This window comes from Staurois parvus, unplaced genomic scaffold, assembly GCF_062004578.1.
Source record: "Staurois parvus isolate SC_StPar_1 unplaced genomic scaffold, SC_StPar_1.0 ptg000222l, whole genome shotgun sequence".
Taxonomy (NCBI): domain Eukaryota; kingdom Metazoa; phylum Chordata; class Amphibia; order Anura; family Ranidae; genus Staurois; species Staurois parvus.
In genome coordinates this window covers 1,607,956-1,667,568 of record NW_028318018.1, presented here as the reverse complement: position 1 = coordinate 1,667,568, position 59,613 = coordinate 1,607,956, and the positions used below count along the sequence as shown (strand labels likewise).

The 59,613-nt window shown below is 44.6% G+C and overlaps 2 protein-coding genes and 1 long non-coding RNA gene across 3 annotated transcripts; all 3 read right to left on the bottom strand.

The window, feature by feature from the left end:
• Nucleotides 1–4,751: 4,751 nt before the first annotated feature.
• On the bottom strand, nucleotides 4,752–34,098 carry LOC149460692 (uncharacterized). The gene is made up of 2 exons (XM_089679354.1): nucleotides 32,791–34,098; nucleotides 4,752–11,476 (listed from the first exon to the last, which is right to left on the bottom strand). The coding sequence occupies exons 1-2, from the start codon at nucleotides 34,086–34,088 to the stop codon at nucleotides 9,730–9,732; spliced, it is 3,045 nt and encodes a 1,014-aa protein (XP_089535480.1). The 5' UTR covers nucleotides 34,089–34,098; the 3' UTR covers nucleotides 4,752–9,729.
• A 7,974-nt stretch (nucleotides 34,099–42,072) lies between these two features.
• Nucleotides 42,073–42,563, bottom strand: LOC149460691 (uncharacterized). Its single transcript, XM_089679372.1, has 2 exons — nucleotides 42,336–42,563; nucleotides 42,073–42,225 (listed from the first exon to the last, which is right to left on the bottom strand). Exons 1-2 carry the CDS (start codon nucleotides 42,561–42,563, stop codon nucleotides 42,073–42,075), a joined length of 381 nt encoding a protein of 126 aa, XP_089535498.1.
• Nucleotides 42,564–42,620: 57 nt separating this feature from the next.
• Nucleotides 42,621–49,301, bottom strand: LOC149460690 (uncharacterized). The gene is made up of 3 exons (XR_016313033.1): nucleotides 48,973–49,301; nucleotides 42,836–42,925; nucleotides 42,621–42,719 (listed from the first exon to the last, which is right to left on the bottom strand). It is a non-coding gene; the product is annotated as an uncharacterized LOC149460690 (long non-coding RNA).
• Between the last annotated feature and the right edge of the window lie 10,312 nt (nucleotides 49,302–59,613).

Genomic DNA, 59,613 nt, shown 5'->3' with positions numbered 1-59,613 from the left:
TCACGTGTGAAAGAGCCCTTAAATCTCTCTCCTTATACATCTTGACCCCACCCCCTCTGTCATCACCTGTCCCCCTTCCCCCTGTCATCACCTGTCCCCCACCCCCCTGTCATCACCTGTTCCCTCCCCCACCCCTGTCATCATCTGTCCCCCTCCCCCACCCCTGTCATCACCTGTTCCCCTCCCCCCCGTCATCACCTGTTCCATCTGCCAATCTATGTATCCCCGCCCCACTCTTTTTATGTAACTATTTATTGATCTTGTTAATGTGTCTCATTTCCTATCACCTCCAGCTCAGATCTCACATCATTATAGGATTCCTGATTGTATCTCACCTCTAGTCTGATTGAATTCACAATTCCTGGTCAGTCCCGTTCCCTGACCTCTAATAACCTTTAGGGCCAGTTCACACTACATGTGTTTCAGTTGCTTTTTTTGCATCCAAAACGCACAGAAAGAAGGTTATATGGTTGTCAATGTCATAGTTCACATCAGCGCTTGCAGTTCCAGTGCGTTGCAGGTGCTGCCAAAAAAGTCAACCAGGCTGCATTGTTTATGCATAGAACTGTACTGGAACACGGTAAAACGCCCTGGAACGCACTAAAACGCACATGTCCCTAATTAAATTTTAGAAAAAGAGAGGGGGAAAAATTAACTGGAATGCATAAAAAAATGCACTGGAACACGTCAAAAATGCATCCAAACTGCACTGGAACACACCAAAAACACATCCAAAATGCATTGGAACACACAAAAAACGCATCCAAAATGCAGTGGAACACACCAAAAACACATCCAAAATGCTCTATGGGGACACAGCAGCTGTATGAACACAGGTTGTCATCTGACAGGTGTGAAGGCGTGGGGAAGTGGCCCTGAATGCTCACTGTCTGTGTTCAGGGCTGTACACCTGCACCCATATGCTTATCAAATTATGACCTGCAGCATTTCCATAGTGTAACATAGGTTGCTTGCAAACGGCGACAGACACAAAAACAAACCACTGATTCCCACGCTACAGGCCACAGCACCCATGTGAATGAGCCCCAAGACTTCCATTTCACACACAGCTTTATTTATGAACTCAGTACAGTTTTATCATTTAGATTTCACAGGAATATGGTTGGGATTATGTCCATTAATAATGTTTTTAGTGTATTTTTACCATAAATATAATTTGGATATTTTCTCTGGCGGTGGGGGGCTGTCAGGGATGCTGTACGGGGCCCTGTGATATCTAACAGTGGCCCTGGGTGTATGCTGGTGTCTGTGCCACCTGTATAGTTAGGAAGAACCTTGAACCTCTGCTATGTACCTCAATGTGTCTAGGAATTGGAAATCTTTTCAACTGAAAATACAACAATTATTAGTAATGTTTCCCCAGCAAATGAGGATCAGCTCCTTGGTGGAGAACAGCGATCTCGCCATGTCCAGATGTGGTCTGGAATTCCACAAAAGAACAATTCACAAAACTAAAACATAGACTTGTAAATGACCACTAAACTCTCCTAACTACACTCCCATCCACTAACACTCCCCACTTCCACTTCCGGGTGTTTGCAAACGTCCTTCACCAAATGTCATGACGTATTTCCGGTATGACAGCTGCTCCTCCAACAGCCTTCTTGGCATTGATTTATGCACCATAGCAATTTTACATGCGGCTCCATTGTGTATATGACATTTGCAAATATATGTTTGCAGTTCTATTGTGGATTTGGCATTGGTGAATGTATGCTTGCAGCTATACTGTGTATATGACATTGGTGAATGTGTGCTTGCAGCTCTACTGTGTATATGACATTGGTGAATGTGTGCTTGCAGCTATACTGTGTGTATATGACATTGGTGAATGTATGCTTGCAGCTATACTGTGTATATGACATTGGTGAAGGTATGCTTGCAGCTCTACTGTGTATATGACATTGGTGAATGTATGCTTGCAGCTATACTGTGTATATGACATTGGTGAATGTGTGCTTGCAGCTATACTGTGTGTATATGACATTGGTGAATGTATGCTTGCAGCTATACTGTGTATATGACATTGGTGAATGTGTGCTTGCAGCTATACTGTGTATATGACATTGGTGAATGTATGCTTGCAGCTATACTGTGTGTATATGACATTGGTGAATGTATGCTTGCAGCTATACTGTGTATATGACATTGGTGAATGTATGCTTGCAGCTATACTGTGTATATGACATTGGTGAATGTATGCTTGCAGCTCTACTGTGTATATGACATTGGTGAATGTGTGCTTGCAGCTATACTGTGTATATGACATTGGTGAATGTGTGCTTGCAGCTATACTGTGTATATGACATTGGTGAATGTATGCTTGCAGCTATACTGTGTATATGACATTGGTGAATGTGTGCTTGCACTATACTGTGTATATGACATTGGTGAATGTATGCTTGCAGCTCTACTGTGTATATGACATTGGTGACTGTATGCTTGCAGCTATACTGTGTATATGACATTGGCGAATATATATTTGCCAGTAAAGGCCCAAAGTCAACATAAATTGGAGGCCCAATTTATTACTGTTAAGAGGATTGTAGAAAAAGAATAGCTAGCTGCACATTGAACACGACCTATTCATTGGTACAGAACATGATCTTGTGGTGCAATAGAGGGCTTTTGGTTTGTTTGGACATACTTGCACATGTGCGCTCTAACAAGGAAGATTTGGGCATATTATATAGCTAACAACAATAAGTGTTAGGGGTGCTAGTACATTTATTTATGGTACTTATATAGCGCTGTCAATTTACACAGTGCTTTACATATATATGTTGTAAATTCACATCAGTCCTTAACCCTCAAGGGGTGTACTATCTAAGGTCCCTAACTTACATTCATATATATACTAGGGCCAATTTTGACAGGATCCAATTAACCTACCAGCATGTCTTTAGAGTGTGGAAGGAAACAGGAGTACCCAGAGGAAACCCACACAGACACAGGGAAAACATGCAAACTCCAGGCAGGAGGTGCCATGGTTGGGATTTGAACCAACAACCCTAGTACTACCAGGCAGAAGTGCTAACAATTTAGCCACTGTGCTACATTCAACTAGAACATGAAATAATCCCCCCCCAAAAAAATACATAGTCCAAATGTTTATTGATCAAATACACATTCCACATTTATTTGGACAGCAACAACAAGTAGGTACATTTAATTTCTTGGTAAAAAAAAAAAAAAAAAAAAAAAGCAGGATTGATGTTGCTAAAATAGAACGGTCCTGCTCATAAGAGCTTACAATCTAAAAGATTATACTTCTAATGAACTGTGCTTTCACAGGTTACAGCAGGAAACAAACAGTTAATATAAATCACGTACTAGGCTTATCTATCCACAAAACAAGCTGCAGATCAAAATATCAATATAAAAATACATACGTGCCAAAATAACACCTCCCACCTCCCCAAATCCCCGACACATACATTTCTTATCAGGTTTGTCTGAAAACTGAATTTCAGTCTAAATAAAGCAAACTTGGAAGAGCAGAGCAATGGACATGTGTTAGGATTACAATGCAAAGATAATAAACACAATCATTGTACAATAACACACAAACACACCTTAGAAGAAAGAACATGCAAAACATTTACAGCCCACATCAAAACACAGCGTGAGTGTGACCTGGGGCAATTCACCACAATATCTCTTCCTCCCCCAAACACAGCGTGAGTGTGGCCTGGGGCAATTCACCACAATATCTCTTCCTCCCCAAACCACCACAGACAAGGACTTGCAGAAATAATGTAGCCTGTGCAAGGAAAAAATCAGCCCCAACTGCATCTCTTTATATAAGGTAGGCCACACCCACCACTGTCATTCATTTGGTCAGAGAAAGTGTTTGCACCTGATGAATCCTCTTCCCACCTGCGGTAACCCTTGGTATACAGGCCCCACAAATTAGAGTCAGAAAGAAAGCCACAGTGACGTGTACCTGTGCAGCATACAACAGAACATTGAACAGGGATGTGAAAGGGAACCCTATTGGCAATATTTCTTGGCCCTATGGGCACACTTCACTCCAGATTATCGCATGAGTTAAGGCAGTCACATGACCACATCTCGCATGCAATACTGAAAATGTCAATTCACTTTTGCTAGTATGCGGCATTTCCCATAAATCGGAAAAACACTCAGGAAATCAAACATAAAAAGGCCTTACACTGCGGTCACATCAAAGCCGATTTGGCATTGTAACCCGTGTGTGTCACCTTGTGTGTCTGTACCCAGGCCAAACATTCCAGGGGGTGGAGACTTCTGATCCGGGCCATATGGGGGATTTCTGTTATCATTATGATTTAAAAAGGAGCCAAACAACTTTGTGATTATAAATGGCTTCATATGATCACTATCCCAATAAAAGACAGTTTTTTGGCAGATCAGTCATATTTTCAATATGAATACCAAAATGTCACAATTTCTGCCAGGGTGTGCAAACTTTTGAACACAACTGTGTATATATATATATATGTCTATATGTATGTGTGTGTATATATATGTGTGTGTGTGTTTATGTATATGTGTATATAGTGTGTATATATAATATATAATGCTCAGTACATAGTTGTCATAAAATAATGATGTTGATCACTGAAATTAATAACAAAAGTATGAATACAAATACACCGTGTTTCAAATTATTATGCAAATGATATTTTTGTCATTTCCCTCAATAATTGATGTAAATAACAGTCGGCATAATTCTCAGGTTACAACTATTAAGAGTACAATTCACATTTTATTGAACAAACCTCCTAATGATAACAGGATTTTTGTTCCAAATTATTCCGCACAGGAAGTTTCAAAACACTTTATAGGTTGTAAAGAACTGAAAATTGTCATTTGTTGTGTTTGCAGCATATTTACTGAAATCAAAAGCTATTTCAATCAAACTTTTAACAACATTTTAACTTTGTAAACATTTGAAGCGGTCACGTTACATTGTAACATAGGAGCCCTTATCTGATAGCAGATCACAAGTCTTGCATCCATTGAACTTGGGAGTTTTTGGACAGTTTCTGCTTGAATTTGTTTGCAAGATGTCAGAATAGCCTCCCAGAGCTGCTGTTTGGATGTAAACTGCCTCCCACCCTCATAGATCTTTTGCTTGAGGATGCTCCAAAGGTTCTCAATAGGATTGAGCCAGGGGAGGATGGAGGCCACACCATGACTCTCTCTCCATTTATCCCCATAGCAGCCATTGATGCAGAGGTATTCATTGCAGCATGAGATGGTGCATTGTCATGCATGAAGATGATTTTATTATGGAAAGCAGAGTTCTTCCTTCTGTACCAGGGAAGAAAGTGGTCAGTCATAAACTCCACATACTTTGCAGAGGTCATCTTTACACCTTCGGGGACCCTAAAGGGGCCGACCAGCTCTGTTCCCATGATTTCGGCCCAAAACATGACTCCACCACCACCTTGCTGACATCACAGCCTTGTTGGAACAGGGTGGCAGTCCACCAACCATCCACTACTCCATCCATCTGGACCATCCAGGGTTGCACGGCACTCATCAGTGAACAGGACTGTTTGAAAATGAGTCTTCATGTATTTTTCTGCCCAATGCAGCCATTCCTGCTTGTGAGCATTGGTTAGGGGTGGCCGAATAGAAGGTTTATGCACAGTTGCAGGACTCTGGAGGACTCTACACCTTGATTTCCGTGGGACTCCAGAGGCACCATCAGCTTCAAATATCTGTTTGCTGCTATGTAATGGGATTTTAGCAGCTGCTCTCTTGATCCGATGCATGGATCTGGCAGAAATCTTCCTCAATGTGCCTTTATCTGCACCAACCCGTCTGTGCTCTGAATCAGCCACAAATCTCTTCATAGTGCGATGATCACGCTTAGATTTTCATGAAATATTGAATGTTTTCATACCTCGTCCAAGGCATTGAACTATTTCACTCTTTTCGGCAGCAGAGATCCTTTTTCTTCCCCATATTGCTTGAAAATGTGCTCTGCTTAATAATGTGGAACGCCGTCCTTTAGTAGTTTTTCCTTCAATTGGGCTCACCAGCCAATCTAATTATCACAGGTGTCCCAGATTGTTTTCAGTGATCAAAAGAGCCCTGACACACAATGCCATCCATGAGTTACACTGAAAAACAAAATATTTCATCTTTGTGACACTTAAATGGAATTTGCAGAATAATTTGGAACACGGTGTAGTAATAAATCCATGATTCAGCTTTACCTGTACATTGTGATTAGAGCATATCGATCTTTTGCTGAGTGATTTGCATTAAATCCATGTTATTAGAGCTCTTAAAATGCTTCAGCAACTCTTTAGAACTCTTTCCAAGTGATCAGACGGGTTTAGAGGAATATTATGAGGAAGTATTGTGTTCGATGTGTCAGAATTGTAACAATGGCAGTGGAGAGAGGAACTTCAAACAATCAACAGCAGAGGCTGCTCAGATGGCGGTGGAATGCACGCCGGCATGTAACCACAGTGGGTGCCTGCTCAATGCGTTCCAGCCGCCATCTTTACTTGTCACTGGAGGGCATATCACAGGAGGTGCAACCGAGAAGCCGCTATGTAAATCCGCCCATATGTAAATCCGAACAGATGGAGGGCGGCTGCACACAGCCACAGTCTACTGCTCACTGCGTTGTCACTTGCGGGACGGAGAGCCCAGGAACCAACGTCTCCATCTCACAACACAAGGAGGGATGGAGGGGCACAGCGTCCACCTTGCACTAGATGGAAGAGTTTATGGATTATGATCCAAAGGAGGAAGGAAAAAAAGGGGGAAATTATGCAAATAACTCAAAAAATAAAATAAATGATTAACTAACAATTGATGGACCACAACACTGGTAAATTGAATTGATGATGCGACGTACGGTGAAGATGCCGATTTCCTTGCGATTTGAAAAACTTCTGACAGATCTCTATGCAAATCGTCACAAAAGTAGTACATGTACTACTATAGAAATCAGTGTCGGAAACGCACCCATGTGACCGCTCTAATAGCAGACAAGAGGGTGCAACTTGACATACGATTTGCAAGCCTCATGTCATGCAAATCACATGCCAAGTCGCACTCAATGTTACTGCTATTAGAGCGTTCATATTGGTGTGGTTCAAACTTGGTTGGAGCTGCAACAATTTTTACTTTTCATGTGATTTGCAGAGAGATCTGTGACAGATGTGTTGCAGATCGCACTTTAAATCAGCATGTCCCCCGACTTTGAAATCATGTGACTTCACTGTAAGTCCCATGATGTGACCGTAGTGTAAGTCGCACCACTTCAAAATCCGCTTTGATGTGACTGTGGAGTTAGCCCCCAGTCACATTGGGTGCAATTTGGCATACAATTTGCAAGTCGCAGGGCATGCAAATCGAATGCCAAGTCACATCCAGGGTGCACAATTTCAAGTGCGATTTGAGAATTGAAATTGTACCGGATATCGGATCTAATGAATGTGGATGTGAGTGTCTTAACGTAAGCGATTTGCTGCAGCACAATTTCAAAAGTAGTTCTTGTCTAACTTTTTCAGCATTTTGTAGCGATTTCACATATAGACTACTATAGAAATCGCAATAACTCATTGGTAAATCTACAGAAAATACGGTGAAAAAAAAGCAAAATTTAAATCACATCTAGTGTGAGCCAAGCAGGCAATCCAACAAAGGAAATAAATCTTTGAAGGCATGCGGTATCTGCATGCTCAGATAAGGGTCTGTTGTGGATTTGCGAGGGGAGGGGGGGGGACTCCATGCCATTATTTTATTTTTAAATCCTTTTCTCTCACTCTTCTCATGGTTTGAAAAACCTTCCCAAAAAGTGGGTGGAGTGTAAACCAGCATTATCCAATCAATCATTAGTCCAGGCCCTTATCTCATCCCATCGTTTGACATTCACATAAGGTGCTACTTTAAAGGTGTTTGAACAGACAAGGCCTCATTCTAATTCACATTCTCGGGATCATTGAGACAGGAAGCAAAGATGCTGCCACCAGCACATGTATGTTAGGGTAGTCACACGGAGATCATCCAAATTCATTGCTGTGGTTGGGATTCAAACCAAAAAGCTTAGCGTTGTAAGATATGTTGGGGGGTGTGATCGCCGGTATTTGTATGACACCACCCCTCACATAGCACACTAATAATATGTTGGGGGTGTGATCTCCGGTATTTGTATGACACCGCCCCTCACATAGCACACTAATAATATGTTGGGGGGGTGTGATCTCCGGTATTTGTATGACACCGCCCCTCACATAGTACACTAATAATATGTTGGGGGTGTGATCTCCAGTATTTGTATGACTCCAACCCTCACATAGCACACTAATAATATGTTGGGGGGGTGTGATCTCCGGTATTTGTATGACACCGCCCCTCACATAGTACACTAATAATATGTTGGGGTGTGATCTCCGGTATTTGTATGACACCGCCCCTCACATAGTACACTAATAATATGTTGGGGTGTGATCTCCGGTATTTGTATGACACCGCCCCTCACGTAGTACACTAATAATATGTTGGGGGGTGTGATCTCCGGTATTTGTATGACACCGCCCCTCATATAGTACACTAATAATATGTTGGGGGGGTGTGATCTCCGGTATTTGTATGACACCGCCCCTCACGTAGTACACTAATAACATGTTGGGGGGTGTGATCTCCGGTATTTGTATGACACCGCCCCTCACATAGTACACTAATAATATGTTGGGGGGGTGATCTCCGGTAATTGTATGACACCACCCCTCACTCTAGTGGCCATAATGAGGTATTACTTCCAAAATGCCTCAAATCATGAAAAACAGTTCCATACCACATTATGGCCACTAGATGGAGACAATGATCATAGGAAATCCCTGTATGAAAAGACCAACATGTAACATGGCTGAATGAATGCTGGTCATATTAGTCCATCTATTCTCTAAGTGGGGTGGTATCTATTGGGCCAATCTCTTTTACAAACCACACATAATATTGCCCTTCAAAGTGAAAACAGAAATGATTTGCAGAAAATCAAAAAGTAGAAATATTTTCCGGTGGATCCCCTCTACCCAGACCCCATATGTAGACATAGAACAACAAGCGGTGTTCCCTCTCGTGCCGCACTCCTCCAACCACCCAAACCCACACAGAAGCCAAGGGAAATAATGAGAGGAAAGTTCCCCCCTAGTTTGGGGCGGAGTTCTCATTCCCTCCTGTTGGGGGATGGGAGAAGGATGGACTGAAGACAGAGAGACGCTTCGGGGTCACCACTGTTCTGTAGAGCCTTGAAATGAAGGACATCAACTTCAGAAGTTCTTGTTGTCTGTGTAAAGTTCCCCGATAACGAGATCTGGGCTCTCCCGGCTTCTAGCTCTGTAACCCGCTATATCATTATCAGGAAACGCAACTCCGACACCCAAGAAGGGCTGAAGTTGTGTCCTTCATTTCCAGGATCTACTGACCACTCTGCACCCCGACATTTACTGCACTTCATCCATGTCTTTGGGGGCCTCTCATCTCCTTATCAACTGTTTCTTCCATGATGAAGATCAGCCATGGAGTATATCTGAGGTGTATATCAGGGTGTGCTTCTTCCCCACATGAGAGCTGGGATGTCCAGCAACATTCATCTAGAAGACATTTCCCACACTCAAGGTACTAATACACCTCCAGAGTTGTGTGGGACCCCTGATGTACAGGAAGACAGGACTTCAGCGAGGAACATTTCCCTCACTCAGGACAGGAAAGTGGCTTCTGCCCCGTGTGAGATCTCTGATGTTTGGAAAGATTGAAGTTACTTGAAAAACATTTCCCACACTCAGGACAGGAATACGGCTTTTCCCCCGTGTGACATCTCTGATGTTTGTAAAGACGGGACTTCTCTGGAAAACCTTTCCCACACTCAGGACAGGAATATGGCTTCTCCCCTGTGTGAGATCTCTGATGTTTGAAAAGATTGGACTGCTGTGAAAAACATTTCCCACACTCAGGACAGGAATATGGCTTCTCCCCCGTATGAGATCTCTGATGTGTGTTAAGATGGAACTTCACTGAAAAACATTTCCCACACTCAGTACAGGAATATGGCTTCTCCCCCGTGTGAGATCTCTGATGTCTGTAAAGACTGGACGTCTCTGAAAAACATTTCCCACACTCAGGACAGGAATACGGCTTCTCCCCTGTGTGAGATCTCTGATGTATGGAAAGAACGGACTTGTCTGAAAAACATTTCCCACACTCAGGACAGGAATATGGCTTCTTCCCCGTGTGAGATCTCTGATGTCTGTAAAGACCGGACTTCTCTGAAAAACATTTCCCGCACTCAGGACAGGAATATGGCTTCTCCCCTGTGTGAGTTATTTTATGCCTATTAAGACCAGATTTATAATGGAAACCCTTCCCACACTCAGTACAGGAGAAGCTCTTCCCTGTTGGAAGGCCGGCCCGGTCCCGCACAGTCTGAGGTTCCTCAGGATACAAGGAATCCGATGGTCCATCTACACTGGGTGGTGCCGGATGGACATCCTCAGAGGTTTTCCTCATCTCCCGGCCATGGACTAAAAGACAAAGAGGATTCTCCCCCGTGTGAGATCTCTGATGTCTGTAAAGACTGGACTTACTTGTAAAACATTTCCCGCACTCAGAACAGGAATATGGCTTATCCCCCGTATGAGATCGCTGATGTGTGTAAAGATTGGACTTCAGTGAAAAACATTTCCCACACTCAGGACAGGAATACGGCTTCTCCCCTGTGTGAGATCTCTGATGTATGGAAAGAACGGACTTGTCTGAAAAACATTTCCCACACTCAGGACAGGAATATGGCTTCTTCCCCGTGTGAGATCTCTGATGTCTGTAAAGACCGGACTTCTCTGAAAAACATTTCCCGCACTCAGGACAGGAATATGGCTTCTCCCCTGTGTGAGTTATTTTATGCCTATTAAGACCAGATTTATAATGGAAACCCTTCCCACACTCAGTACAGGAGAAGCTCTTCCCTGTTGGAAGGCCGGCCCGGTCCCGCACAGTCTGAGGTTCCTCAGGATACAAGGAATCCGATGGTCCATCTACACTGGGTGGTGCCGGATGGACATCCTCAGAGGTTTTCCTCATCTCCCGGCCATGGACTAAAAGACAAAGAGGATTCTCCCCCGTGTGAGTTCTCTGGTGTGTGTAAAGTTTGGACTTACTTGTAAAACATTTCCCGCACTCAGGACAAGAATATGCCTTATCCCCCATGTGAGATCTCTGATGTGTGTAAAGACTGGACTTCTCTGAAAAACATTTCCCGCACTCAGGACAGGAATACGGCTTATCCCCCGTGTGAGATTTCTGATCTGTGCACAGATTGGTCTTCATTGAAAAACATTTCCCGCACTCAGGACAGGAATACGGCTTCTCCCCCGTGTGAGATCTTTTGTGCACATTAAGAATGGATTTATAACTGAAACATTTCCCGCACTCAGTACAGGAGAACCTCTTCCCTGTTGGAAGGCCGGTCCAGTCCCACACAGTCTGAGGTTCCTCAGGATACAAGGAATCTGATGGTCCTTCTACACTGGGTGGTGCCGGATGGACATTGGAGGGAGCCGGGTTTTCTCCTGGACTATACTGTGTGATGTCCTCATCTTCTACTTTCCAGTCTTGAGACAAAGTGAGACAATCCTCGGAGGTTTTCCTCATCTCCCGGCCATGGACTAAAATACAAAGACAAAGAGGATTACTAGACAGGAGCTGATTGGTTCCCCCAAACCAGGACTCCGCCCACATCAGGCAGCTTGGTCTCTGAGGAGTTTACAATTCCACCCTCAAGGGAACTAGGAAATGGCTCCTCTGATCTCCTACCAGGTCATTTCTTTATTCATGGACCTTAGTCAGAGAGTGAGGAAACAACCAGAACTGTCTTTTATAGGAGGGACAGTGATGAGGGGATTATAGGACGAGGGTCCCCACCCCTTCTATCACTCATCGCCATCTTCCCAACACAAGAAGTACTGCACTTCCTTATTTAGTCCATGATTTAGTCATGAAGAACAGCGGGGCTGAGCCCCACCAGAGGTCAGAGAGTGAGGATGGGGGGAGAACAATCAAGATGAAGACTGGACTGATCCTGAAGACCACCATCATTGGGGTATTGACTCCTCCCTCATTATCACTTTCTGTTTAAGGGTCCAAAGTTGGAGGATGTTATCACATTATTATCACCATGTAAAAGTCTGTGCTCCAATCACATCATCCGATATAAAATGTCCAGCTGGGAGGAAATGGGGGAACAAAAGAGAATCCATATTATGTGTATATATAGCAGTGGGGGGAGGGGGCAGAAGTCAGGAGTATGTAATGTACAACATAGAGTATATAGTGCAGGGGTCAGGAGTATGTAATGTACAACATAGAGTATATAGAGCAGGGGTCAGGAGTATGTAATGTACAACATAGAGTATATAGTGCAGGGGTCAGGAGTATGTAATGTACAACATGGAGTATATAGTGCAGGGGTCAGGAGTATGTAATGTACGACATAGAGTATATAGTGCAGGGGTCAGGAGTATGTAATGTACGACATAGAGTAAATAGTGCAGGGGTCAGGAGTATGTAATGTACAACATAGAGTATAAAGTGCAGGGGTCAGGAGAATGTAATGTACAACATAGAGTATATAGAGCAAGGGTCAGGAGAATGTAATGTACAACATAGAGTATGTAGTGCAGGGGTCAGGAGTATGTAATGTACAACATAGAGTATATAGTGCAGGGGTCAGGAGTATGTAATGTACAACATAGAGTATATAGTGCAGGGGTCAGAAGTATGTAATGTAAAACATAGAGTATATAGTGCAGGGGTCAGGAGTATGTAATGTACAACATAGAGTATATAGTGCAGGGGTCAGGAGTATGTAATGTACAACATAGAGTATATAGTGCAGGGGTCAGGAGTATGTAATGTACAACATAGAGTATATAGTGCAGGGGTCAGGAGTATGTAATGTACAACATAGAGTATATAGTGCAGGGGTCAGGAGTATGTAATGTACAACATAGAGTATATAGTGCAGGGGTCAGGAGTATGTAATGTACAACATAGAGTATATAGTGCAGGGGTCAGGAGTATGTAATGTACAACATAGAGTATATAGTGCAGGGGTCAGGAGTATGTAATGTACAACATAGAGTATATAGTGCAGGGGTCAGGAGTATGTAATGTACAACATAGAGTATAAAGTGCAGGGGTCAAGAGTATATAATGTACAACATAGAGTATATAGTGCAGGGGTCAGGAGGATGTAATGTACAACATAGAGTATATAGAGCAGGGGTCAGGAGTATGTAATGTACAACATAGAGTATATAGTGTAGGGGTCAGGAGTATGTAATGTACAACATAGAGTATATAGTGCAGGGGTCAGGAGAATGTAATGTACAACATAGAGTATATAGAGCAGGGGTCAGGAGAATGTAATGTACAACATAGAGTATATAGTGCAGGGGTCAGGAGTATGTAATGTACAACATAGAGTATATAGTGCAGGGGTCAGGAGTATGTAATGTACAACATAGAGTATATAGTGCAGGGGTCAGGAGTATGTAATGTACAAGTTATATAGTATAAGGGTCAGGACTCACAGTATTAGTATTCTGTAATCAGTGGAAGCTTAAATGTTTACTGTAGAAAACATCTAGAGGTGAGATGGGATTAAACCATCATGAAACAGGTTAGATTGGAGGTGAGCAAATCCTTGGACAGAGGGGTGGAGGTGGACGTGGTATACTTGGAGAGAGGGGTGGACGTGGTATACTTGAACAGAGGGGTTGGCGGTGGACGTGGTATACTTGGACAGGGGGGTGGCTGTGGACGTGGTATACTTGGACAGAGGGGTGGCGGTGGACGTGGTATACTTGGACAGAGGGGTGGCGGGGACGTGGTATACATTGACTTAGGGGTGGCGGTGGACGTGGTATACTTGGACAGAGGGGTTGGCGGTGGACGTGGTATACTGGGACAGAGGGGTGGCTTTGGACGTGGTATGCTTGGACAGGGGGGTGGCGGTGAACGTGGTATACTTGGACAGAGGGGTGGCTGTGGACGTGGTATACTTGGACAGAGGGGTGGCGGTGGACGTGGTATACTCAGACAGAGGGGTGGCGGTGGACGTGGTATACTCGGACAGAGGGGTGGCGGTGGACGTGGTATACTCGGACAGAGGGGTGGCGGTGGACGTGGTATACTCGGACAGAGGGGTGGCGGTGGACGTGGTATACTCGGACAGAGGGGTGGCAGTGGACGTGGCATACTCGGACAGAGGGGTGGCGGTGGTATACTCGGACAGAGGGGTGGCGGTGGACGTGGTACACTTGGACAGAGGGGTGGCGGTGGACGTGGTACACTTGGACAGAGGGGTGGCGGTGGACGTGGTACACTTGGACAGAGGGGTGGCGGTGGACGTGGTACACTTGGACAGAGGGGTGGCGGTGGACGTGGTATACTTGGACAGAGGGGTGGTGGTGGACGTGGTATACTTGGACAGAGGGGTGGCGGTGGACGTGGTATACTTGGACACAGTTCCCCACACACGGCTAATGTGTAAGGTAAATCTACAGGCTGGAAAAATCTGAATGCAATTGGATTGAATACTGGCTAAAATATAGTATTCAGAGAGTAGTGGTTAATGATTCATACTCTGAATGGTCAGGGGGTGTCAGTTGGGTACCCCAAGGTTCAGTATTAGTGGGGTACCCCAAGTTTCAGTGCCATCAGTGGGGTACCCCAAGGTTCATTGTTAGTGGGGTACCCCAAGATTCAGTGTCTTCCGTGGTGTACCCTAAGGTTCAGTGTTATTAGTGGGGTACCCCAAGGTTCATTGTTAGTGGGGTACCCCAAGATTCAGTGTCTTCCGTGGGGTACCTTAAGGTTCAGTGTGATTAGTGGAGTACCACAAGGTTGTGTGATTATTAGGGTACCCCAAGGTTCAGTGACATCAGTGGTGTACCCCAAAGGTTCAGTATTAGTAGGGTACCCCAAGGTTCAGTGTTACTAGTGGCTGAAAAGAGAGGAAAGGGGGGAGGATGAGGGAAAATATATTTCAGGATGGTTAGTCCCTTCGCCAACATGGAGGTTGAAACCAAAATGGTTGAACCGCATCCATCTCTGATGCGCACTTTTGCAACAATCCCCACTTCAGTCGATCCTGATTACGGCAGCCAGACTCATCCACCTTACCAACCGCTTAGTTTCTACCACCCCCCTCTGCCAATCCCTCCACTGGCTTCCGATTGCCCAACGGATCAAATTCAAACTGCTAACACTGACGTACAAAGCCGTCCACCATACTGCCCCGAACTACATCACCGACCTAATATCCAAGTACCACCCAACACACACACTCCGCTCCTCACAAGACCTCCTTCTCTCTAGTTCCCAGATCTCCTCCTCCCATGCCTGCCTCCAGGACGTCACCCATCCTCTGTAACTCCCTACCCCAATCCATCAGACTATCACCCACTCTCCTCTCCTTTAGGCGCACCCTGAAAACCCATCTCTTCAGGGAGCCTATACCACCCTCTGCTAACTGCCGATCTCCTCCACTCTTCCTACCACTCCATCCCCCACAGCTTTTCCTCCCGTACCACTATCCCCTCCCTCCTAGATTGTAAGCTCCAAGGAGCAGGGCCCTCGAACCCCTCGTGTATTGTATTGTATTGGTATTGTTCTGTCACATGTTCTGTCCCCCTTTGTAATGTACAGCGCTGAGCGAACTATTGGCGCTTTATAAATACTGTATAATAATAAATGGGGGATATGATCTCCATGTATAATACATAAGGGGGATATGATCTCCATGTATAATACATAAGGGGGGATATGATCTCCATGTATAATACATAAGGGGGATATGATCTCCATGTATAATACATAAGGGGGGATATGATCTCCATGTATAATACATAAGGGGGGATATGATCTCCATGTATAATACATAAGGGGGGATATGATCTCCATGTATAATACATAAGGGGGGATATGATCTCCATGTATAATACATAAGGGGGATATGATCTCCATGTATAATACATAAGGGGGGATATGATCTCCATGTATAATACATAAGGGGGGGATATGATCTCTATTTATAATACATAAGGGGGGATATGATCACCATGTATAATACATAAGGGGGGATATGATCTCCATGTATAATACATAAGGGGGGATATGATCTCCATGTATAATACATAAGGGGGGATATGATCACCATGTATAATACATAAGGGGGGATATGATCACCATGTATAATACATAAGGGGGGGGTATGATCTCCATGTATAATACATAAGGGGGGGATATGATCTCCATGTATACTACATAAGGGGGATATGATCTCCATGTATAATACATAAGGGGGGATATGATCTCCAAGTATAATACATAAGGGGGGGATATGATCTCCATGTATAATACATAAGGGGGATATGATCTCCATGTATAATACATAAGGGGGGATATGATCTCCATGTATAATACATAAGGGGGGATATGATCTCCATGTATAATACATAAGGGGGGATATGATCTCCATGTATAATACATAAGGGGGGATATGATCACCATGTATAATACATAAGGGGGGATATGATCTCCATGTATAAATACATAAGGGGGATATGATCTCCATGTATAATACATAAGGGGGGATATGATCTCCATGTATAATACATAAGGGGGGATATGATCTCCATGTATAATACATAAGGAGGGATATGATCTCCATGTATAATACATAAGGGGGGGATATGATCTCCATGTATAATACATAAGGGGGGATATGATCTCCATGTATAATACATAAGGGGGGGATATGATCTCCATGTATAATACATAAGGGGGGATATGATCACCATGTATAATACATAAGGGGGGATATGATCTCCATGTATAATACATAAGGAGGGATATGATCTACATGTATAATACATAAGGGGGGATATGATCTCCATGTATAATACATAAGGGGGGATATGATCTCCATGTATAATACATAAGGGGGGATATGATCACCATGTATAATACATAAGGGGGGATATGATCTCCATGTATAATACATAAGGGGGGATATGATCACCATGTATAATACATAAGGGGGGATATGATCTCCATGTATAATACATAAGGGGGGATATGATCACCATGTATAATACATAAGGGGGGATATGATCACCATGTATAATACATAAGGGGGGATATGATCTCCATGTATAATACATAAGGGGGGGATATGATCGTCATGTATAATATATAAGGGGGGATATGATTTCCATGTATAATACATAAGGGGGATATGATCTCCATGTATAATACATAAGGGGGATATGATCTCCATGTATAATACATAAGGGGGGATATGATCTCCATGTATAATACATAAGGGGGGATATGATCTCCATGTATAATACATAAGGGGGGATATGATCTCCATGTATAATACATAAGGGGGGATATGATCTCCATGTATAATACATAAGGGGGGATATGATCTCCATGTATAATACATAAGGGGGGATATGATCTCCATGTATAATACATAAGGGGGGATATGATCTCCATGTATAATACATAAGGGGGATATGATCTCCATGTATAATACATAAGGGGGGATATGATCTCCATGTATAATACATAAGGGGGGGATATGATCTCTATTTATAATACATAAGGGGGGATATGATCACCATGTATAATACATAAGGGGGGATATGATCTCCATGTATAATACATAAGGGGGGATATGATCTCCATGTATAATACATAAGGGGGGATATGATCACCATGTATAATACATAAGGGGGGATATGATCACCATGTATAATACATAAGGGGGGGGTATGATCTCCATGTATAATACATAAGGGGGGGATATGATCTCCATGTATACTACATAAGGGGGATATGATCTCCATGTATAATACATAAGGGGGGATATGATCTCCAAGTATAATACATAAGGGGGGGATATGATCTCCATGTATAATACATAAGGGGGATATGATCTCCATGTATAATACATAAGGGGGGATATGATCTCCATGTATAATACATAAGGGGGGATATGATCTCCATGTATAATACATAAGGGGGGATATGATCACCATGTATAATACATAAGGGGGGATATGATCTCCATGTATAAATACATAAGGGGGATATGATCTCCATGTATAATACATAAGGGGGGGATATGATCGTCATGTATAATATATAAGGGGGGATATGATCTCCATGTATAATACATAAGGGGGGGATATGATCGTCATGTATAATATATAAGGGGGGATATGATCTCCATGTATAATACATAAGGGGGGGATATGATCGTCATGTATAATATATAAGGGGGGATATGATCTCCATGTATAATACATAAGGGGGGGATATGATCTCCATGTATAATACATAAGGGGGGATATGATCTCCATGTATAATACATAAGGGGGATATGATCTCCATGTATAATACATAAGGGGGGATATGATCTCCATGTATAATACATAAGGGGGGATATGATCTCCATGTATAATACATAAGGGGGGGATATGATCGTCATGTATAATATATAAGGGGGGATATGATCTCCATGTATAATACATAAGGGGGGGATATGATCGTCATGTATAATATATAAGGGGGGATATGATCTCCATGTATAATACATAAGGGGGGGATATGATCTCCATGTATAATACATAAGGGGGGATATGATCTCCATGTATAATACATAAGGGGGATATGATCACCATGTATAATACATAAGGGGGATATGATCTCCATGTATAATACATAAGGGGGGATATGATCTCCATGTATAATACATAAGGGGGGATACGCTCTCCATGTATAATACATAAGGGGGATATGATCTCCATGTATAATACATAAGGGGGGATATGATCTCCATGTATAATACATAAGGGGGGGATTGCTGTAGGAAAGTCCTGGATTCTTTCTTGGATACACAGAATATAACTGGATATAACATTTATAGGGAAAGTTGATCCAGGGAATATCCGATTGCCTCTCGGGGGGATCAGGAAGTTTTTTTTTCCCCTGCAGGAGGAGATCGGATCGTGCTTTGCTGGGTTTTTGCCTTCTGGTGGATCAGCTGTGGGTGTCGGATTATAACTTTTATTTTTATTGGTACAACTAGATGGATGTCTTTTTTCAGCCAGACTAACTATGTAACTATGTAGGTCCCACACCGCTGCCTCCCATCTCCTGAGACTGCACTCAGTGACTTGGGTCTGAGACACTACAGACATATCCCTCCACCCGGCACAGCCAGCAGATAACAGAGAAGGTCCCCTGGAGGAGTCAGGCACAAGGCAGGAGACCCCAGTCACATGTCCTGGGTGCCTACATTATGCAATGCTTAGAGTAAAAATCAACATTTTTGCTGCCAGCTGAACCCCAGAACCTCCATAAATCCAGTCTAGATACATAAATTGTGTCTGCAGCACAGAGAAGGAAGATTATCCGAGAGAAATCCAGGAATACAGGATGGGGAACACAGCTCAGGAAAGTGACCAGGGGATTACAGGCTGATATCACCCAGTCCCCGCCCTACTCTGGACCAATCAGTGAGCAGTATGGGTGGAGGAATGGATTTAGTGTTCATGACCCACCTGTGCTGATCTCTGTAGGAGTGTCCTCCTCTATAAATGTCCCCGTTATTCCATCCTCCTCCATAGACTGCTGATCATCCCTCACATACGCCTCTTCTTCTTCTGCTTTCACCTCAAATTCTATATCGATTGGATCTCCACTCTAAATCAAGGAAATGAGAGAAAATATCATCTGTAAAATGTAAGATATATGATTGTGACATCACACACAAAATCCACACATTGTCTCTACAAGTTTATGTTCTAGATGCTCCATCCCACCAACCTTGCAATGGGGAGGGATGGTGTGATCTTCCTGTGTGGAATCCTGGGAATACAGAGGACGGGGACATCTCTCTGGTGGGTTCCTGGTATTAGGTGGCTCCATCATATCCTTGTGTCCTTCTGAAAACTCCTCCATCACTCCATACTCCTCATCCTCCTCTTTATACTCTTCTTTAACATCAATATTATCATCCCCGAGGATTCCACTCTGAAAGATATAATAAAACATTCATTGTAACAAACATGCTGTGTATAAATCACAACTACCAATAATTGTCATCATCTACCTGATGATGGTGAGGGATGGTGTGACCTTCCTGTGTGGAATCCTGGGAATACAGAGGACGGGGACATCTCTCTGGTGGGTTCCCATGACTGGATCCATCTGTAGGAAACACACACACTGACTGAATCCATTGTTTCTATGTGTTTATCAGATGATGGGGGATCTAGGTGGATCCTCCGTACTGCTCTCTCCTTTACAATAAAGTCTCCTCTTACCCGGTGATGTGAGGGGCGGCTGATTGTCCATCATGACGTCCTTGTAGAGATCCTTGTGTCCTTCTAAATACTCCCACTCCTCCATGGAGAAATAGACAGTGACACCCTGACACCTTATAGGAACCTGACACACACAATGATACAGTCACCATCCAGACACATCCCTTGTCTGTTACTGGAGAATGTCCCAGAATTCCCGGCACCGCTCACCTCTCCTGTCAGCAGCTCCATCATCTTCTTGGTGACTTCTAGAATCTTCTGCATGTTGTGTCTCTCAGGGTTTAGGGAGTCACATGGAGGCACTGTGATGGTCATATGATCACCTGACTTCAGAAGAGGAAATCTCTGTATTGAGGAACCAATAGGAATATCATGTTAGATTCCCAGAATCCTCCTCACCTCTCCGGTCAGGTCTGTGTTTTATTAATAGAGATGAGAGTGATGTCATGTGACCTCCCAGAATCCTCCTCACCTCTCTGGTCAGGTCTGTGTTTTATTAATAGAGATAAGTGTGATGTCATGTGACCTCCCAGAATCCTCCTCACCTCTCCGGTCAGGTCTGTTTTATTAATAGAGATAAGAGTGATGTCATGTGACCTCCCAGAATCCTCCTCACCTCTCCGGTCAGGTCTGTTTTATTAATAGAGATAAGAGTGATGTCATGTGACCTCCCAGAATCCTCCTCACCTCTCCGGTCAGGTCTGTGTTTTATTAATAGAGATAAGAGTGATGTCATGTGACCTCCCAGAATCCTCCTCACCTCTCCGGTCAGCAGGTAGATGATCTCCAGGGTGAGGTTTAGTATCTTCTCAGTCATGTGACTCCGGTCCTCCTCCATCCTCATTGGTGCCATCATGTGATCTATACAGGTCTCCTTTTAGACGGATAACTTTGGGAAATGAAAGTAAGAATTACACTCACCGGCCACTTTATTAGGTCCACCTTGCTAGTGCCAATAATATCTCCCCCCCACCATGACACCACCAGCCTGAACCGTTGATACAAGGCAGGATGGATCCATGCTTTCATGTTGTTTAGGCCAAATTCTGACCCTACCATCTGAATGTCGCAGCATCAACAAGGCATTTTCCTCCACACAACTGCCGCTCACTGGGATATTATCCCTTTGTTGGACCATTCACTGGAAAAACTAGAGAATGTTGTGCGGGAAAATCCCAGGAGATCAGCAGTTTTTGAAATACTTAGACCAGCCTGCCTGGCAGTAACAACCACACCACATTCAAAGTCACTTAAATCCCCTTTCTTCTCCATTCTGATGCTCAGTTTGAACTTCAGCAAGTTGTCTTTGCCATATCTAGATGCCTAAATGCATTGAGTTGCTGCCATGTGATTGGCTGATTAGCAGTTTGTGTTACCCAGCAATTGAACAGGTGGACCTGATTGGGTGGCCAGTGAGTGTATTTGGATGGTATTGGTCACACAATAATAGGATGTGGATGTGAGGGGGGAATAGGAGGGTTGCTGGACATCTAACCACCTCAATACCGGACACTTCCACCCCCTTCCTGACCAGAACACTTTTCAGATGTCAGTGCTGTCGCAGTTTGGATGACAATTGTGCGGTCATATACAGTACTATTCTAGGTGCTGCCTAGTCTGTGCAAAAATTGTGTCCCATTCCCAACGTGTCCAACTGCATGAAAATCCATCCAAATTCAATATAAATCCTTCATAAATACTGAATAGAAAAATAAAATCATCAATATTAATAGTTCTTTTATATCAGTTGATGTGCTTGTGCCTCTCCAATCACACTGCGCCAACCAACCGTGCGGAATAAAGTGCCTTGTGCCTCTCCAATCACACTGCGCCAACCGACCGTGCGGAATAAAGTGCCTTGTGCCTCTCCAATCACACTGCGCCAACCGACCGTGCGGAATAAAGTGCCTTGTGCTCCTCCAATCACACTGTGCCAACCGACCGTGCGGAATAAAGTGCCTTGTGCCTCTCCAATCACACTGCGCCAACCAACCGTGCGGAATAAAGTGCCTTGTGCCTCTCCAATCACACTGCGCCAACCAACCGTGCAGAATAAAGTGCCTTGTGCCTCTCCAATCACACTGCGCCAACCAACCGTGCGGAATAAAGTGCCTTGTGCCTCTCCAATCACACTGCGCCAACCAACCGTGCGGAATAAAGTGCCTTGTGCTCCTCCTTTCATCAAAGTGCAGATCTCGTGCTCCCCTCCAGTGCCCCCCTCAGTGCTCCACCTCCAGTGCTCCCCTCCAGTGCTCCCCTCCAGTGCTCCCCCTCCAGTGCTCCCCTTCCAGTGTTCCCCCTCAGTGCTCCCCTCCTCCACCACAGGATGTGGACTCTTACACTGGAATAAGAGTCCTATGTGCTGTGTCATGGTCCTGGTTAGTCTGGAGCTTGTAGTCCTCCTGGATGATTGTGTACAATTCCCCCCCCCCAATATATCATACAACTGATGGTTCATCTCATGATGTATGCAGGGAGGAGATAACAACAATCACCCACATGGTGTCATTCCATTTATTACAAACTTCCTTTACAGCAAACCATCTACACTCACATTTGTATATAATATACAAGCAAAATGTCCGACCGAAAGTGTCCCATCCACATGAGTCTCACCATTCGGGAATTACATCACCGCAGCTGTCACTGACGCATTTCCCCCCCTCTAGGGGGCTGTAAGAGGATTGGCTGCTGGTGGTAGATGGTCTTATTTATACTGTGTGTCTCCATATCTCCGAGCCCACTTCCCCTTCCTGTCCTAACCCGGTGTCACCTCCGTTTCCTCCCGTGGCCTTGCGTGGTCATGCAACACTGAACCCAAATTACATTTGTATCATTTTTTTAGACAGAGCTTTCTTTTGGTGGTGCAGTATTATTCCACCACTAAGGGGAGGGAAGGGGAGATTTAATTTATTGATAAACAAACAAAAAAAGAACAATCATTTTGAAGTAAAAAACTTTTTTCTTCATTTGTTATAACATTTTGCAAAAAAAATATTTTTCTCTTTCACTGATGGGCATTGATGAAGCTGCATTGATGAACAGGCACTGATAGGTGGCACTGATTTGCAGCACTAACGTGCACCGATATGCTGCACTGATGGGCACTGATGGGGCTGCACTGATGTGGATGCAATGATGGGCACTGATGGGGATGCAATGATGGGCACTGATATGCTGCACTGATGGGGCTGCACTGCAGGGCACTAATAATCAGTAAATGTCCCCTGTCACAGGAAAGCCGGTTATCGGTTTCCTTTCCTTTCCTCAGACAATGACAGCGCTGAGGACAGGAAATCCCAATAACCGGCTTTGTTAACATGTGATCAGCTGTGATTGGATACAGCTGATCACATGGTAAAGAGACAACATCATTGGATCTTTTCCCTGATCAGGGATGCGTTGAGCTCCCCACCAATCACCATGCTGCATCCCCCTCCACCTGCACAGCAAGAGTGGGAGGACATCATACAACATCCTTCCAGAAGGAGAGAGGTCCTGTCCGCCATCATTGTACAATAGGCCGGGTGGGAACCAGTTCAGGACTTCTGTCCTCCTGGAAACACATTTAGTTTGGAGTGTTTAGTGTTTGATGCATATTTGAGGTCCCGGGACCCTCTTGTCCATCCAGATCAGAAATCCCCTTTTCTCTGTTGGGTTTGTTTGGTCTCTGAACTGGTTTTGATGAGTTTTAGATCTGCAGACAAGGAATGATAAATCTGATCCTTCCTATGACTTGTTTGCTCTGAGGCAGTGCTGTGAGGTCAATGTCGGCTCATCATGAGGTCCAGGAAGGGGAACTTGATGACTTTTGGCTGGAGTTTCCTGTTAATCAGGATAATTGCCAGACCTCCGGCTGCAAGCCTCCAATCTCCAGCAGCCTGCTGACTGACAGGAGTGATGTCACTGTCACTCTTTGCAGTAAGAGAAGGGATTGGATTGGGTAGCAGGAGGATGGTGCTGGTGGAGTAGAGAGCTGTGGGGGAGGAGTCTGTTCTCTTCCCTCCAATGGCAGCCCAGTGTGGGTAGGAGGACAATGGGGGGTTCTCTTGGTTGCCAAGTATTTTCTGGAATCCAGGACATTGTACAGAGTGGTGGTGGGTTCCTGGGGCTCTGAATTCCAGCACCGGGCACTGCCAGAGCCTGTGTCATGGGAGGTATTGGAGTGTCTCCTGAAGATGTTCAGCACTGACCCCTGACTACCTTTTAGGCGATGCTGCAGAAACAGACGTCCTCTAAGAAAAGTGCCCACCAAGGGCCCAGAGTCCTTCAACTACTCTTCCTCCTTAAGGCCCCGAGCTCCACTACCCTTCAGGGGCCCCAAAGTTCCTTATCTGTAGTACCCCCTGAGACCCCTCAGCTCCTCTACTTCCCTCAGACCCCTCAGTATTTCCCTCCCTCTGACACCAATGATGGAACATATTCTTCATGGCCGGCTGGGGAATGTTTTCTTCCTCCTGAGCAGCAATGTAAGGGGCTCTATGCTCCATACTCCTGACCCCGGCACTCCATCATTGTGTTGGCTGCATAGTGTAATGATTGCCCATTGGCTGCCTGTGTAGTGTCATCATTGCCCTTTGTAGGCCATGTATGGTCAGGATGGTCCTTGTCTTGTCTATTTATTGTCAGTGCTGTTTGTTTAGAGGACCATATTACTAGAATTTATCTCCACAATGAGGAGAATGTTCCGGCCCCGGAAGTGGGGGAATGTTCTGCCCCTGAAGGGGTTCATCTGGGTTCCCACACTATATATGTGTGTATCATCATCTGCTGGAGATAAAAGACGTCACAGTGACTATGGAGGAAGAGGACGGACATGACTACGGAGGAAGAGGACGGACATGACTATGGAGGAAGAGGACGGACATGACTATGGAGGAAGAGGACGGACATGACTATGGAGGAAGAGGACGGGCGTGACTATGGAGGAAGAGGACGGACGTGACAATGGAGGAAGAGGACGGACGTGACTATGGAGGAAGAGGACGGATGTGACTATGGAGGAAGAGGACGGACGTGACGATGGAGGAAGAGGACGGATGTGACGATGGAGGAAGAGGACGGACGTGACGATGGAGGAAGAGGACGGATGTGACGATGGAGGAAGAGGACGGACGTGACTATGGAGGAAGAGGACGGATGTGACTGTGGAGGAAGAGGACGGACGTGACTGTGGAGGAAGAGGACGGACGTGACTGTGGAGGAAGAGGACGGACGTGACGATGGAGGAAGAGGACAGACATGACAGGGGGTTACTGGGTGTAAATAGGAAATAACATGTTATTACCTCCTCTGCTGCCACTTCCAGCAATGTCTCCTCTCTACTTCCTGTCTGTGCCTGACATCACTTCCTGTCTGTACCTGACATCACTTCCTGTCTTCCATAGAGACTTCCTGTCTGGGTAGAAGTGAGATCCCCACCTTGTGGAACTCAGAGGAACTGCAGCCCCGAGAAGCGTCTGGTAGTGTGACCCCGGCCTTGTGCTGGGTGTGTATGGACTGTAGATCCTTATAGAGGGGTCACCTCCACTCCCACCAAGGGGGACAGAAATATATGACTCCTCGGGGGAGGGGTTTTGGCCCCTTTGATTTTGCAGTAACATTGATGGCAGATTTAGTCCTGTAGAACATCTGGTATATGGATACAAAGCCCCCCAGCCCAGAGTAAAGGGTGGAAATGGCTGGTGACCCCCAGATTTGGGCAATGATGTCATCACTATAAATGGATAAAACCCGCGCTATGTGTAACAACTCCAAACCTACAAAAACCTTCTAGCGGACTGCTGCTGTAACAAAGGGAAGGATTCCCTGTCATCTAGAAGAGCATTATGTGTCACAGCGCTGTCCTATTGTGTGTGCACAGAAATCATCACAAATACACTACAAATATGTGGAGACATTCAGAGATAAAGAGCTCGGGGCTCCAAATCCTATTCTCTGCACATCCACTGCTTCCACTTTACACCCACTTCATTGGTCTTATGGGGTTTATCAATAAATGAAGGAAACTGAACCGTGTGCAAATCCATCCACAACATAAAGTGCTTTGTGCTCAAGATGCTGCTCCCTGCACATCCACTGCTTCCACTTTACACCCACTTCATTCATCTCATCAGATTTGCTGCTATAGGAAATCATCTCAAATCCTGTGCAAATCCATGGAGACAGACAATATTGTGTGCTCAGTATAGTGTTCTCTGCAAGTCCACCGCTTCCACTTTGCATCTACTTCAATCCACTTATTTTACTCCGAAAATCCACCAATCAGTGAAAAGTTGATAATCTGTCTCCTATTCAGCCTCCAAATGCTTCCTCCTCTGCCTTTTATAAGGATACTCTGTAGGGTATATTACTCACAATCCCAGTGAGTGATAAAAAGATCCTCCATAGTGTAGTATTATTAATTATGCAGTCTTTATTTAAACATAGGAAGTACAGTCACATGAACCTGCAGTCCCTTCCTCCTGCTATATGTGGGTATGCTGCATCCATCTGGTACTTCCTGGGTGTACTAAGATGGCGTCCTCTACCAGAAGTGCGTCACTCGTACCGGAAGCTGCGTATCGGCGTTACCTACGCGTTACGTCACGTGGTCTCGTGACTTCCTCGGGGTATCGCCAAGGAGACGCAGCTGCTCCTTTTATATTGGCATTGGCGCATATCCCGCCTCCCAAGCTGATAACAGACACGTGGCCATTTTCTAGAAGCCTAAAAATGTAGATATGGCGCATACCTGGCCTCCCAGGCTAATAATTAGCCGCGACCATTGGATGGAAGCCAAAACGGTATTTTATACAGTGGGGATGGAAAGTTTGGGCACCCCAGCTAAAAATTTGTATTAATGTGCATAAAGAAGCCAAGGAAAGATGGAAAAATCTCCAAAAGGCATCAAATTACAGATTAGACATTCTTATAATATGTCAACAAAAGTTAGATTTTATTTCCATCATTTACACTTTCAAAATAACAGAAAACAAAAAAATGGCATCTGCAAAAGTCTGGGCACCCTGCAGAGTTAATATCTTGTACTGCCCCCTTTGGCAAGTATCACAGCTTGTAAACGCTTTTTGTAGCCAGCCAAGAGTCTTCCAATTCTTGTTTGAGGTATCTTTGCCCATTCTTCCTTACAAAAGTCTTCCAGTTCTTTGAGATTTCTGGGCTGTCTGTCACGCACTGCTCTTTTAAGGTCTATCCATAGATTTTCAATGATGTTGAGGTCAGGAGATTGTGAAGGCCATGGCAAAACCTTCAGTTTACGCCTCTTGATGTAATCCCCCGTGGATTTCGAGGTGTGTTTAGGATCATTATCCATTTGTAGAAGCCATCCTCTCTTTAACTTCAGCTTTTTCACAGATGGCATCAAGTTACCATCCAAAATTTGCTGAAATTTTATTGAATCCATTTTTCCTTCTACTCGTGAGATGTTCCCTGTGCCACTGGCTGCAACACAACCCCAAAGCATGATTGATCCAACCCCATGCTTAACAGTTGGACAGAGGTTCTTTTCATTCAATTCTGTGCCCCTTCTTCTCCAAACGTACCTTTGCTCATTCCGGCCAAAAAGTTCAATTTTAACCTCATCGGTCCACAGAACTTGTTTCCAAAATGCATCAGGCTTGTCTATATGTTCATTTGCAAAGTTCAAACGATGATTTTTGTGTTGAGGACGTAGAAGAGGTTTTCTTCTGATGACTCTTCCATGAAGACCATATTTGTACAAGTATCTCTTTATAGTGGAATAGTGTACCACAACTCCAGTGTCTGCCAGATCTTTCTGGAGGGATCGTGCAGTCAAACGTGGGTTTTGAATTGTTTTTCTCACAATCCTGCGAGCTGTTCTGTCTGATATTTTTCTTGGTCTTCCAGATCTTGCTTTAACTTCCACTGTTCCTGATGACTGCCATTTCTTAATTACAATCCGAACAGAGGATATTGACATCTGAAAACGCTTTGCTATCTTCTTATAGCCTTCTCCAGCTTTGTGAGCGTCAACTATTTTCAGTTTCAGTTTTCTAGACAACTGCTTAGAAGAAGCCATGGTGCTGATTGTTGGGGCAAGGTCAGATGAGTCTGGGCATTTAAAACCTTTGAGATTGACATCACCTGGTCTTCCCAGACGATGATTGACAACAATCCATGACACTGGCAGGTCTCAGCTTGGCAAAGGGGGCAGTGCATGCTATAAATTCTGCAGGGTGCCCAAACTTTTGCAGACGCCATTTTTTGGTTTTATGTTATTTTGAAAGTGTAAATGATGGAAATAAAATCTAACTTTTGTTGACATATTATAAGAATGTCTAATCTGTAATTTGATGCCTTTTGGAGATTTTTCCATCTTTTCTTGGCTTCTTTATGCACATTAATACACATTTTTAGCTGGGGTGCCCAAACTTTCAATCCCCACTGTACATAGACGGCGTCTAGACACATTTCCACCCCAAAATTATAATATAATATTATAATAGCCATTCCTTTGGCTACTACGAAAGATTGAAGAAATTTTAAAAAAGTTAGAAAAAATAAATGTAGCTTTTATGTAACCTACTAATATAAATGATGTATTACATATAGAAAAGTCTTGAGGACATAGGACACAAGTTAGAAACAAAGGTATACCTAATGAAACTGATAACCCCTTAAATTTATCTTTTTGGTGAAGAAAATCCCAAATGAATCCTAAAGCATAAAAATATCTATCTATCCGGAGGCGCATGCACAAGGCCCTCTGGACCAGACATGTCTACATGAGGCTCCGCACCGCTCAGTGATCACTCAGCCGCTCACATCTATTGCTTGTCTTGGCACAGCTCACCGGCTGCCTCCTGACACCCCAGAGCTGGTGTAACAGACCGCCTGACAGCACCTCTATCAGTCCCCCGGTAGAGCCTCCCCAGAGTGCGGAGTCTAAGCACCGGAGCACTTGTTCACCAGGGCCCCTGATGGTGGGGATGGACTTGGAGCGCTCTGGTACCAGGTCGCAACTACCAGGTATCTCCAACAGGGGTAGAGGAGTCTGACAGGGGCTCCAGAGAGCTAGGAGTCTGATGTGAGGGAGCCTAGTGATCCCTGCGGGGTGGGTGGATGGATGAGCTAAATCAGAGTCATGCAGGCCGGGTCGGTAACTAGCAGATCGGTAAGGTACAAAACGATAGGCAAAGGATAGTCGGGTCACACGCAGGGTCAATACCAGGAGGTCAGATCTAAACGGGAACATCCAGGAGCAGAGTCAGGTAAGCCAAGGGGTTCGGATGGGAGAAGGCAACAAGGTCAAAACAATCCAGATCAGAAGTACTCACACACAGGTAACAGGATACAAAGACCATTCGGCAACAAGTGTCTGTGCAGGGCTAGTTTAATAGCCCGCCCTGCACCTGACAGGCGTAGCCTGGGTCCCAGTGCCTGCCTAGTACTGTCCAGACAACGGGTGCGCCTGGGTCCTAGTGCCCTGCCACCTATACGTCTCTGCAGACACCTACGCATGTGTAGACCCATGCGTCGCGATGGTTCCTGACAGCTGGTGTCAGACAATCCAGGATGGTGTACGCCGCCTTCACACAGAAACCCAAGTTGAAATCCATCTGGGAGGTTCTCACAAAGATCTATTCCAAGAGTCTGATACTGATCTGGGAACCTCTCCCCTGGCTTTTCAATCAGATCCCACTCACCCTGACTTGCTTAAGCAACTTGTGCAGATGCTCACAAAGGCTCTGAAGGCAACCTCAGAACAAATTACAGACTGGCTATCCTGGGAAATCAGAGAGCTAGGACAGGGCACAGCTGAACTCCAGATACGGGTTGATGATCTGGACACCCTTGTTCACAACCATACAGATGAGCTTGAGGCCCTCAGAGAGGAAAATCTCATCCTACAGTCTTGCCTGGAGGACTTCAAGAATAGGGCCTGGTGCTCTAACCTTCTCATCCACAGGATGCTAGAGACCATCATGGATCTGGACACCCTTGTTCACAACCATACAGATGAGCTTGAGGCCCTCAGAGAGGAAAATCTCATCCTACAGTCTTGCCTGGAGGACTTCAAGAATAGGGCCTGGTGCTCTAACCTTCTCATCCACAGGATGCTAGAGACCATCACAGATGTACAGTCCAAGGTAGCTGCTCCTTTTCAAGATCTGGCACCCTCCATCCCAACTGAGCATCTGGAAATGGACAGGGTCTACAGGGACCCGGCTCCTCATCAATTCAATGGTCCCCCCTTGGGAGATAATTGCAAAACTGCACTATTACCATTCTAAAGAACAGCTCCTTTCTGCCTCACGTGGCAAGGAATCCCTTGTGGCTCTGTGATGGATTTGGTAAAATGCCTATTTCGTTTCCTATTGAATATATATATATATACGCTATTTCTATAAGTTTTATAAATATTTACTTTTATACTTTAATATATATGTTGTGTGAATATTTTCTGCCTGCTGGGCTTTGTGGTACTATAAGAAATCCTTGCTTAAGAAATGTCTGCTCACACACACTGCCCCCTCCCACCGTGTGATTTGGAAGACAAAGGAATGTTTTTCTTCTCTATAAGATAAGGCCTGGAAGAAGATCACACCTATACCATGACGGAGATTGTTTTCGTGTAAAGTGACCAATCAAAGACTAATATAATGCTTATGCTGTTGTCACATGACTCTCGCATCATTCTGCATATATAAGCTCACTTTCTCATTATAATAAACTAGAAGTGTTCATAGACTGAACTTGTGTGTCAGCGTGAGTCTCTTCCAATGTGCGCACATTCCAAAGCTAGCGTCATAAATTAGGACAGGAACAGATAAGCACCGGACATATTTAGTCCTTAAATCACTTATACTTCTCTGTTTGTGAGGAGATTTTCACTTCCAATAAAATCACATTTTACTGAGGTAATGCGCAAGGTTGGTGCGCTTTTTGTTTCACTTTGCAGTATTGGTCGGACTTCCCCAGCCTTGTTTAGAGCCGCACAACCTTTGATGCCTTGGTGGGGAATTTCTTCAAGTTCCGGGTCCATCTATCCACCCTTGTTCTGGGCCACAGAAGGCAGGAGGGGTTGTTTTGTGTTTACACCCGCAGTACCATTACTCCAGTCACTTTCCGGATCGTTACCATCCCCCATTATTATCACTGTCCCAGCCCTTTCCATCTGTGGGAGGAGCTGAGTCTCCACCTCCTCATTAACACTGGGAGGCCTATAACAAACTCCAATGATGACCTTTGTAGTACCGCCCCCCATGTGCAGCTCCACCCATAATACTTCAGCCTCATCACACTCTCCATCAACTAGGTCCTCTTTCACACTCACTCTGAGATCACTTCTCACATAGAGACAGACTCCACCCCCCTTTCCTGTTCCAGACTCCACCCCCTTTCCTATTCCAGACAGACACCACCCCCTTTCCTATTTCCCCCCGTCTCTCCGAAAGAGAACCTAGCCAGGAATATGAATGGCCCAGTCATGTGAGGAATGAAGCCAAGATTCAGCAATACCAATCCAATCCTAGTTCTCTTCATGCACCAAACCTTCCAACTCACCTATTGTGCTAGGCAGACTTCTGGCATTGGGGAACAAACACTTCATTCACTGATACCTTGTCCATTCACTGACACCTTGTTCATTCACCGACACCTTGTCCATTCACCGACACCTTGTTCATTCACCGACACCTTGTCCATTCACCGGCTCCTTGTTCATTCACTGACACCTTGTTCATTCACATACGCCTTATTCATACGGATTTTGTGTATTTTTTATTTTCATACAAATGGTACCAATTCCACTGGTTGTTTGTAACATGGGAACCTTCTTATCATCTGTCATAGCCCTCCCCCCATCTTTCCCCATTCCACCACCAATAAGTACTGACCCCGGTCTGATCTGTCTACCCCGTTATAATCAAATTCTCCCTCCCCATCCATCCTAGTTTATATACTCCTCCAGCCTTTCCATAACCCCTCCCCCAGCACAGCAGACCCCCTTCCATTTACGTGCAAACCATCTCTAACATATAGGCTGCACCCCAATGAAAAGTCAGCCCAGTGCTCTAGGTCAGGACTCTATTGTTATTCTTCTGCTGCCATCAATGGCCATGCCAGTCCCACACTTCATCCATGTCTTTGGGGGCCTCTGATCTCCTTATGAACTGTTTCTTCCATGATGAAGATCAGCCATGGAGTATATCTGAGGTGAATATCAGGGTGTGCTTCTTCCCCACATGAGAGCTGGGATGTCCAGCAACATTCATCTAGAAGACATTTCACGCACTCAAGGCACTAATATACCTCCAGGGTTGTGTGGGACCCCTGATGTACAGGAAGACAGGACTTCAGTGAGGAACATTTCCCTCACTCAGGACAGGAATACGGCTTCTCCCCCGTGTGAGATCGCTGATGTTTGGAAAGATTGGACTTCTGTGAAAAACATTTCCCACACTCAGGACAGGAATACGGCTTCTCCCCCATGTGAGATCTCTGATGTCTGTAAAAACTGGACTTCAATGAAAAACATTTCCCACACTCAGAGCAAGAATACGGCTTCTCCCCCGTGTGAGATCTCTGATGTTTGGAAAGATGGGACTTCTGTGAAAAACATTTCCCACACTCAGGACAGGAATATGGCTTCTCCCCTGTGTGAGATCTCTGATGTTTGGAAAGAATGGGCTTCAATGAAAAACATTTCCCACACTGAGAGCAGGAATACGGCTTCTCCCCCGTGTGAGATCTCTGATGTTTAGAAAGACCGGACTTATCTAAAAAACATTTCCCGCACTCAGAACAGAAATATGGCTTCTCTCCCGTGTGAGATCTCTGATGTTTGGAAAGACCGGACTTATCTAAAAAACATTTCCCGCACTCAGAGCAAGAATACGGCTTCTCTCCCGTATGACATCTCTTATGAGTATGAAGATTGGAAATCGCCAAAAAGCATTTCCCACACTCAGGACAGGAATACGGCTTCTCCCCTGTGTGCGATCTCTGATGTGTGTTAAGACTGGATTTCACTGAAAAACATTTCCCGCACTCAGGACAGGAATATGGCTTCTCGCCTGTGTGAAATCTCTGATGTTTGTAAAGATAGGATTTCACTGAAAAACATTTCCCACACTCAAGACAGGAATACGGCTTCTCCCCCGTGTGAGATCTCTGATGTATGTAAAGCATTGACTTTAGTGAAAAACATTTCCCACACTCAGAACAGGAATACGGCTTCTCCCCTGTGTGAGATGTCTGATGTTTGTAAAGATTGCACTTATATGTAAAACATTTCCCGCACTCAGGACAGGAATGCGGCTTCCCCTCCCTGTGAGATCTTTTATGCCTATTAAGACTGCATTTATAACGTAAACTCTTCCCGCACTCAGGACAGGAATATGGTTTTTCACCTGAGTGAGATCTGTTATGCTCATCAAGATGGAATTTACAATGGAAACATTTCCCGCACTCAGTACAGGAGAATCTCTTCTCTGTTAGAAGGCCAGCCTGGTCCCGCACAGTCTGAGGTTCCTCAGGATACGAGGAAACCGATGGTCCATCTACACTGGGTGGTGCCGGATGGACATTGGAGGGAACCGGGTTTTCTCCTGGACTATACTGTGTGATGTCCTCATCTTCTACTTTCCAGTCTGGAGACAAAGTGAGACAATCCTCGGAGGTTTTCGTCATCTCCCGGCCATGGACTAAAATACAAAGACAAAGAGGATTACTAAACAGGAGCTGATTGGTTCCCCCAAACCAGGACTCCACCCACATCAGGCAGCTTGGTCTCTGAGGAGCTTACAATTCCACCCTCAAGGAACTAGGAAATGGCTCCTCTGATCTCCTACCAGGTCATTTCTTTATTCATGGACCTTAGTCAGAGAGTGAGGAAACAACCAGAACTGTCTTTTATTGGAGGGAGAGTGATGAGGGGATTATAGGACGAGGGTCCCCACCCCCTCTATCACTCATCGCCATCTTCCCAACACAAGAAGTACTGCACTTCCTTATTTAGTCCATGATTTAGTCATGAAGAACAGCGGGGCTGAGCCCCACCAGAGGTCAGAGAGTGAGGATGGGGGGAGAACAACCAAGATGAAGACTGGACTGATCCTGAAGACCACCATCATTGGGGTATTGACTCCTCCCTCATTATCACTTTCTGTTTAAGGGTCCAAAGTTGGAGGATGTTATCACATTATTATCACCATGTAAAAGTCTGTGCTCCAATCACATCATCCGATATAAAATGTCCAGCTGGTAGGAAATATAGTGCAGGAGTCAGGAGTATGTAATGTACAACATAGAGTATATAGTGCAGGGGTCAGGAGTATGTAATGTACAACATAGAGTATATAGTGCAGGGGTCAGGGGTATGTAATGTACAACATAGAGTATATAGTGCAGGGGTCAGGAGTATGTAATGTACAACATAGAGTATATAGTGCAGGGGTCAGGAGTATGGAATGTACAACACAGAGTATATAGTGCAGGGGTCAAGAGTATGGAATGTACAACATAGAGTATATAGTGCAGGGGTCAGGAGTATGGAATGTACAACATAGAGGATATAGTGCAGGGGTCAAGAGGATGTAATGTACAACAAAGAGTATATAGTGCAGGGGTCAGGAGTATGTAATGTACAACAGAGTATATAGTGCAGGGGTCAGGAGTATGTAATGTACAACATAGAGTATATAGTGCAGGGGGGGATATGATCTCCATGTATAATACATAAGGGGGATATGATCTCCGTGTATAATACATAAGGGATGATATGATCTCCATGTATAATACATAAGGGGGGATATGATCACCATGTATAATACATAAGGGGGGATATGATCTCCATGTATAATACATAAGGGGGGATATGATCACCATGTATAATACATAAGGGGGGATATGATCTCCATGTATAATACATAAGGGGGGATATGATCTCCATGTATAATACATAAGGGGGGATATGATCTCCATGTATAATACATAAGGGGGGATATGATCACCATGTATAATACATAAGGGGGGGATATGATCTCCGTGTATAATACATAGGGGGGATATGATCTCCATGTATAATACATAAGGGGGGGATATGATCTCCATGTATAATACATAAGGGGGGATATGATCTCCATGTATAATACATAAGGGGGGATATGATCACCATGTATAATACATGAGGGGGGGATATGATCTCCATGTATAATACATAAGGGGGATATGATCTCCATGTATAATACATAAGGGGGGATATGATCTCCATGTATAATACATAAGGGGGATATGATCTCCGTGTATAATACATAAGGGGGGATATGATCTCCGTGTATAATACATAAGGGGAGATATGATCTCCGTGTATAATACATAAGGGGGGATATGATCTCCGTGTATAATACATAAGGGGAGATATGATCTCCGTGTATAATACATAAGGGGGGGATATGATCTCCGTGTATAATACATAAGGGGGATATGATCTCCATGTATAATACATAAGGGGGGATATGATCTCCGTGTATAATACATAAGGGGGGATATGATCACCGTGTATAATACATAAGGGGGGATATGATCTCCGTGTATAATACATAAGGGGGGATATGATCTCCGTGTATAATACATAAAGGGAGATATGATCTCCGTGTATAATACATAAGGGGGGGATATGATCTCCGTGTATAATACATAAGGGGGGGATATGATCTCCGTGTATAATACATAAGGGGGGATATGATCTCCGTGTATAATACATAAGGGGGGGGGGAAATGATCTCCATGTATAATACATAAGGGGGGGGATATGATCTCCATGTATAATACATAAGGGGGGATATGATCTCCGTGTATAATACATAAGGGGGGATATGATCTCCGTGTATAATACATAAGGGGGGGATATGATCTCCGTGTATATTACATAAGGGGGGGATATGATCTCCGTGTATAATACATAAGGGGGGGATATGATCTCCGTGTATATACATAAGGGGGGATATGATCTCCATGTATAATACATAAGGGGGATATGATCTCCATGTATAATACATAAGGGGGGATATGATCTCCGTGTATAATACATAAGGGGGACATGATCTCCGTGTATAATACATAAGGGGGGATATGATCTCCATGTATAATACATAAGGGGGGATATGATCACCATGTATAATACATAAGGGGGATATGATCTCCATGTATAATACATAAGGGGGATATGATCTCCATGTATAATACATAAGGGGGGGGATATGATCTCCATGTATAATACATAAGGGGGGGGATATGATCTCCATGTATAATACATAAGGGGGGATATGATCTCCATGTATAATACATAAGGGGGGATATGATCTCCATGTATAATACATAAGGGGGGGATATGATCTCCGTGTATATTACATAAGGGGGGGATATGATCTCCGTGTATAATACATAAGGGGAGATATGATCTCCGTGTATAATACATAAGGGGGGGATATGATCTCCGTGTATAATACATAAGGGGGGATATGATCTCCGTGTATAATACATAAGGGGGGATATTATCTCCATGTATAATACATAAGGGGGAATATGATCTCCGTGTATAATACATAAGGGGGGGGGGATATGATCTCCATGTATAATACATAAGGGGGGGGATATGATCTCCATGTATAATACATAAGGGGGATATGATCTCCATGTATAATACATAAGGGGGGATATGATCTCCATGTATAATACATAAGGGGGGATATGATCTCCATGTATAATGCATAAGGGGGGATATGATCTCCATGTATTATACATAAGGGGGGATATGATCTCCATGTATAATACATAAGGGGGGATATGATCTCCATGTATAATACATAAGGGGGGATTTGATCTCCATGTATAATACATAAGGGGGGATATGATCTCCATGTATAATACATAAGGGGGATATGATCTCCATGTATAATACATAAGGGGGGGATATGATCTCCATGTATAATACATAAGGGGGGATATGATATCCATGTATAATACATAAGGGGGGATATGATATCCATGTATAATACATAAGGGGGATATGATCTCCATGTATAATACATAAGGGGGGATATGATCTCCATGTATAATACATAAGGGGGGATATGATCTCCATGTATAATACATAAGGGGGATATGATCTCCATGTATAATACATAAGGGGGGATATGATCACCATGTATAATACATAAGGGGGGATATGATCTCCATGTATAATACATAAGGGGGGATATGATCTCCATGTATAATACATAAGGGGGGGATATGATCTCCATGTATAATACATAAGGGGGGATATGATCTCCATGTATAATACATAAGGGGGGATATGATCTCCATGTATAATACATAAGGGGGATATGATCTCCATGTATAATACATAAGGGGGGATATGATCTCCATGTATAATACATAAGGGGGGATATGATCTCCATGTATAATACATAAGGGGGATATGATCTCCATGTATAATACATAAGGGGGGATATGATCTCCATGTATAATACATAAGGGGGATATGATCTCCATGTATAATACATAAGGGGGGATATGATCACCATGTATAATACATAAGGGGGGATATGATCTCCATGTATAATACATAAGGGGGGATATGATCTCCATGTATAATACATAAGGGGGATATGATCTCCATGTATAATACATAAGGGGGGATATGATCTCCATGTATAATACATAAGGGGGGATATGATCTCCATGTATAATACATAAGGGGGATATGATCTCCATGTATAATACATAAGGGGGGATATGATCTCCATGTATAATACATAAGGGGGGATATGATCTCCATGTATAATACATAAGGGGGGATATGATCTCCATGTATAATACATAAGGGGGGATATGATCTCCATGTATAATACATAAGGGGGGATATGATCTCAATGTATAATACATAAGGGGGGATATGATCTCCATGTATGATACATAAGGGGGGATATGATCTCCATGTAGGATACATAAGGGGGATATGATCACCATGTATAATACATAAGGGGGATATGATCTCCATGTATAATACATAAGGGGGGGATGTGATCTCCATGTATAATACATAAGGGGGGATATGATCTCCATGTATAATACATAAGGGGGGATATGATCTCCATGTATAATACATAAGGGGGGATATGATCTCCATGTATAATACATAAGGGGGATATGATCTCCATGTATAATACATAAGGGGGGATATGATCACCATGTATAATACATAAGGGGGGATATGATCACCATGTATAATACATAAGGGGGGATATGATCTCCATGTATAATACATAAGGGGGATATGATCAACATGTATAATACATAAGGGGGATATGATCTCCATGTATAATACATAAGGGGGATATGATCTCCATGTATAATACATAAGGGGGGATATGATCTCCATGTATAATACATAGGGGGGGGGGATATGATCTCCATGTATAATACATAAGGGGGATATGATCTCCATGTATAATACATAAGGGGGGATATGATCTCCATGTATAATACATAAAGGGGGATATGATCTCCATGTATAATACATAAGGGGGAATATGATCTCCATGTATAATACATAAGGGGGATATGATCACCATGTATAATACATAAGGGGGGATATGATCTCCATGTATAATACATAAGGGGGATATGATCTCCATGTATAATACATAAGGGGGGATATGATCTCCATGTATAATACATAAGGGGGGATATGATCTCCATGTATAATACATAAGGGGGGGATATGATCACCATGTATAATACATAAGGGGGATATGATCTCCATGTATAATACATAAGGGGGATATGATCTCCATGTATAATACATAAGGGGGATATGATCTCTATGTATAATACATAAGGGGGGGATATGATCTCCATGTATAATACATAAGGGGGGATATGATCTCCGTGTAGAATACATAAGGGGGGATATGATCTCCATGTATAATACATAAGAGGGATATGATCTCTGTGTAGAATACATAAGGGGGGATATGATCTCCATGTATAATACATAAGGGGGGATATGATCACCATGTATAATACATAAGGGGGGATATGATCTCCATGTATAATACATAAGGTGGGATATGATCTCCATGTATAATACATAAGGGGGGATATGATCTCCATGTATAATACATAAGGGGGATATGATCTCCATGTATAATACATAAGGGGGGATATGATCACCATGTATAATACATAAGGGGGGATATGATCTCCATGTATAATACATAAGGTGGGATATGATCTCCATGTATAATACATAAGGGGGGGATATGATCTCCATGTATAATACATAAGGGGGGATATGATCTCCATGTATAATACATAAGGGGGATATGATCTCTATGTATAATACATAAGGGGGGGATATGATCTCCATGTATAATACATAAGGGGGGATATGATCTCCGTGTAGAATACATAAGGGGGGATATGATCTCCATGTATAATACATAAGAGGGATATGATCTCCGTGTAGAATACATAAGGGGGGATATGATCTCCATGTATAATACATAAGGGGGGATATGATCACCATGTATAATACATAAGGGGGGATATGATCACCATATATAATACATAAGGGGGGATATGATCTCCATGTATAATACATAAGGGGAGGTATGATCTCCATGTATAATACATAAGGGGGGATATGATCTCCATGTATAATACATAAGGGGGGATATGATCTCCATGTATAATACATAAGGGGAGGTATGATCTCCATGTATAATACATAAGGGGGGATATGATCTCCATGTATAATACATAAGGGGGGATATGATCACCATGTATAATACATAAGGGGGGATATGATCACCATGTATAATACATAAGGGGGGGATATGATCTCCATATATAATACATAAGGGGGATATGATCTCCGTGTAGAATACATAAGGGGGGATATGATCTCCATGTATAATACATAAGGGGGGGTATGATCTCCATGTATAATACATAAGGGGGGATATGATCTCCATGTATAATACATAAGGGGGGATATGATCACCATGTATAATAAATAAGGGGGGATATGATCACCATATATAATACATAAGGGGGGATATGATCTCCATGTATAATACATAAGGGGGGATATGATCTCCATGTATAATACATAAGGGGGGATATGATCTCCATGTATAATACATAAGGGGGATATGATCTCCATGTATAATACATAAAGGGGATATGATCTCCATGTATAATACATAAGGGGAGGTATGATCTCCATGTATAATACATAAGGGGGGGTATGATCTCCATGTATAATACATAAGGGGGGATATGATCTCCATGTATAATACATAAGGGGGATATGATCTCCATGTATAATACATAAGGGGGGATATGATCTCCATGTATAATACATAAGGGGGGATATGATCTCCATGTATAATACATGAGGGGGATATGATCTCCATGTATAATACATAAGGGGGGATATGATCTCCATGTATAATACATAAGGGGGGATATGATCACCATGTATAATACATAAGCGGGAGGATATGATCTCCATGTATAATACATAAGGGGGGATATGATCTCCATGTATAATACATAAGGGGGGATATGATCTCCATGTATAATACATAAGGGGGGGGATATGATCTCCATGTATAATACATAAGGGGGATATGATCTCCATGTATAATACATAAGGGGGGATATGATCTCCATGTATAATACATAAGGGGGATATGATCTCCATGTATAATACATAAGGGGGGGATATGATCTCCATGTATAATACATAAGGGGGATATGATCTCCGTGTATAATACATGAGGGGGGGATATGATCTCCATGTATAATACATAAGGGGGTATATGATCTCCATGTATAATACATAAGGGGGGATGTGATCTCCATGTATAATACATAAGGGGGGGTTGCTGTAGGAAAGTCCTGGATTCTTTCTTGGATACACAGAATATAACTGGATATAACATTTATAGGGAAAGTTGATCCAGAGAATATCCGATTGCCTCTCGAAGGATCAGGAAGGAATTTTTTTCCCTGCAGGAGCAGATTGGATCGTGCTTTGCTGGGTTTTGCCTTCTGGTGGATCAGCTGTGGGTGTCGGATTATAACTTTTATTTTTAATGGTACAACTAGATGGAATGTCTTTTTTCAGCCACACTAACTATGTAACTATGTAGGTCCCACACCGCTGCCTCCCATCTCCTGAGACTGCACTCAGTGACTTGGGTCTGAGACACTACAGACATATCCCTCCACCCGGCACAGCCAGCAGACTACAGAGCAAGGAACCCTGGGAGAAATGATCGGTCAGATATCTTACTAGACCCGGGAATGGGGAAGGAGACCCAAATCACATACCTCTGGTACTTACATCTAGTAATGTCTATGGTGACATGAACATTTTGCTGCCAGCTGAACCCCAGAACCTCCATAAATCCAGTCTAGAGACATAAATTGTGTCTGCAGCACAGAGAAGGAAGATTATCCGAGAGAAATCCAGGAATACAGGACGGGGAACACAGCTCAGGAAAGTGACCAGGGGATTACAGGCTGATATCACCCAGTCCCCGCCCTACTCTGGACCAATCAGTGAGCAGTATGGGTGGAGGAATGGATTTAGTGTTCATGACCCACCTGTGCTGATCTCTGTAGGAGTGTCCTCCTCTATAAATGTCCCCGTTATTCCATCCTCCTCCATAGACTGCTGATCATCCCTCACATACCCCTCTTCTTCTTCTGCTTTCACCTCAAATTCTATATCGATTGGATCTCCACTCTAAATCAAGGAAATGAGAGAAAATATCATCTGTAAAATGTAAGGTCACATAAAAGAACTCCACACATTGTCTCCATGAATCCATGTTCTAGATTCTCCATCCCACCAACCTTGTAATAGTGAGGGATGGTGTGGCCTTCCTGTGTTGAATCCTGGGAATACAGAGGACGGGGACATCTCTCTGGTGGGTTCCTGGTATTAGGTGGCTCCATCATATCCTTGTGTCCTTCTGAAAACTCCTCCATCACTCCATACTCCTCATCCTCCTCTTTATACTCTTCTTTAACATCAATATTATCATCCCCGAGGATTCCACTCTGAAAGATATAATAAAACATTCATTGTAACAAACATGCTGTGTATAAATCACAACTACCAATAATTGTCATCATCTACCTGATGATGGTGAGGGATGGTGTGACCTTCCTGTGTGGAATCCCAGGAATACAGAGGACGGGGACATCTCTCTGGTGGGTTCCCATGATTGGATCCATCTGTAGGAAACACACACACTGACTGAATCCATTGTTTCTATGTGTTTATCAGATGATGGGGGATCTAGGTGGATCCTCCGTACTGCTCTCTCCTTTACAATAAAGTCTCCTCTTACCCGGTGATGTGAGGGGCGGCTGATTGTCCATCATGACGTCCTTGTAGAGATCCTTGTGTCCTTCTAAATATTGATGTGTATCATCATCTGCTGGAGATAAAAGACGTCACAGTGACTATGGAGGAAGAGGACAGACATGACTATGGAGTAAGAGGACGGACAGGGCTATGGAGGAAGAGGACGGACAGGACTATGGAGGAAGAGGACGGACAGGACTATGGAGGAAGAGGACGGACGTGACTATGGAGGAAGAGGACGGACAGGGCTATGGAGGAAGAGGACGGACAGGGCTATGGAGGAAGAGGACGGACAGGGCTATGGAGGAAGAGGACGGACAGGGCGATGGAGGAAGAGGACGGACAGGGCTATGGAGGAAGAGGACGAACAGGGCTATGGAGGAAGAGGATGGACAGGGCTATGGAGGAAGAGAACGGACATGACGAGGGGTTACTGGGTGTAAATAGAACATAACATCTTATTACCGTTTTATGACTGTGGTCTGTGTCTGGTCTGTTTGAGAATCATCCCCCCCATTCATGTGATCCTTATCAGTTCCTAATTGGGGCGGAGATGAGTGCTCATTTGGCCATCTCCCTATAAATTTAGCACAGCTGATGGGAGGAGATCACTGATGGGGGGGCACAGTCACTGATGGGGGGAGATCACTGATGGGGGGGCACAGTCACTGATGGGGTGCAGCTTTTCAGTGAGTGCTGCATTGAACTAAAGCAGGAGAACTCAAGCAGCAGGAAGATACAACAAGAAACTCTCCTGCATGCTGGACAGACTGCAAGCAAACACCCCGGGAAACATCTCCTACAAGTCTGAGTCCCACTCCGTGTACCTTTCATATGTCCTCTCTACTCCTCCTTCTCAGATTACTTTCCTGCATTCCCAAAATCTCACTTCTTTACCCCTCTGCTCAGCCCCAAAACTTGTACATCTCCCCCTCACTGCTTCCATCTCCCTACTACTGCTCTCATCACCTCCTGCTGACCCAAACACCAGGACTGGAAGGCATGTGCGCTCGTGTACATCTCGCCCCATCTTACTTTCCTCACCCTTCTTCTCCTAACCTCTGGGGGTATCTCCCCAAACCCTGGTCCTCCACTATCTCGCCCCCACACCAGGCATCCTCCTTCTCCTAACCTCTGGGGATATCTCCCCAAACCCTGGTCCTCCACTATCTCACCCCCACACCAAGCATCCTCCTTCTCCTAACCTCTGGGGGTATCTCCCCAAACCCTGATCCGCCACTATCTCACCCCCACACCAAGCATCCTCCTTCTCCTATCCTCTGGGGATATCTCCCCAAACCCTGGTCCTCCACTATCTCACCCCCACACCAGGCATCCTTCTTCTCCTAACCTCTGGGGGTATCTCCCCAAACCCTGGTCCTCCACTATCTCACCCCCACACCAGGCATCCTCCTTCTCCTAACCTCTGGGGATATCTCCCCAAACCCTGGTCCTCCACTATCTCACCCCCACACCAGGCATCCTCCTTCTCCTAACCTCTGGGGGTATCTCCCCAAACCCTGGTCCTCCACTATCTCACCCCCACACCAGGCATCCTCCTTCTCCTAACCTCTGGGGGTATCTCCCCAAACCCTGGTCCTCCACTATCTCACCCCCACACCAGGCATCCTCCTCTTAACCTCTGGGGATATCTCCCCAAACCCTGGTCCTCCACTATCTCACCCCCACACCAAGCATCCTCCTTCTCCTAACCTCTGGGGGTATCTCCCGAAACCCTGATCCACCACTATCTCACCCCCACACCAAGCATCCTCCTTCTCCTATCCTCTGGGGATATCACCCCAAACCCTGGTCCTCCGCTATCTCACCCCCACACCAGGCATCCTTCTTCTCCTAACCTCTGGGGGTATCTCCCCAAACCCTGGTCCTCCACTATCTCACCCCCACACCAGGCATCCTCCTTCTCCTAACCTCTGGGGGTATCTCCCCAAACCCTGGTCTTCCACTATCTCACCCCCACACCAGGCACTGTTTCCTCCATGAATAGCCGCAATCCCCTCAATATAATATCAGTCCCCCGTGCTCCCAAAAACCACCCTCCCTTTTTCATGTGTGCTCTGGAATGCCCGCTCTGTCTGTACCAAGCTCACCTCTGTCCATGGCCTTTTTGTCTCCCGCTCCCTTAACCTACTAGCAATTACTCTTCTTTCAAGACTCACTGAATCCGGCTGTTCTCTCCGATCTCTCTGAAGATTGCAGTGATCTATCGGCCTCCAGGACCTGTGTCCCGCTTTCTTGATGATTTCTCCACCTGGACACCCTACTTTCTCTTCTCTGATATACCCGCCATCATTCTCAGAGATTTTACCATCCCCATTAATGTCAACAACCCGGCTACATCCCAACTCTTCAACATAACCTCATCTTTTACATTAACACAATGGACGCCATCCTCCGCTCACTCTGACCGACGCCGTCCTCCGCTCACTCTGACCGACGCCGTCCTCCGCTCACTCTGACCGACGCCGTCCTCCGCTCACTCTGACCGACGCCGTCCTCCGCTCACTCTGATGGGAATACATTAGACCTTGTTTTCTCCCATCTTTGCACTCCCTACAACCTCACAAACACCCCCTTTCCTCTCTCTGATCACAATCTCATCACCTTCACAGTCTCCTCGTCTTCAAACACCTATCCCTCCAAGCAGCAAACAATTACCCACAGAAACCTTCACAACTTGAACCCGGCTCCTTTCCACTCTGCAACTGACCAACTCTATGACAGAATCTCTCCCCTGTCCTGCCCTAACCTGGCCACTGCTGTCTACAACAGTTCACTATAATCCACACTGGACTCACTTGCTCCTCTAACAACAGGAAGCATCACGCCCCGACCATTAGAACCTTGGCAGACTGACCACACCAGACATCTTAAACGACATAGTCGTGCGCTGGAGCAATTGTGCCGTAAAACCAAATCCCAGCAAGCATTCACCTTATATAAATCTGCTTTCTTCACATACAATTCCTCCCTCCATGCTGCCAAACAAGTCGACTTTGTCACTCTTATTAATAGCTTGTCATCCAGTCCTCATCGTCTCTTCTCTACTTTTAACTCTCTACTTTCTCCACCTCCACCCAGCACCTCACTCACTGCTCACGAGATTGCAAATCATTTCAAAAACAAGATTGATGCAATTCGTAGGGACATCTCCACTGCCAGACATCCATCCCACTTAGCATACCTTATACTAAACCTCCCTCAACACTTTCCTCTTCTGACCTCACTACTACTGAAGAGGTCACTAAGGTTTTCTCAGAAGCCCGTCTCACTACCTGCCCCCTGGATCCTGTCCCCTCACAACTACTACGGTCATCCTCTTCTTCCATCCTATGCTCCCTCACTCACATCTTCAACCTCTCCCTCGCTACTGGTGCCTTCCCCTCCCCTCTAAAGCACATCACTCCCATACTTAACAAGCCCTCCCTGGACCCCACCAACCTGAACAACTTAAGACCCATCTCCCTGCTGCCATTTACATCTAAACTCCTAGAACGCTTAGTCTACAATCACCTGAGCTCCCACCTCACCGACAACAACCTTCTTCACCCTTTACAGTCTGGCTTTCACTCACTACACTCCACTGACACCGCCCTACTAAACCTCACTAATGATCTACTAACTGCTAAAACCAATGGCCACTACTCCGTACTCATCCCAACCAATGGCCACTACTCCGTACTCCTCCCAACCAATGGCAACTACTCCGTACTCATCCCAACCAATGATCACTACTCCGTACTCATCTCAACCAATGGTCACTACTCCGTACTCATCCCAACCAATGGCCACTACTCCGTACTCATCCCAACCAATGGCCACTACTCCGTACTCATCCCAACCAATGGCAACTACTCCTTACTCATCCCAACTAATGGCCACTATTTCATACTCATCCCAACCAATGGCCACTACTCCATACTAATCCCAACCAATGGCCACTACTCCATACTCATCCCAACCAATGGCCACTACTCCATACTCATCCCAACCAATGGCCACTACTCCATACTCATCCCAACCAATGGCCACTACTCTATACTCATCCCAACCAATGGCCACTATTCCATACTCATCCCAACCAATGGCCATTACTCCATACTCATCCCAACCAATGGCCACTATTCCATACTCATCCCAACCAATGGCCACTACTCCGTACTCATCCCAACCAATGGCCACTACTCCATACTCATCCCAACCAATGGCCACTACTCCATACTAATCCCAACCAATGGCCATTACTCCATACTCATCCCAACCAATGGCCACTACTCCGTACTCATCCCAACCAATGGCCACTACTCCATACTCATCCCAACCAATGGCCACTACTCCATACTCATCCCAACCAATGGCCACTACTCCATACTCATCCTAACCAATGGCCACTATTCCATACTCATCCCAACCAATGGCCATTACTCCATACTCATCCCAACCAATGGCCACTATTCCATACTCATCCCATCCAATGGCCACTACTCCGTACTCATCCCAACCAATGGCCCCTATTCCATACACTTACTACTTGAACTCTCTGCGGCTTTTTAAATGGTTGACCATCCCCTCCTCCTCAAAAAACACCACTCTCTTGGCCTCAGAGACTCTGTTCTCTCCTGGTTCTCCTCCTACCTATCGCAGCGCTCCTTCAGTGTTACCTATAACTCTGCCTCCTCCTCTTCACTCCCTCTCTCTGTTGGGGTCCCTCCATGTTCTGTCCTTGGACCCCTTCTCTTCTCCATCTACACCTCCTACCTTGGTCACTTGATAAACTCCCATGGCTTTAAGTACCATCTCTATGCTGATGACACACAAATCTATCTTTCTACTCCTCACCTCACCCCTTCAGTCTCCTCCACACCTCGCCCCTTCAGTCTCCTCCACACCTCACCCCTTCAGTCTCCTCTACACCTCGCCCCTTCAGTCTCCTCCTCACCTCGCCCCTTCAGTCTCCTCCACACCTCGCCGCTTCAGTCTCCTCCACACCTCGCCCCTTCAGTCTCCTCCACACCTCGCCCCTTCAGTCTCCTCCACACCTCGCCCCTTCAGTCTCCTCCACACCTCGCCCCTTCAGTCTCCTCCTCACCTCGCCCCTTCAGTCTCCTCCTCACCTCGCCCCTTCAGTCTCCTCCTCACCTCGCCCCTTCAGTCTCCTCCTCACCTCGCCCCTTCAGTCTCCTCCTCACCTCGCCCCTTCAGTCTCCTCCTCACCTCGCCCCTTCAGTCTCCTCCTCACCTCGCCCCTTCAGTCTCCTCCACACCTCGCCCCTTCAGTCTCCTCCACACCTCGCCCCTTCAGTCTCCTCCACACCTCGCCCCTTCAGTCTCCTCCACACCTCGCCCCTTCTGTCTCCTCCTCACCTCACCCCTTCAGTCTCCTCCACACCTCGCCCCTTCAGTCTCCTCCTCACCCCACCCCTTCAGTCTCCTCCTCACCTCACCCCTTCAGTCTCCTCTCCCATTACTAACCTACTAAGTGACATATCGGCATGGATGTCACTCCACTTCCTCAAACTCAATCTTTCCAAAATCCAATCCCTCCACTGGCCTCCATTCAGTGTCCTCCACCCCTCTTTGCCAATCCCTCCACTGGCTTCCCGTTGCCCAACGGGTAAAATTTAAAACATTAACAATAACATATAAAGCCATTTATAACTCCGCCCCAAATTACATCACCGATCTTGTCTCCTTGGCTCCTCACAAGACCTCCTGCTCTCTAGCTCCCTTGTCTCCTCCTCCCATGCTCGTCTCCAGGACTTCTCCAGAGCTTCCCCCATCCTCTGGAACTCTCTACTCCAATTTATCAGACTATCGCCTACACTGCTCACTTTTAGGCGATCTCTGAAAACCGATCTCTTCAGGGAAGCCTATCCTGCCCTCAGCTAATACTGGAATCTTCTACTCCTCCTACCAGTCCATCCCCCACAGTTACTACCTTTTGTACCACTAGCCCCTCCCTCCTAGATTGTAAGCTCCCAGGATCAGGCCCTCCTATCCCTCTTGTATTGATCTGTATTGTTGCTGTATTGTCTCCTGTTATATTGTAAAGCACTGAGAAAACTGTTGGCGCCATATATCCTGTATAATAATAATTACCTCCTCTACTGCCGTGTCCAGCAACCTCTCCGATCTCCTTCAGACCGCAGGGAACGTCTTATCTTTATTCCAGATCACTTCCTGTCTGTTCCTGACATCACTTCCTGTCTGTTCCTAACATCACTTCCTGTCTGTTCCTGACATCACTTCCTGTCTGTCCTGTCCTTATTCCATAGAGAAGTCCTGTCTGGGTAGTAAAAATTAGATAATCATCTTGTGGACTTCAGAGGAACTGCAGCCCCCCAAAAAATCCCCTAATACCCATTCCTGCATTGTATTACCTTACAGAGATATCAGGGAAGTTCCAAAATACCTAAAAAAAACAGTATGAAACAATAAACCTAACTCTTATGCAACCGTTTAAAAAAGATATTTTATTACAGATAGAAAAGTCTTAAAGACATAGAATACAAGATAAAAATAAAGGTATACATAATAAAACAGAGACCTCCAAAATCAGACAGACTACCCAGAATTTTTAATTCTTTTATTTAAAATTTGCAAGTAAAAACATAAAAACATAAATTCCAAAATATATATCAAATGAAAATATCATAATACATAGTAAACAAAAGGCAATCTTCACATCAGATACAAAACAGCATTTACATATCCCCTTCCACAAAAACCCTCCCCTTTATTACATACAAAAACCACCCACAACAATCAAAACCCATCACCATATATCACATCATCACATCCCCTATTCCCCCCCCCCCTCCTCCCTCTCCCTTACATATAATACAAACTAACCATATACCAACAACCCATAAGTAACCCAAAGAAAATACATTTACATAATCCCAGCTATACCATCCTCCCCCTTATTACATATGCAATTCCACCCACCAAGCCTAACCATACAAAACCAATATTCAAAAAATCCACAAAACCCACACTCACCCCCATTTTTTACATAACTTCCCTCCCTCCTCCCTTCCTCCCTCCATATCCAACAGAACCCCCACACAAAATCAAAAATAATTATATACAAGAACCAAGAAAAACAACTGTACAAAAACACTTCAGAAAAGTATCCTATGTACACCAGTTCTTCCACTCTTGAGTTTTCCAGATGGCTTTTGCTTCCGTTTCTCCTCGTTTTTTAAAATCGAAATATGCGTAGTTATAGATCCTTCCACGGACCATGGCCGCACAATTTTTAACGTCCACTCTTTCTTGTCTGAAAACCAAAATATTACGCACATCCCACAAGCATTCTTTCACACAATTCACAATTATCCACAACACTCTTTCCTCCTCCCTCCCCACATTACTCAACCCATACAAAACCGTTTCATATGTCACTCTTACCACCCCAGTCAGCCCTTCCACCATTTTTTCCATTTTCTTCCATACTTTCCTAGCAAAACTACATTCCCAAAAAACATGCACCACCCTTTCAATCCTACCACACCCCTCTCTCGGACATACTTCACTGTCAACCAATCTTCTTCTCCTCTGAAACTCTCTCGTAGGTAAACATCCATGCACACTCATCCATGCAATATCTTTCTGTCTATTATCCAACCATTTACATGCTACCTTCTTCCATACCTTTTCACTCTGCACTACATTCAATCCACTAATCCCTTCCAATTCTTCCCTCTCATCCAACACTTTCATCACTTTTCTACTCTCACACCACTTTCCACGCGTTACCTCTTGCAATTCATACCTTCTTACACACCTCTCAATCCTCACATAAAACCACGGCGCATTGAAACATACTGGCTTCCTCAGATCCACCTCCCACAACTTACATCTTCTTAACACTCCCCCCCAGCATACCTTACCATACATCCTGCCAAATTCTCTTTCCCACTCAACCTTACACACATACTTACATACTTTATCACCAGAAATCTCTCAATATTTATCATTCCTTTTCCACCATTCGTCACACTCTTCATCACTTTCACTCTCCGCAATTTCTCCATCTTTGACGACCAAAAAAACACATAACACATTCTTATCACTCGCTTCAACACTCTATCCGGGGCTGGAAACACATAACACATTCTTATCACTCGCTTCAACACTCTATCCGGGGCTGGAAACACATAATACAAGAACAATAACATAGGCATCACAACCAATTTCACAATTAACACCTTCCCTTCCAACGTTAGAGTCCTGATAGACCAAAAATTAATTTTTTTCTTCATTCTCACCAACACATCTTGCCAACTCTCTCTCCCATACAAATCTCCATCAAACTTAACACCCAACACCCTTACCCCCCCTTCACATAACTTCCATCCACATTGTTCACGCTCCCTCCATTCACCAAACAACTTACACTCACTTTTCTCCATATTCACACTGAAACCACTTGCCATACAAAAAATCCCTATCAACAATTTTACTCTCTTCAAACTTGCTACATTTCTACACACCACCGTCACATCATCCATATATCCAATCACCTTCAAACTCTTCCCACTACTTCCAGGCACCTCCACCCCTCTCACACATTTATCTTTAACCAACATTCTTATTAACGGCTCTATCACACAGACAAACAGCACGGGCGACAATGGGCAGCCCTGCCTCACACCAGATTCAATACCTATCTCCTCTGTCAAACATCCATTCACCAAAACCTTACTCACCATTCCTCTATATAAAGACTTCACCCATTCTATCAATCTTTCAGGCATCCCCATTTTCTCCAAAATCTTAAACATAAATTCATGCGAAACTCTATCATACGCCTTTTCAAAATCTACTGCTAACACAGCCACCTCTTGCTTCCTTTCCTTACATAACCACAACACATCTCGCAAACTTACCAAGCTCTCACCAATCGACCTTTCTGGCACCGCACACACCTGTTCTTCCCCAACCAACTTCTCCACCACCATACGTATCCTATTCGCCAACATTTTTGCCACAATCTTATAATCGACATTCAACAACGATATCGGTCTCCAGTTTTTTAGGTCTTTTTTATCCCCCTTCTTATATAATAATACAATCACACTTTCTGCCATCGATCTCGCCATCCTTCCTTCCACCAAAACTCTCTCAATCACCTCATACACACACTCTCCAATCACTTTCCAAAACATACTATAAAATTCAACAGGCAGTCCATCACTCCCAGGCGTCTTCCCTTTCTTCATACCTTTCATGCACTCTTCCACCTCCACCTTCCTTACATCCTCAACTAACCATTCCTTATCTTCCACCTCCAAACATCCCTTCACCTCATTCAGTACTTCACTTTCAATTCTTTCATCCCTCTTCTTCTCAGTAAACAGATTCTTATAAAACTTCCAAACCTCTCCACTCATCTTCTCATTTTCTTTCACCTCACACCCATTCTCATCCAGCACTCCAGACATCTCCACTTTCCCACCATACACCTTCTTAAAGAAAAAACTTGTACACTTCTCATCCTTCTCTTTCAACACCATTCTTGCTCGTGACACAATCTCTCTTCCCCTCCGCTCCAAAAACATCCTCAATTTCTCCCTTGCTTCCACCAATTCAGTCCCTACATTCTCTCCCCACTCTCTCAATTCTTCCAAATACCTCAATCTTTTTTGCCACCATTCATACGTCTCTCTTTCTTTCTTTACTTTCTCACACCCTTTTTTTATGAAAAATACTTTCGTCCTCACCTTCACCCATTCCCACCATTCAACCACATTCTTAAAATCATTCCTCCTTCTTTTCAGTTTTTCAAACAACACCACATATTCATTCTGAATCCTTTCATCCTCCAATAACTCTACATTCAATTTCCATACTCCCTTTCCATACATTACCTCTGACTTCATACTTACAACACATTCAATCCGGCCATGGTCCGTGAAGGCCTCCCTCTGAATCGCATAGGACCCCACTCCTAAATTTTTAGACAGAAAGCAAAAGTCAATCCTTGATTGTAATTTCCCCCTATCCGAAAAATATGTACACCCCCCTCCCTCACCTACATCCCTTAATCCAAAAATTTTTAGAATATCCCTAAATCCTTCCCCGATTTATCTACACCGCCACCACTTCCACCCCCACACCTATCATCCGCATGCAATATACAATTAAAATCCCCCAAAATTATAGTCGGGTCCCTCCCTCCCAAAAACAACTTCATTTTACAGAATAACTCCACCCTCCCTTTCCCATCAGTAGGTGCATAAACACAAAAAATTTTAAACATAACCCCCCCATATTCACAGAAAACTATTAAACACCTTCCCACCTCCACCTCCACCTTCCTTAGAATTTTTATTTTTGAATTTTTAAACAAAATCCCAACACCACTAGATTTTTTTTGATCCAAGGACCATATAGCTTCCCCATAGTTCCATTTTGCAACCGACGGCTCCTCTTGCATGTTGCAGTCCTGCACGCAAAGGATATCTGTATGGTACCTGGCAAAAATTTGAAAAATTGCCACTCTCCTGTGTACCGATCCGATGCTTCTCACGTTCAAAGAGGATAGCCGTAGTTGCATGTCTTATGTGTGGAAAGGATTATACTTCTTGTCATCTCTTGCTTGCTTTCCCTCTGGCTTTTGCGCTTCGAGTCCTGGGCCCCTCCTCCAACCTAACACCGGGCATGTCTAATCTCTCAGCCTCTGTTTTTTTGACCTTCTCCTTAGGCTCCGTCTTCCCATACCCCATTACCTCCTGCAAACAGGCTACCTGACCAGTGCTAGCGTAGGCCTGCGATGAGTCGGACTCGATCGCCATCTCTGACACTCCTGAGGCCGGGCTATCTGGAAATTCCTCAATCTCCTGAGAAGGAGCGACAGGCCCCGCGGCCTCCATTTTCCTTTTTAAGGAGAGTTGCTCCACCTCCATCTTGGCGACCTCCTCCTCATCCGTCTCCTCCACATCCTTCAACACTTCCCCCTCCGCCATCAAGCTCTCAGGGACATCCTCCTCTATCCCAGGAGAAGCCCCCTCTAAGCCTCCGGCCTCCACAGGGGGGGGACCTGGCTCACCCTCCGTAGGTAGGCAAACATCAGTTCGCCCCACCTCTTCCTCAGGCAGCCTTTCGGTCCCCTCTAGGATGGTTTGATTTTGTCCAGGGGCCGCCCCCTTTGTCACATCCGCATAAGACAGTGTCTCCGGCTCAGTTCTTCCGCCCTCTACCTCAACCACCTCCGCTGTGGTTTTTGGCACCTTGGGACACTGCCTTGCCAAGTGGTCACAACTGCCACATAAGTGGCATTTCCTTCTCTCCGTACAATCGGATGTCCTGTGTCCCTGTTTAAAGCAATTGCGACACACCAGCCCGGCCTCGCACTGGTCCTTGGTATGACCGAAGGCAAAGCACTGCCTGCAGAATCGGGGTTGCCCTGGATACCATAAGTATCCCCTATTACTGCCAATGGAGAAGGTCTGAGGGGGGTGGCACACGCCTCCTGCACCCCCCAAGTCAGGCTTAAAGATCACCCAGAACTTCCGATGCCCATTAAATGTGCCCAGCACATTAGTCTGTTTCACACCTGCTGACACAGACACGCAGTAACGCATGAGGAAAGCCCGAATCTCCTCATCTCTCACAAAGGGGTTAAACATATGAACAGTTATTGGCACCCGTACCTTTGTCTCACTGCTCATGACCGTGATACCTTCCAGTATGTCCTCACCTTCCTTCTCGCCCATCCGTAGCAACACTGTCTGCAAATCTTCCCTCTTCCAGAATGTAACATCATACAAGCCAGTACTGGGGAAACATTGCACGCAAAAGATAGATTCTCTCGCCATACCTAGACAGTCTTCAATCAATTCCTTCTGAATGAAGTACAAACCAACATTCCGTCTTCTCGGCTCGGCCACCACCAGCCTCAAGGTATTAGGTGCATCCGGAGCACCTGACGCCATACCTGCAGTCCGCCTACCGCCAACCCACCACCAGTCACCCTAGGGAGACTGGTGGGGGCGATCGCAACTCGTTGCCTGGGGACTAAGCCTTAGGCCAATAGCAGCAAGGGGGGCCCTCCGAAAAGGGACGCTCCCCCCAAGGCCGACCTTCGGGTACCCCAGGCACCTTCTGGCCAAGAAACAAGGAGCCGAAACTGCACTTGATCTTAGCCAAAAGGCCGAGAAGCGATCCTTCATATCAGAGACAGAGACAGACTACCCAGAATGTCCCATCCTTCATATCAAAGAGAGACAGACTACCCAGAATGTCCCGTCCTTCATATCAGAGAGAGACAAACTACCAAGAATGTCCCGTCCTTCATATCAGGGAAAGACAGACTACCCAGAATGTTCTGTCCATCATATCAGAGAGAGAAATAGACTACCCAGAATGTCCCGTCCTTCATATCAGAGAGAGACAGACTACCCAGAATGTCCGATCCTTCATATCAGAGACCAAGACAGTCTACTCAGAACGTCCCGTCCTTCATATCAGAGAGACGACAGACTACCCAGAATGTCCCATCCTTCATGTCAGAGAGAGACAGACTACCCAGAATGTCCCATCCTTCTTATCAGAGAGAGTCAGACTACCCAGAATGTCCCGTCCTTCATATCAGAGAGAGACAGACTACCCAGAATGTCCCGTCCATCATATCAGAGAGACAGACTACCCAGAATGTCCCGTCCTTCATATCAGAGAGAGAAATAGACTACCCAGAATGTCCCATCCTTCATATCAGAGAGAGAGACAGACTACCCAGAATGTTCCATCCTTTATATCAGAGAGAGAGACAGACTACCCAGAATGTCCCGTCCTTCATATCAAAGAGAGACAAACTACCCAGAATGTCCCATCCTTCATATCAGAGAGAGACATACTACCCAGAATGTCCAACCCTTCTTATCAGAAAGAGACAGACTACCCAGAATGTCCTTTCTTTCTTATCAAAGAGAGAGACAGACTACCCAGAATGCCCCGTCCTTCATATCAGAGAGAGACAGACTACCCAGAATGTCCAATCCATATTATCAGAAAGAGACAGACTACCCAGAATGTCCTTTCTTTCTTATCAAAGAGAGAGACAGACTACCCAGAATGCCCCGTCCTTCATATCCGAGAGAGACAGACTACCCAGAATGTCCCGTCCTTCATATTAGAGAGAGACAGACTACCCAGAATGCCCCATTCTTCATATCAGAGAGAGAGACAGACTACCCAGAATGTCCCGTACTTCATATCAAAGAGAGACAAACTACCCAGAATCTCCCGTCCTTCATATCAGAGACCGAGACAGACTACCCAGAATGTCCCACCCTTCATGTGAAACAGAGACAGACTACCCAGAATGTCCCATTTTTCATATCAAAGAGAGACAGACTACCCAGAATGTCCCATCCTTCATATCAGAGACCAAGAGAGACAGACTACCTAGAATGTCCCGTCCTTCATACCAGAGCGATAGACAGACTACCCAGAATGTCCCATCCTTTATATGAAAGAGAGACAGAGTATCCAGAATGTCCCATCCTTCATATCAGAGAGACAGAGACAGACTACCCAGAATGTCCCATCCTTCATATCAGAGAGACAGAGACAGACTACCCAGAATGTCCCGTCCTTCATATCAGAGAGAGACAGACTACCCAGAATGTCCCGTCCTTCATATCAGAGAGACACAGGCTACAAAGAATGTCCCATCCTTCATATCAGAGAGAGACAGACTACCCAGAATTCCCCGTCCTTCATATCAGAGAGAGAGACAGACTACCCAGCATGTCCCATCCTTCATATCAAAGAGAGACAAACTACCCAGAATCTCCCTTCCTTCATATCAGAGACCGAGACAGACTACCCAGAATTTCCCATCCTTCATATCAGAGACAGACAGACTACCCAGAATGTCCAATCCTTCATTTCAGAGGGAGAGACAGACTATAAAGTATATCCCCTCCTTCATAACAGAGACCGAGACAGGCTACCCAGAATGTCCCATCCTTGTTTTCAGAGGGAGAGACAGACTACAAAGTATATCCCCTCCTTCATATCAGAGACCAAGACAGACTACCCAGAATGTCCCACCCTTCATATCAGAGAGAGAGACAAACTACCGAGAATGTCCCGTCCTTCATATGAAAGAGAGACAGACTACCCAGAATGTCCCATTCTTCATATCAAAGAGAGACAGACAACCCAGAATGTCCCATCCTTCATATCAGAGAGAGGCAGACTAACCAGAATGTCCCGTCCTTCATATCAGACAGAGACAGACTACGCAGAATATCCCATCCTTCATATCAGAGAGAGACAGACTACCCAGAATGTCCCGTCCTTCATATCAGAGAGAGACAGACTACCCAGAATGTCCCGTCCTTCATATCAGAGAGAGGAAGACTACGCAGAATGTCCCGTCCTTCAAATCAGAGACCAAGAGAGACTACCCAGAATGTCCCCTCCTTCAAATCAGAGAAAGAGACAGACTACCCAGAATGTCCCCTCCTTCATATCAGAGAAAGACAGACTACCCAGAATGTCCCATCCTTCATATCAGTGAGAGAGACAGACTACCCAGAATATCCCGTCCTTCATATCAGAGAGAGAAACAGACTACCCAGAATGTCCCGTCCTTCATATCAGAGAGAGAGACAGACTACCCACAATGTCCCGTCCTTCATATCAGCGATCGAGACAGACTACCCACAATGTCCCGTCCTTCATATCAGAGAGAGACAGACTACCCAGAATGTCCTGTCCTTCATATTGATTTAGTAGAGGACTAAAAATGTCCAGTGCTTATCTGTTCCTGTCCTAATTTATGACGCTAGCTTTGGAATGTGCGCACATTGGAAGAGACTCCCGCTGACACACAAGTTCAGTCTATGAATACTTCTAGTTTATTATAATGAGAAAGTGAACTTATATATGCAGAATGATGCGAGAGTCATGTGACAACAGCATAAGCATTATATTAGTCTTTGATTGGTCATTTCCACATGAAAACAATCTCCGTCATGGTATAGGTGTGATCTTCTTCCAGGCCTTATCTCATAGAGAAGAAAAACATTCCTTTGTTTCCCAAATCACACGGGGGGAGGGGGTCTGTGTGTGTGAGCAGACATTTCTTAAGCAAGGATTTCTTATAGTACCACAAAGCCCAGCAGGCAGAAAATATTCACACAACATATGTATTAAAGTATAAAAGTAAATATTTATAAAACTTATAGAAATAGCGTATATATATATATATTCAATAGGAAACCAAATAGGCATTTTACCAAATCCATCACAGTCCCCCCTTAAAATGACTATTTTCCTCTGTCCCTATAAGACCTCGCTCATCTGTCCTTATGTACCTTGGAACTCTTTTATGCTGTACGTTAGACAAGTGATGACTATTTCATCACCCCCCTTGCCACAGACTTTGTACATAAGGAAGTCAGATGCTATCCCTACAAAATTGTGAGATTACTATTGGCGGGGAGGGACCGTAATGGGGTATAAGGTTTTCCTTCATTTATCATGTGGGGATCCTCTTTCTCCTCGTTCAGGAAGGTAAATGTTCTATTGTCTACAGCTTTGCTCATCAATTTCCTCACACATGGTATAACACAGCATACAACCAGGGCCAGGAGAATCAGAATTATTAGTACAGTTACCCCTATTTGGGCAAGTATCTTTTGCCACCCACTCATCCAACTGAAATATTGATCCCACAAGTCTGTGATCCCTGAATTCTTTTTCAACTCAACTGACAGATCTTCCAATTTCTTTATAGACAGAGTAACCTTACCATTCGGGCCAGTATTGTCAGGAATATATGTACAACATGTTCCGGTTCCTTCTATCATTTTACAGACACCTCCTTTTTCTGCTAAAATCATGTCCAGAGCCATTCTATTCTGTAATGTCATGTAGGATGTAGGGGCTAACTGGTCAACGATTCCTTGAAGGGCATCCCTGGTGTAATTCACAAACCTCTGTTGGTTGTAGTATATGTAATTTATCTAATCTACATTTTTATTAACAGCTATCATGGGAATCAGGGATTCAAAACCTGCTTTACTTGGTCTCTGGCTTTAAATTTATTAGGCACCCCCCTTGGGACTCCAATAGCATCTATACACATGTGGGTCAAAACTGCCAGAAGGAGCTTTTCGTTTCCTCCTACGGCCAGGCGTTGGGTCAGGGGTATTCTCTGCTAGGATGTGGAGAGGCATAATGACCTTTACAAGGGCACACTCACCAGTCCAAATCCCTTCCAATCTTATTCTAATCTTTTGGTCCCCAGTAATCATCCATGACACATATGTATACCTGGTCACTACTATCGGAACATGCTCATTGTGTCAAGATCATATAGATTACGGTCATAGCACCACATGGGATCTGTACTACAGAAATCAAAGGTGTAAATAGCTACATGAGTGTTGGATGAGTTGTACCAAAATATAGTGGTGTCACCTATTTCAGTGATATCCACCTGTTGAGCCTCTGTCAGACTCATTAGAAAAAGGATATACAACATAGTTGTCATGGTGTAGATGACGCCTTTCCCTCAGGGTTTGGGACTTTCTTGGTTTGGGAGGCGTGTATCCAAGTGTTCTTCCTGGCCACCTTGTCAGAAGGGGCTGTGGTCAGCAGAACGTGGAATGGACCATCATATCTTGGCTCAAGGGAATGTTTCCTCATAAATGTCTTTACTAATACCCAATCTCCGGGTAATAGGCTGTGAGTTCCTGTATCTGACTCAGAATCTGG

Bases quoted from the DNA above. Each gene is read 5' to 3' on its own strand.
- LOC149460691 (XM_089679372.1), bottom strand. From the start codon at position 42,563: ATGTTTTATTATATCTTTCAGAGTGGAATCCTCGGGGATGATAATATT. The intron at 42,226-42,335 runs GTTGGTGGGATG...TCCTTGATTTAG, and splicing joins CCATCCCTCACTATTACAAG to AGTGGAGATCCAATCGATAT.
- LOC149460692 (XM_089679354.1), bottom strand. From the start codon at position 34,088: ATGACGAAAACCTCCGAGGATTGTCTCACTTTGTCTCCAGACTGGAAA. The intron at 11,477-32,790 runs GTATTCCTGTCC...AACAGGGAAGAG, and splicing joins TCTCACACGGGGGAGAAGCC to GTTCTCCTGTACTGAGTGCG.